A 72,089-nucleotide genomic window follows, 5' to 3' on the forward strand; every position below is an offset into this window, starting at 1 on the left:
ACATGGAAAATTCAACAAACCAAAAATAAAACGCAGGACGGGACGAAACGATGACAAACCAGGCAAGGGAACCTGACGCGGTCAGGTCGGCGAGGGATGAGGAGACGGCGCAGCCGGGGCCCAGGAGGGCCGCGGCTCCGGCCCGGGCCAGAAGGGCGCGACCCATGTCGGCGGGATCCACCAGTGGCAGCAGGGCTTCTTCTGCTGCCTCTGATAGGGGATTCTGGCGAGAGCCAGTTGACAGCGAGGAGGAGTCGGATGGCTCGGTGATCTCGGTGCCGCCCACGACCCCCAGTACCTCGGCTGCGGCAAAGAGGGGACATGCCCATACATCGGGGGACTACGTGGCCCTTGCCGCGAAGAAAGAAGAATTCCTGCGCCTAAAGCGGGAGGAGATGGAGCTGCAGGCAAATAGGGAGCAACTGGACGTCGGCGCGGCCCCCCGCCAGCCAAGCCGGTCGGCCCTGAAGCTGAGGGAGGCGGCGGAAATTGCGCGGGAGGTGCGCCACCTCTCCTCGCCAGACCTTGTGGCGCGCGCCATGGAGGGCGCCGTAAAGGTCGAGAAGGTCGCGGGGTGCTCCAAAAACCTGAAGGGCACGTGTGTCCGTGCCCTCAGGGAGGCATCCAGCGACGTGGAGGCGGTCGTAAACGAGCTGGGGCTGAGAGCCACGCGGCACCGCGACGACCGCGAAACGGTCCTCGCTGATCTGCTGCTCAGGGCCCAATTACAGCTCCGCGACGCTCAAATAGCGTCACAAGAGGAGGAGATTGCGGCGGGAGCTGGAGGCTCGGCGCGAGAGGCGCCCGGCGGTAGAAGCCCCGGCCGCCCCTGGCACCAGGAAGGCATCGCGGCCGGCGTCTCCGCTGGAGCATGAGGCCCGGCCGAAGAGGCGCTGTCGGAGTGCTACCACGTTGGAGGAGACGGAGGACCCCGCCCCGGTGCGTTCACCGTCACCTGCCGCGACCGCAGGGGGGCGGGCCATGGACGACCCCACCGAGCACGAGGCCCCGGCCGCCAAGGGGGGAGGGGCCGGGGCGTCGGGGACGGCCGCGCTCATGGATGGCATCGCTGCCCTCGTCGCGCGGAGCGTGGCCGACCTCCGGCGGGAGTTCGTCGGGGAGCGGGCTCGGCCCCGCCCCCCGGCGGGCGCCGCCGGGTGCCCCCCTCCTGCCACCTCTGGACGGCAGGGGAAAGGGCAGAGGCAACAGCACGGGGATCCCACGACTTCCGGGGGGAACCACGCAGCCCCAGAAAAAGGGTTCGGGGGCGGCTGGGACTCGCGCGCCTTCCCGCCCTACGGCCTCCTCCGGCTCGTTCGTTGCCGACAGGATGGCAAAAATCCAGGAGGACCACCGCCAGGAGACCGAGGCGTGGTCCAAGGTGGTAGGCCGCAAAGCCAAGAAGGCAGAGGCGGCGAAGAAGAAGGGTGTGCAGATGGCGAAGAAGACGGGGAGGAGGACGACGGCCGGGACGACGGCCGGGACGACAAATCCCCCGGCTGCTCGAAAGGAGGGAACCGCGGCGGCGACAAAGGAGGCCACAAAGAAGCCCCGCCTCGCCCGCCCCCCCAAAACCTCGGCGGTCACGCTAATGGTCGGGCCCGGGGCGAAGACCACCTGCTGTATAGGCCATGATCAGGGCCAGGCAGGAGGTCGACCTCTCGGAGATCGGCATCACCGATCTCCGGCCCAGGCGCGCGGCCACAGGCGGTCTCGTCCTGGAGATCGCCGGGACGGAGAGGGCGGCAAAGGCGGCGGCCCTGGCTAGCCGCCTCCAAACTGTGTTGCGCGGGTCCGATGAGGTTAGGGTGGCGTGCCCAGTTAAGATGGGCGAGATCCGCCTCATCGGGCTCGACGATTCGGTCACCCGGGAGGAGGTAGCAGCGGCGGTGGCAACCGGAGGAGCTTGCACCGCTGAGCAGGTCAAGGTGGGGGAGATTCGCGCCCCATCCCGTGGGCTGGGGAGGGTCTGGGTGAGGTGCCCCCTCACCACAGCCAACAAGGTCGTCGACGCGGGGAGGCTGAGGGTCTGCTGGTCCTCAGCACGGGTCGAGGCCCTGGCGGCTCGCCCCCTGCAGTGCTACCGCTGCCTGGAGACTGGACATGTCAGGCAGCGGTGTCCCTGCGGGGTCGATCGTTCGGATCGCTGCTTCAACTGCGGCGATCTGGATCATCGAGCCAATGGCTGTACGGCCCCGCCGCGGTGCCCCCTGTGCACCGGTTCAGGGCGGCCCGCGGTGCACAGGATGGGGACCAGAGGATGCCCGTCGGTCACCACGAAGAAAGGGCGGAAGAAGTCCGCCCAAAAGTCGAGCGCGAAGCAGTCCACGGCTGCATCGCCCACTGGGGTAGCGGGCCCCAGCAACGCAGGAGCAGCTGTGGGGCAGCGGTGGAGCCGGCGCACAATGATGCCTAAGGGTCCTTTCCTGCAGGCCAACATCAACCACTCGGCCGGGGCGCAGGACATTTTGCTACATACCCTGGCCGATTGGCAGATTGAGGTTGCGGTGGTGTCGGAGCCGTACCGCGTACTGGACCGACCCAACTGCTTCGGCGACGCGGCGGGCTCCGTCGCCATCGTCCTGGGGGGTCGGCACGTCACCGATGTATTAGCACGGGGGCGGGGTTTCGTGGCCGTTGACTGGGAGGCCGTAGCAGTGGTGGGCGTGTACGCGCCGCCCAGCTGGTCCCTGGAGCGGTTCGAGGAGTTCCTGGACCGGGTGGGGAGCGTTGTGGTTAGCTCCCACACCCGGCCGACGTTGGTCCTCGGGGATTTCAACTCCAAGGCCGAAGCCTGAGGGTCCCCGAGGACCGACGCGAGAGGAGGGGCGGTACTGCTCTGGGCGGCTGCCGCGGGGCTCCTGCTCCTGAACAGGGGCTCCGCCAGCACCTGCGTTCGGGCTCAGGGGAATCCATTGTGGATCTGGGCTGGGCGTCCCCTGTGGCCGGGCGCATGGTGCAAAATTGGACGGTGGCGGCGAGGGAGACGCTGAGTGATCATCTTTACATCACCTTCGGCTACTCCCTCCCCGCCGCCCTCCGGCCGGCGCGTGGCCCGCCACTGCGTCGCTGGGTGCTGAGGAGGCTGGACAAGGACATGCTGATGGCCGCAGTCCATGCCGTGGCCTGGCCAGCTCTTCAGGCCGGGCCGGTCGTGGCGACACCGCCATGCCCCGGGCCCCGCGCCTGCCCCCCCGGAGGGCGGTATACCGGTGGTCGGGCGACATTGCGGATCTCTGATCCGAGTGTCAGCACGCCCGGCGCCAGTGGCAGCGCGCCCGAAGGGCTCGATTCCGCGACCCAGCGAAAGAGGATCTGCTGAGGGGCACATACCAGGTCTTCGTGGTAGCCCTGAGGCAGGCCATCAGGGACGCGAAATCCCGGGCGTGGGCGGAGCTCCAGGGCTCTCTGGACGAGGACCCGTGCGTGCGCCCTTACCGGATGGTCATGGGCAAGCTCCGCGCACGGGCGCTCCCGGTCTCGGAGAGCCTGGACCCCCAGCTGCTGTCGCGGGTAATAGACACCCTCTGCCCCCGTTACGGAGGAACGTCGCACCCGTGCCACCAGCAAGGGCCGGCGGAGCCCGTCGTCTGGTCCGCCGACCTGGGGGTCACAGAGGAGGAGCTGGACGATGCCGTCAGAAGGCTCGGGGCCAAGGACACCGCCCCGGGCCCGGACGGCATCCCCGGCCGCGCCTGGGTTATCGCATCCGGCATCCTAGGTCCGAAGCTGTGCCGCCTCTTCAGCGCCTCTTTGGAGCAGGGGGTGTTCCCCTCGATTTGGAAGGAGGGGCGGCTGGTCCTCCTCCGAAAGGACGGAGGGCCCGCAGATTCTTCCTCTGCGTACCGGCCCATTGTGCTGTTGGACGAAGTGGGAAAGCTCTTCGAGCGTGTCATCGCAAACCGCCTCGTCCACTACCTGTCGAGCGTTGGCCCCGATCTGGCCGACATCCTGTTCGGGTTTCGCGAGGGTCGCAGCACCATCGACGCTACCCAGCGGGTGCGCACCCTCGCCGAGTCGGCCACGTCCAAAGGTGGGGTGGCGCTGGGCGTCTCCTTGGACGTTACAAACGCGTTCAACACCCTGCCCCATGGGACGATACGGGAGGCGCTGGTTCACCACAACGACCCCACGTATCTGCAGAGGATCATCGAGGCCTTCCTGGATGGCAGGTGGATACTGTACACCTGCCGGGACGGTACGCTGCCATGGAGGGAGGTCGACTGCGGAGTGCCCCAGGGGTACAAACTGGGCCCCCCCTTATGGAACGTGGGGTACAACGCGGCGCGGCGGGTGATCCTCCCGCCCGGGGCGTGGGCAACGGTATTCGCAGATGACTACTACCTGCTGGCCACCGGGCGGGACTGGTTGAGGACCTGCCGCCGTGCCGAGGTGGGGGTCGCCATCGTGCGAAGAGCGATCCGGGCGCTGGTTCTGGCGCTGGCCCCTCACAAGACCGAGGCCATGTGGTTCTTCGAGCCTCGGCGTGGGGTAGCCCCTCCGGCCCAGCTCTGGCTCGAGGACGACGGGTGCCGGATCGTGATCGGCCGGGGTCTTCGATACCTCGGTCTGTATCTCGACAGCCACTGGCGGTTCGATGTTCACTTCGACCGCCTGGCTCCCCGATTGGAACAGGTGGCGACCAATCTTGGCCGCCTGTTGCCCAACCTCGGGGGGCCGGGAGTGAGGGTTCGCCGCCTATACGTGGGAATCGTCCGGTCCATAGCCCTATACCGGGCTCCGATATGGGCCGGCGATCTGGCGGTAAGCAGGCACAGCCGCACTCTGCTGCGGCGGGTGGAGCGCCGGCTGGTCATCAGGATCGTGCGGGGCTACTGCACGATCTCCTACGAGGGGGCGATGGTCCTGGCGGGTCTCATCCCACTCCGGTACCAGGCGGAGGTCGAATCCAGTACATACTGGTATTCGTGAGCCCTCCGCCAGGCCGGGGAGGACCCGCCGGGGCCGACGGTCGAGGTACCCCGGAGCCAGGCCCGACTGGTCGCGGCGGAAAGCTGGCAGAGATCCCTGACAGAGGGGGCTGCCGCCGGAACCCGCGCCGTCGGGGCGGTCCTGCCGATGATATCGGAGTGGCGGGACCGCGGCCACGGCGCCCTGTCGTTCCGGGTCACGCAGGTGCTCTCCGGACACGGGGTGTTCGGAGAGTTCCTGTGCCGGAGGATCAGGGAATGGACCCACCACTGTTGGCTCTGCGGGGCGGCGCGCGACGCCGCACAGCACACGCTGGCGGAGTGCCCGGTGTTTGCGGTGGCCCGCCACGCCCTGCCGGCAGAAATAGAGGAGGATCTCTCGCCGGCCGGCGTCGTGAGACAGATGCTTGCCGGCGAGACAGAATGAAGGGCCGTGACCCCCTTCTGCGGGGAGGTCATGGCCCTCAAGGAGAGGTCGCGGACGTGGGACGCGACGACGTCGCAGGGATCCGCCGCCATAAGGGGTGCGGGGGGGCAGCGGGCGATGGCGGCTTTCGCTATTTGCCCCCCCGGCGCGACGGATGCGGGACGGGGTAGTGTAGCGGGAGGGCCCGCGTGCCCTCCCGCCTCCTGCGGAGATTTTACGGGGTGTGTTTCTCGTGGGGGCGGGAGGGGTCGCGGTGTACCCTCCCGCCCCGGACGAAATGAGCCCGGACCCCGGTTGGACCCGGGAGCGGGCGGGTGGGGTCCCCGTTCTCAATCGGGGGCAGCTCTCCTTCCGCCTCTGGGGGGCCGGGTGACTCCGGGCGGAGAGTGGCGTCTCCCTCCCACGCTGGGAGTGGCGCTGGCCCCCGCAGGGGGGGTGCAGCGGAGCCGAGGGAGTCCCCCTGGAGGGTGGCCAGCCACGGCTCACCGCAGCCCACAGGAGGACGACTCGGCGGGCCGCAGGCGCCCTATTTGGGCGCCATTGCACGCGGACCCGGGGTGTAGCCGGCATCGGAAGCCGGCGGAGCGATGGACAGCGCCCGACCTTCCTCGTGGGCGGGCGAGGGGTTGCTCCTCCCCGTAGCCTGTGAGGAGATCGAGGCGTGGGGACTGCAGGCGGTACGGGCTGGGGGGCCCGGCCGCCATTGCACGCAGTTCCCCCGCGATGGAGCCGGCACCGGATGCGACCCCTGGTGCCGGCTTGGGGAGTTATTACTCCCCCGGTGAGGGGCGCTTTCAGCGCACGGCGGGGGAGACTCAGGAGTTATAGTAATCAGGTCCCGGAGCCTCTGCCATACGCCAGAGGATGTCGTCGTGGGGTTTTAGTCAGTAGGAATCTGACACTCCCCCGCTGCCCTCCCCCAGTGGCGCGGGGGGTCTTAGGCAAGATTTCCCCACGAAAAAAAAAGGTTATTCCGCGTTTTTTGGAGCCATAGCTCCAAAACTACGCATCTGATCAAAAAATCTCATAGAACATTAATAGTAGAAAATCTAATTTCCTACAAAAAAGGTCTCTTAACATTTTGCCATAGCTCGCACCGTTTCCGAGATATTTGCAGATTTACCTCAAAGAAAGGGGAGTCACGCACATATTCCGAGATATTTCTTCTTCTTCTTGTTCTTCCTCTGCACAGCTGGGCTGGAAGTGGCATTTACAGCTGGGAATAGTGAATACAGCTTAGAATAGTGCAGAGTTTCCTCAAAGAAAGGGGCCACAGTGTTGGCGACGACAGCCGCAGATCGGCGTCGCGCATCGCCGGCCCCCGCCGCGGCGGCATCCCCACTCCCGTGCGATTAGACTATAAGTAGGACCGATCGATGCGATGATCGATGAGTTGCCTCGGGGCTTCGGCACTACTCTACGACCTGGCAGCTCCTGTAGGTTCAGCGGCCGTACGCGCCTAGCCTCGTCAGACCCGTGGTTGACCCGGGGTGACCAAGCTAGTGCACGTTCATAATCTCTGCTGGTGCTTCCGCGGGGATTCAGAACGCTAGCCTACACGGCACCGTATTCTGCCTTTGGCAGCCGATTCCGTCCAGCTTCGCGGCGCTACCCAGGCTGGCCAGGATTGGTCGTCGTCTCGTTCGCTGCTCGGTTCTACCTCGGCATACGAGAAGACGAGCCGCGTGAGGCAAACGGGCAACAGCTCCACCGCAGCTCGAAACACCGCAGCGCGATTGAATAAAATACCGTCGGCCCAATCGGGTCTTTCCTCTTCCTGACTTCCTCGGCACTCGATAGTGCCTCGGCGCCTTCGCTAGATTGTTCGCGTTCGCGCTCTGCTTGCGCCCGCGCTCCGCATACACCAGCGTGCGTCCGTACTCATTTAGCTTGTAAGGCGGTAGCGACCGCAGTAGTTTGTAAGAGCGTTAGGCATAAGTTCCGCGTAATTTCTGTGACGGACCGGGTTCCGACCGTAGTACATAAGACGTGTACTCTAGTCTTAAGTAATATGGCTCTACGCGTCTAATCACCAGACGATATTTTGATTGTAGTATCTGAGGCCGGAGACCACCGCCCGGCTTCCAGCGCGGCGAGGCTAGGACCGCCGCCCTGTATTCACGTAGTCCACCAGTAGCTTCAGTATTCTTTGAATAAATTTATATTTTTCTAACATATCACCGCCTCATTACTTACCGACCCGTTCCCTTGCGAACCCTGGCACGGGGAAACCGACCGCGGTGCGCAACGCCGTGCGCACCGAACCGTACGACCCCGTTACATGGCGCCCGAACAGTTCGGAATCAGGACGGTGGAGCCACTAGAATTAAGACTTAGTATATAAGGAACGAGCAAACGGATATCAGAACAGAAGCTACCGAGCAATCGAAGCGAACACACAGCGAAGCAACGAGAATCCAGAACGAGAATCCAGAACGAGAATCCAGAACTAGAACACCAGCCGAAAACGAATCCAGCTAGAAGACCGAGCTGAAAAAGACCAGACCAGAGGGATATACCACGGACGGCCTACCTTCCTGAATTTGCCGACTAATTCGACAAGGCAACTGCAAACAGTCAATCCAGCCAGATCCAGTGGCTGTTAACAGTTGGCCGAATCGATTCCGAGGAAGCAAACCGACATGGCAGGTGTCGCCTGGGTGTATCGCCTAAAGAAGGACCATGTAGTCAGCGAGCTACGCAGACTACAGCAGCCAACCCTGGGAACATGGGTCCAGCTCCGGACGCGTCTGGCAGACTACGTCCGAGAACACCAGGACGAGTTTCCAGACAAACCGAACGATGAGCCGGGATATAAGGAAGAACTCGACCGTTCCCGAGACTATGAAGTTTTCCACACGGAGATGGCCCGTGAGTGGCTCCGAACACACACCTCGGAAGCCGTCAAACCGCGGCCACATCAACACCGAACCGCGGGGAAAACACGAACGCCGAGATGACGGCGTCTCTAGCAGGGCCATCCCCTCCACCAGAACCAGCCGCCAGACACCACGAAGATCGGTCAAAAACGATGGAGATAATGAGAAAATGGAACTCCCAGTTTAACGGACGAGACCCGTACCCGTTCCTGGAGCAGTTGGAAGAACTACAAGCTGCGTACGGCCTTACCGACCACCAGATGCGTACCGGCTTCACCCAATTGTTATGAGGGCAAGCCCAAATATGGTACAGGAATACAGCGAACAAAGTTTGTTCGTGGCCGGAACTCCAGGAACAACTACGAAAATTCTTCGTACCAGCCGGAGAAAAGAGGCGATTGGACCAGCAAATCGCCGCCCGCAAACAAGGTCCAAACGAATCGATAAGGACCTTCATTAACGAAATAACGACGTTAATGCGCCGCAGAGGAGAGTACACCGAGAAGGAACTCCTCGATGCCATCTTCTTTAATCTAACGCCAGAATTGCAGCTCTACATCAACCGATTTGAGCTCAAGGACATCAGTTACCTGATAACCCGAGCAGAAAATGTGGCCGAGCTCATCGCCACACAACGAGCCAGCACACCAAAGGCCGAAGAGAGACGCGCTGCAAGATCAAGCGAACCAGCCGCGGGACCTTCCAACCAACCCCGCGGCAGCAAAATTGCGGCCAATTATAGTCGAGAAACGCACTGCTGGCGTTGTGGGCAATCAGGGCACGACCGATTTAAATGCCCGAACTCGGCTGTCCGATTCTGCTCCTACTGCGGCAAAGTAGGCGAACTGACGCGAACCTGCCTATGTCCGAGGCAGGGAAACGCCAGAGGGGCCGGAAAACCCCGGCCCCAGTAAACCGGCTGACCAGCCCAGAAGAACCCGACCCGCGTGATAACATCACACGCCGAAAGAAGAAAAAGAAGAAGAAACCGGAAGGAAAGAAGAGCCAGCCAGAAGAGGACCAGAACACCATCCACTGCAAGATCACCGAGGATCAACGGCCAATGGCCGTTGCAAACGACCGGATGGTTATCACCGTCCGAGTAGGCAAAAGTAACGTAGAAGCTTTACTCGACACAGGGGCCGCCGCGTCGTACATTAGCGACGAGACGGCCGAGGCTTGCAAACAGGCCGGATGGGAGAAAGAAGACCACCAGTTATCCTCCTCCTTAGCCAATGGTCAGGAGATGAAAATCTATGCCAGCTATAGGGGGCAGGGACTTTACAATGGCATGCGTAGAAAACATGAATTTTACGTTATGCCAAATTTAGCCTATCCTATGTTAATCGGCATGGACCTATTACGCAGGATGGGCCTGCAAGTATGGCTAGGAGAACAACGCGTGGACAGGACAGACCATCAGAACCAGCCGACAAGTCTACCTGTCCAGTGCACGGTAAAAGCGCCAATTGGCCTAGCACAGCTCACACCAGCCGACCAGGAGCAGCTAGACCAATTCCTGGGGCGCGAAAAAAGAGCGTTCGAGGGGATACGATGGCTCACCCCGTTAATCGAGCACGAGATCCGGCTCGAGGAAACAACACCGATAAAGCAGCGGTACCGACCACGCAACCCGGCCATGCAGAAACTGATCGACGAGGAAGTCGAAAAGATGCTTGAAGACTGTATCGTCGAAATCTCTCCAACATGGAGAGATCCCGTGTTTCAAAAAAATAAGAAATAATATGTGTGAGGAGGAGGGTATTTTAATAAATGAATTTAGACGATTTTGAGCCTAAATATTAATAATCGTTTATTGGCTCTACATGCTTGTGGGGAAAAAGCCCGTCGGCATAAAAAACCCCTTGTATTCTTAATATTATGTTTGATTATACTAATGACCGGTGGAAACGCATGCAATAAATGTTATTCTGTTCGATTAGAATACCTGACCATGTAAGCGAATACGGGTCCGGGTTGTTACATGCAGTACCCAACCCGGCAGGTCGACGCTCGACAGCTTACATGATATCAGGTGATAATGTAAATTAGAGAGGTACATGCTTAACCAACTCTACGGGTCGTCGTCACGACCGTAATATACGTTATTATTATATTTCGTTAAAAACTGGCACTCGTGGACGAACCGTGTCGTCGATCGCGATCCGAACTGTCGCAAGCATCTTTTCAGACTGACTAATAAGTGTCGATCGCCCGAGAATCTACGCATTAAAAAGTCAACGAAGAGCTAATTTCCGTTCTCGCTTGCTCTCTAACTTATCAGGAATGGCGATGACAAACCGTTGGATAATTTACGACTTAGCCGTGCTTACGTTAGGGCCGATCCTAGCGAGAACTAAACAAAGACCCTGCCTCGGTTCGTATTGCGAGGCATAGGCTGTTCATGGTGGTCTACGCCCCGAACCACTTGAAGTCATAAACTACCCTCGGTCTTGACACAAAATAAAACGTCGAGGGCCGAACATGCTCCCCCCGTTGCGAGTGTAACGAACAATATCACGATAAATTTAATACTAACGCACATGCATAATTTTGGTCATAATCACGGACATGCTTAATTCGCGTGTTCTTGAACGTCTTCAAGTAACGGACATAATGAGGTTATGTTCCTCTTAAAAATGCCATTTGCACTCTTTATTGTTGCAACTCGAACTTCGCCATCACCACCGGGATGTATTTCCATTACTCTGCCCAGCCGCCACTGCATGCATGGCTGATTTTTATCCATTAGGATGACGATTGAGTCCACCTTGAGTTCACCACGGGCTTCGAGCCACTTCTGGCGCTTTTGGAGTTCATTAAGGTACTCCGTATACCAACGTTTCCAGAAATCTTGGCGTGCCTTTGCAATGAGGCGCCACGATGATAATCGATTTTCTGGAACTGAAAGATAATTATCTTCTGGTAGCATCGTGAGAGGTCGACCAACCAGTATGTGAGCAGGAGTCAATGCAATAGGATCGTTTGGATCCGACGAGATAGGGCACAGCGGTCTCGAATTCAAAATTGCTTCAATTTCTATCGCGAGGGTATTTACTTCCTCAAATGTAAAGAGGCGTTCGCCTACAACACGCTTAAAATGATGTTTAAATGATTTGACCGCTGCCTCCCATATGCCCCCGAAATGCGGTGATAATGGCGGATTAAAATGCCACGTTATATTTTTATGTACCGCGAATTCGTTTACGCTCTCTTTAAATTTATCGGAATCGAACAAGGCGTATAATTCACGGAGCTGGTTATTCGCACCCACAAAGTTCGTCCCGTTATCCGAATAGACATGAGCAGGTATTGCCCGGCGCCCAATGAAACGTCTGAAGGCACCGAGAAAACCCTCCGTCGTGAGATCGCTCACTATTTCGATGTGTACCGCCTTTACTGTCATGCAAACGAAGACACAACCGTAAGCCTTTACACGATTTCTATTTCTGTATTTTTTCTCTTTAATAAACAACGGACCGAAAAAATCTACGCCCGTGTGTGTGAAGGCCGCCGCTTCTTCGACGCGTGGTTTTGGTAAATTGCCCATTTTTCTCTGCATGGGAGACGGCCTAAAACGAATGCAGCGAACGCAGCGTCGTACGATTTTTCGAACCTGATTTTTGCCGTCCAGTAACCAAAAACGATGACGAATAGTGTACAAAGTACTCTGAATACCCGCGTGATACGTACGTTCATGCATCTCGCGAATAATTAAATCGGTTACATGATGATATGACGGCAAAAGAATCGGATGTTTTTGCGCGTACGAGATTTCAGCATTTTGTAATCGCCCGCCGACGCGGAGTAATCCGTGTTCATCAACGAAAGGACTCAAGGACGCAAGTCGGCTGCCCTTGGCTCCCCCCGATGACGAAATACGCTGAATCTCGTCAAAAAATTGCTCTTGTTGAATCAATCGCACGACTGTACGCTCCGCATTGATTATTTCCTGCGCGCATAATTCTCCCTTGCAAACGTTAGATCGAAGCATGCGAAGACAGTATGCTAATACGCGGATGAGTTTCGTGTACGACGAAAACTTAACGAAAAATTCGCATTTACTGATTTTAAGGGCCAAACACGTAGTTTTCTTCAACCCGGGAAGATCCTTTATGGTGATTTCCGAACCTGTCGGCCAGGTGTTCTCGTTGTCGCGTAGCCAATGGGGTCTCTCGAACCACGACGCGTTTCGACAAAATATCGCGGGATATTGACCGCGTGACAGTGCGTCTGCCGGGTTGTCCCTTGTTCTAACGTGTCGCCATTCGGCTTCCTTGATTAATTGTATTTCCGCGACGCGATTTGACTCAAAAAGCCGTAACACCGTCGGGGACTTTTTAAGCCATTGTAAGACTATTGTGGAATCGGTCCAAAAAACAACGCGATTAATCGGAAACTCTATAGTAGAACGCATTTCTCGGTACAGCCGGGCAAGCGTCAACGCACCGCACAGCTCAAGACGCGGCATGGTCATTTCCTTTAGCGGCGCGACTCGCGACTTCGCACAGGACAGACGAACGAGGGTATGACCCTTCTGATTACACGAACGTACGTAGACGCATGCACCGTACCCGGCCTTGCTAGCGTCGCAAAACCCGTGAAATTGTATGTTGTCAGCGTTTTCGAGGATAAGTTTTCGTTCTACCGACAAATTGTTTATAAGATGAAGTTGACTCGAAAAGGACGTCCAATTAGAATGCAGAGCTTGGGGAACCGATTCGTCCCAATCCAGCTTTGTCTTCCAGCATTCTTGCATAAAGACCTTCGCGGCCAAAATCACCGGTCCTAAAAGCCCGAGGGGGTCGAAAATTCTCGCGATTTCTGATAAAATGTTCCGTTTTGTTAATTTAACAGGAGCTTCGGGTGATTTTACCGAATACACGAGTTTATCTTCTTGCGCGTTCCATCCGAGGCCTAAAGTTTTAACCACGGTACTATTATCGATCACGCAATCCGTTCCGAGGATCTTTTTGTTAATATTATCAAGTGCGTGATTGTGGTTCGAGGCCCATTGACGTATGTTGAATCCGCCTCGCTTCAAAAGCTCGATTATTTCGTCGCGTATCGTTAGAATTTCCTCCAGTGAATTCGCGCCTGTTAGGAGGTCATCGACATATAAATCGCGTTTTAGAATTCTGGACGCGTATGGAAAGTCTGCGCTTTCGTCGTCCGCGAGCTGTTGTATTGTACGAATCGCGAGATACGGAGCGGAAGAAACCCCGAAGGTTACCGTATTCATCTCGAATGTTCTAACGCGATTATTGTGATACCAGAATATGCGCTGGTATTTCCGGTCTTGAGGATGAATTAAGATTTGCCGGTACATCTTTTCGATGTCGGCAGTGAGCACGTACGTGTGGGTGCGAAATCTCAGCAAGTGTTCGAAAAGCTTGTCCTGTATCGTAGGACCGATCATGAGCCTATCGTTCAATGATAAATTCTTATCAGTCTTGGCTGACGCATCGAAAACAACGCGAACCTTCGTGGTTGCGCTCGTTGTCTTTATTACGGCGTGGTGAGGCATATAATAACCGGTCATTGATTCGTCGTCGGCCAAAGACATGTGGCCAAGAGTGATATACTCTTGCATCACTTTGTCGTATTCCGTTTTGAGCGCGACATTTGATTTTAATTTTCTTTGAAGCGCGTTAAATCGACGCAACGCGTTTCGTCGTGAGTCGCCAAAGTTTTTATCGCCGGCGCGAAAAGGTAATCGTACGACATATCGTCCGGACGCTTCGCGTGTCGTGTTTTCGCGGTAATGTGTTTCGCACAATGTCTCTTCCGATAATATCGAGGTTTCCCGGTCAATGTCTTCAATAAGCCAGAATTTTGCGATCTGCGTTTTCAATTCGGATAAAGTACAAGCAACGACTCGATTATCCGCGTTATCTATCGCCCCGCCAACTACTACCCATCCGAGTTGGGTTTTCTGTAAAAATAGATCGTTGTCGTTACGAGACAATTTAATTTGACCGATTGAGATCAACGATAGAGTGGCACCGGAACCGATTAAAAGATCGACGGGTCGCGGTACATGAAACTCAGGATCTGCGAGACGCAAATTAGAAGGAATCGTAATTAATTCACGCGGAAACAACTCATCCGGCACGGAATCCGCAATTTGCGGAACGGTCAGGCACGTTATGGTTTTATGAAATTCGCCGTGAATTGAATAAAATGTTATTTCTACAAAACTCCTTGACATCGTAGTCATTCCGTTGATCGCATTAATCGGAATTGAACATGGTTGCCTTGGAAGGTTTAATTGTCGCGCGAGTCGTTCTGTTATAAAATGTGCCGTCGCACAAGTGTCGAGTAGCGCACGAACTCTTGTGATTATTCCGTTGGTGGTTCGAATACGGACTACCGCGCTCATAATTAATTGTGATCGGGGAACGTGACCGACGGTAGACAATACAGTACCTGATTGTCACAGGGAGACCTTCGAATCGGTCGCTTCGTTCTCTGACTTTTGTTGAGACGTGGACGGTACGGCGGGTGAATTTTGCGTCGCGGTATAATGAAGGAGCGAATTATGAAAACGCTTGCATTGTCTACAAAGCGGCGCTTTACATGGTCCGGCATGAGAACGAAGGCAGTTTCGACATAGCCCTTTACTTTTTACGGCCTCCCAACGCTGTGACGTAGTCAATTTTTCGAAAGCCGGGCATTTATAAACCGAATGAGCCTTTTTGCAATATGTACAAGCAAACGGAGTAGCGGTAACGAGCGTGCGCGCGCTGGATTCAGATTTACGAGTTTTCGTGGCGCGCGAATCCCGATCGTACCGTCGTTTACTTCCGGTCTGCGTCTCGGCTTTTTCGCGACAGCCGGCCTGTTCAAGCGTACGCATGCGAGACACGGTTTCGTTAATGAATTTATAGAATTGATCTACAGTGGGAAGAACATCTAAACTCAGCGATTCCTCCCATTTTTCCCGGACGTCGTGGGGCAACGCTCTTTCTAATATACTGATGATTACCGTATTATCGGGAGTCACGTCTAATAATTTTAACATAAGCAAATGTTGACGTACGTCGTCAATTAATTTCGAGAGCCCGTTCGGTGTCGCCTTGGTCAAAACCTTTGTATCTAGAATCGCATACATGTATTTTGTGACCAGTGTACGTCGCTTTTCGTATGTATCGACTAACATCTGCCACGCGTTTTTATAATTTTCCTCGCTCGTACTAAAGAGCGAAATTTTGGTTAACGCTTCGCCCTTGAGAGACGCCTTTAAGTATAAAAATTTCTCTAAATCGGCAAGATCCGTACGCGCGTCGATCATGGTCATAAACGTGTTTTTATAAGAGAGCCAGTCGTCTGTATCTCCGTGAAATTTCGGCAATTCTGCTACCGGCAGTTTCATCACACGCCGCCCTTCTATTTGAGTCGTGTTTAATCCCGTAACATTACCGACCGTATCGTTAGCTCGCGCTGCCGACGTACTGGCGACTTCCAATCCTTCAATTTTTCCCGCGCATACGTAATATCTGTTTTGAATCTCTAAGAGTTCATCTAGCCGGTCGTTATCGGGATCAATAATCGTGAGTTCGTCGTGCAACTCCTCGTATTCGGTTAATATTTGGGTAACCCGATTCAGTCGCCTTTTAAGAGTAAATAAATCGTATTCGTTCGACGCGACGCAGTTGACAAGCTGCGTAACCTGAATCTTGAGCGTTGTTCGCCTTTGATTAATTAGTTTAATTCTATCCATCGCGAGCAATCGGAGGAATCTAACGTCCGCAATACAACCGAACTAAAACACAGTGGACTAAAGTAGACGCGGCGCCTGGTAATTCGGAACAACGCGTGATCCGATTTATATTAAATTATACGTAACAAGCGAACACACTTATGAATTATATTATAAGACCACTTAACTGGCAATGATGGACACCGTCAGCAGTTGTCAGCGGCTGGACGAGAGATTCTCCAGGAGACGATGGTGATGGTACTCTTTGGACACCTTGAGAATTGTTCTCGTCCGCACTCGATACGTACAATTCAGCACTGTTGTGTCTATTTATCACTGCACGTATGAATACAAACTACAAAATACTTTGATCACGGATCAAAAAATTCGAAACTTGTTCTGCGACGTGTTTCCAAGTCGACAGTTAGGTCAGGAATGGGCCTCGCTGGCCGCTCATGGCCCTTCTTTCGAAGGACCCACCCCCACCAAGGGGATGCGCTCTGACTTCGCGGAATCTTCCCACGAGAAGGAAAACGCCTTAACTTCGTGGAAATTTCCCACGAAAGGAAAACGCCTTGATGTTTTGCACATGGCCCCTTTCGGCCGTTGCGTTCACGCTGAACTTTCTAATTTTCGAGTGCACCTCCACCGGTTTACCGCTCACTCCTCACAGGAGGCACCAAAATGTATCGTCGAAATCTCTCCAACATGGAGAGATCCCGTGTTTCAAAAAAATAAGAAATAATATGTGTGAGGAGGAGGGTATTTTAATAAATGAATTTAGACGATTTTGAGCCTAAATATTAATAATCGTTTATTGGCTCTACATGCTTGTGGGGAAAAAGCCCGTCGGCATAAAAAACCCCTTGTATTCTTAATATTATGTTTGATTATACTAATGACCGGTGGAAATGCATGCAATAAATGTTATTCTGTTCGATTAGAATACCTGACCATGTAAGCGAATACGGGTCCGGGTTGTTACATGCAGTACCCAACCCGGCAGGTCGACGCTCGACAGCTTACATGATATCAGGTGATAATGTAAATTAGAGAGGTACATGCTTAACCAACTCTACGGGTCGTCGTCACGACCGTAATATACGTTATTATTATATTTCGTTAAAAACTGGCACTCGTGGACGAACCGTGTCGTCGATCGCGATCCGAACTGTCGCAAGCATCTTTTCAGACTGACTAATAAGTGTCGATCGCCCGAGAATCTACGCATTAAAAAGTCAACGAAGAGCTAATTTCCGTTCTCGCTTGCTCTCTAACTTATCAGGAATGGCGATGACAAACCGTTGGATAATTTACGACTTAGCCGTGCTTACGTTAGGGCCGATCCTAGCGAGAACTAAACAAAGACCCTGCCTCGGTTCGTATTTCGAGGCATAGGCTGCTCATGGTGGTCTACGCCCCGAACCACTTGAAGTCATAAACTACCCTCGGTCTTGACACAAAATAAAACGTCGAGGGCCGAACAAAGACGGAGTAATTCAACCATCCAGCAGCCCATGGAGATCACCCATCGTCATGGTGAAGAAAAAAGACAGGAAATATCGTTTCTGCGTGGACTTCCGGAAACTGAACCAGGTCACGCGTAAAGACGCGTATCCACTGCCGCACGTCAACGCGACACTGGATAAATTACGTGGAGCAAGATACCTCTCCACGATCGACCTGAAAAAACGGTTATTGGCAAGTTCCGTTTTCACCAGAAAACCGGCCGCTAACCGCATTCACTGTACCAGGGCGACGACTGATGGAATTCGTCGTCATGCCATTCGGACTTCACTCGGCACCGTCAACGTTCCAGAGACTCCTGGACCGAGCAATTCCACCAGAACTGGCGCCGTACGCCTTCGCTTACTTACAAGGAGAAGGCAAGCACTTCGGGTCTCAGATTTAGTTGAAACTTCGTACACTTATAGATCTTGTTCTCCTGTTTACGAATATATACCATTATAGGCGTAGATACTCAATAGTTTTTTAGATATTTATATTTGAAGTTTCATTATACAGAGAAATATAGATTTAGTGAAAGGTTTCGACAAGAAGTGAACTGGCGAAATGGCAACGTACCGGATACATACTCGGAAGGCTCGCGTTCGAATCCGCTCGTGGTATGTAATTTTTTTTTTCAATTTATTTACTGCAATTAATTGGATTTCAAATATATATGCAATAATACTATTCATGACAAACAAAAAATAATAATTGTGTGCAAAAGTAATATAATAAAACAAAATAAAATAAAATAAAACACACGAATTATATACACACCTATGCTATTAAATTATTTTACAAAGCTTAACTATATATTCACAATGTTCTTTTCTGAATGCACTTTTTTTGCCTGAAGATTAACAACGAATGAATCTCGGTCTGTTGAAATCATCGTGGTACCCTTCCAGTTGATGCTGCCTTATCTCTTCTTGGAACCGTGCTCCTTCAAGCTCACTTTGTTTATTATAATAAGATATCGATTTCTGCGTCGACATGCTTTGATTGAATTATTTATTATATTACTTTTGCACACAATTATTATTTTTTGTTTGTCATGAATAATATCATTGCATATATATTTGAAATCCAATTAATTGCAGTAAATAAATCGAAAAAAAAAATTACATATCACTAGCGGATTCGAACCCGAACCTTCCGAGTATGTATCCGCTACGTTGCCACTTCGCCAGTTCGCTTCTTGTCGAAACGTATCACTAAATCTATTTTTCTTTGTATAATGAAACTTCAAATACAAATATCTAAAAAACTATTGAGTATCTACGCCTATAATGGTATATATTCGTAAATAGGAGAACGAGATCTATAAGTGTACGAAGTTTCAACTAAATCTGAGACCCGAAGTGCTTGCCTTCTCCTTGTTAGACGACATCGTCGTAGTCACTTCCACGTTCGAGGAACACCTACGGGTCCTGACCGAGGTTTTCCGGCGACTTCAGGCGGCGAAACTACGCCCGAATTGGGAAAAGTGCCACATTGCACGAAACAGTCTAAAATATCTTGGACACATCGTGGATAACGAAGGCCTGCGAACCGACCCAGAAAAAGTATCCGCCGTTGCTCAACTACCGCCGCCAGCAAATATCAAAGACCTGAGGAGATTTCTAGGCTTCCCTTCCTGGTACAGACGTTTTGTACCGGAAGTCTCAAAAGAGGCGGCCCCGCTGACGTCCCTCCTCCGCAAAGACGTGCGTTGGTCATGGGGCGAAAAACAACAGCGAGCATTCGACGAGCTAAAGAAACGACTCGCCGACTCACCAGTCCTGGCGATGCCGGACTGGAACAAAACGTTCGTACTCCAGACAGACGCGAGCACGGAAGGCCTGGGAGCCGTGCTCACGCAAGAAGACGACCAGGGCGAACGGGTCATCGCCTACGCCAGCCGGACACTGAACAATGCCGAGAAAAATTACTCGGCCACCGAACTCGAGTGCCTGGCAGTAAAATGGGGCATCTGGAAGATGCGCCATTACCTAGAGGGATACCATTTCATCGTGGTCACCGACCACCAATCTCTCAAATGGCTGGAGAAAATTGACAGCCCGTCAGATCGACTCGCTCGATCGGCGTTGGAACTCGGCCAATGGGACTTCGAAACCCGCTACCGACGAGGTCCAGAAAACACAGTCGCCGATGCGCTTTCACGGCGGCCACAACCGGTTTGCGGCGTGCAACCACCAACGCAAGGCAATTGGTACAACAAAAAGTACCAGGAGGTTGAAGAGCACCCTGACGACAACCCGGAATACAGGATCGAGAAGGGAAGAAGAATCAATGTACATTTAATAACAATATCATTATTAGTATACCTGCATTAGATATAATGTAATATACAGATACCTTCCTACAGTTCAGTGTACAATTAGTAATATCATTATTCCTATATGTGCATTAGATATGTAATATACATTAAATAACAATATCATTATTACTGAATCTGCATTAGATATGTAATATACATTTATTAACAACATCATTATTACTACATCTACATTAGAAATAATGTAATATACTGATTCCTTCATACAGATCAATGTATATGTAATAACAGTATCATTATTCCTATATGTGCATTAGATATGTAATATACATTAAATAACAATATCATTATTACTGAATCTGCATTAGATATGTAATATACATTTATTAACAAAATCATTATTACTACATCTACATTAGAAATAATGTAATATACTGATACCTTCATACCGATCAATGTACATTTAATAACAATATCATTATTCCTATATGTGCATTAGATATGTAATATACATTAAATAACAATATCATTATTACTGAATCTGCATTAGATATGTAATATACATTTATTAACAAAATCATTATTACTACATCTACATTAGAAATAATGTAATATACTGATTCCTTCATACAGATCAATGTATATGTAATAACAGTATCATTATTACTATATGTGCATTAGATATGTAATATACATTAAATAACAATATCATTATTACTATGTCTGCATTAGATATGTAATATACATTAAATAACAACATCATTATTACTACATCTACATTAGATGTAATGTAATATCTTGATACCTTCCAATAGATCAAGGAACATTAAATAACAATATCGTTATTATTCTATCTGCATTACATATGTAATACACATTTAATAACAATATCATTATTACTATATCTGCATTAGATATGTAATATACATTTAATAACAATATCGTTATTAGCATATCTACATTCGATATAATGTAATATACCGGTTCGTTACTACAGATCAATGTACATTTAATAACAATATCATTATTACTATATTCACATTAGAAATAATGTGTTCTCGGCGAGAATTAGAGTTGTCGGAAACGGCGTGGATTCTGTCTTTTCAAAGACGTGGGCGTCGAGGAGAAGATGAACGACACAGCTTTGCGGTCACTAATTGTGTATAACTTACAATTTTTACACAATGAGTCGTGAATTAAGCACTACAAAAATCACACTTGTGTTTTAATTTGGAATTACACGATTCACAGACATCGCGGTGCAAGGCACTGAATTGAAATTAAAAATGCTCTAAACTCGAGTAAAGATAAAGCTCTTGGTCGTTGCTGTCGCTGGAAAATCGCTCTCTGAATCGCTTTCGCGTTAATGCCGCAACGGTTCGAATTTTTTTTTTCAATATTGGCGAGCGCTCGGATCGGTGGTTAGACAACGCAGCAGCGATTACTTTTACGTATTTGGTGAAGACGGGATTATCGGTCCATGTTACCGACCGAGATATTCGTACGAGTTTGAAGTGCGAAATTCGTACACGTACACACGTTATAAAGATGCAGAAACACCGTGGCCCCTTTCTTTGAGGTAAATCTGCAAATATCTCGGAAACGGTGCGAGCAATGGCAAAACGTTAAGAGACCTTTTTTGTAGGAAATTAAATTTCCTACTATTTTTGTTGTACGACATTTTTTGTTCAGATCCGCAGTTTTGGAGCTGTGGCTCCAAAAAACGCGGAATTTCACTGCGAATCCTGTCCAATTTACGAAAATTATCCTTAAATAATGTCCAATGTTTATAATTAACACCACGAACACCGGAAACACGACGTCGAAATGTCGCGTAACACGCACATCACGTTTTCGTTATTTAACAATAAATTAACACAATATTTAATCAAAAAACGACACAATAGCACTTACGAACACATAATAAAAATGATTTTACCAAAAAACGCGAATAACTAAACCGCTATCCACCGCGTTGAAAATCTAACCGCGGAGCGACCACGAAACACGTCCACTCTCCTCGACGCGTCGAGCGGGAATCCAACCATTTTTTTTTTTTCGTGGGGAAATCTTACATTAGACCCCTCGCGACCCGTAGGGGAGGACAGCGGGGGAGTGTCAGATTCCTACTGACTAAAACCCCACGGCGACCTCCTCTGGCGTATGGCAGAGGCTCCGGGACCTGATTACTATAACTCCGGAGCCTCCCCCGCCGTGCGCTGAAAGCGCCCCTCATCGGGGGAGTAACAACTCCCCCAGCCGGCACCAGGGGTCGCCCCGGTGCCGGCTCCATCGCGGGGGAACTGCGTGCAATGGCGGCCGGGCCCCCCAGCCCGTACCGCCTGCAGTCCCCGCGCCTCGATCTCCTCACAGGCTACGGGGAGGAGCAACCCCCCGCCCGCCCGCGAGGAAGGTCGGGCGCTGTCCTTCGCTCCGCCGGCTTCCGGTGCCGGCTATACCCCGGGTCCACGTGCAATGGCGCCCAAACAGGGCGCCTGTGGCCCGCTCAGTCGTCCCTCTGTGGGCTGCGGTGAGCCGTGGCCGGACACCCTCCAGGGGGACTCCCTCGGCTCCGCTGCACCCCCCCTGCGGGGGCCAGCGCCACTCCCAGCGTGGGAGGGAGACGCCACTCTCCGCCCGGAGTCACCCGGCCCCCCAGAGGCGGACGGAGGTTGAGAACGGGAACCCCACCCGCCCGCCCCCGGGTCCGACCGGGGTCCGGCTCATTTCGTCCGGGGTGGGCGGGTACATCGCGACCCCTCCCACCCTCACAACAAAAACCCCCCGCAAAATCTCGCCAGTAGAAAGGCCCGCGTGCCCTTCCGCTACACTACGCCGTCCCGCATCCGTCGCGCCGAGGGGGCAAACAGCGAAAGCCGCTATCGCCCCCCCCTCCTCGCACCCCTAAGGGCGGCGGATCCCTGCGACGTCGTCGCGTCCCACGTCCGCGACCTCTCCTTGAGGGCCATGACCTCCTCGCAGAAGGTGGTCACGGCCCTCCATTCTGTCTCGCCGGCAAGCATCTGTCTCACGACGCTTGCCGGCGAGATATCCTCCCCTGTTTCTGCCATCAGGGCGTGGCGGGCCACCGCAAACACCGGGCACTCCGCCAGCGTGTGCTGTGCGGCGTCCCGCATCACCCCGTAGAGCCAACAGTGGGGGGTCCATTCCCAGTTCCTCCGGCACAGGAACTCCTCGAACACCCCGTGTCCGGAGAGCACCTGCGTGACCCGTAACGGCAGGGCGCCGTGGCCGCGGTCCCGCCACTCCGATATCATCGGCAGGACCGCCCCGACGGCGCGGCTTCCGGCGGCAGCCCCCTCTGTTAGGGATCTCTGCCACCTTTCCGCCGTGACCAGTCGGGCCTGGCTCCGGTGTTCCTCGACCGTCGGCCCCGGCGGGTCTTCCCCGGCCTGGCGGAGGGCTCGCGAATACCAGTAGCCCCGCACGATCCTAAAGGCCAGCCGGCGCTCCACCCGACGCAGCAGAGTGCAGCTGACCTACTGACCGCCAGATCGCAGGCCCATATCGGAGCCCCGTATAGGGCTATGGACCGGTCGATTCCCACGTATAGGCGGCGAACCCTCACTCCCGGTCCCCCGAGGTTGGGCAACAGGCGGCCAAGATTGGTCGCCACCTGTTCCAATCGGGGAGCCAGGCGGTCGAAGTGAACATCGAACCGCCAGTGGCTGTCGAGATACAGACCGAGGTATCGAAGACCGCGGCCGATCACGATCCGGCACCCGTCGACCTCGAGCCAGAGCTGGGCCGGAGGGGCTACCCCACGTCGAGGCTCGAAGAACCACATGGCCTCGGACTTGTGAGGAGACAGCGCCAGCCCCAGCGCCCGGATCGCTCTTCGCACGATGGCGACACCCTACCTCGGCACGGCGGCAGGTCCTTAACCAGTCCCGCCCGGTGGCCAGCAGGTAGTAATCTGCGAATACCGTGGCCCACACCCCGGGCGGGAGGATCACCCGCAGCGCCACGGTGTACCCCACGTTCCATAAGGGGGGGCCCAGTTTGGACCCCTGGGGCACTACGCAGTCGACCTCCCTCCGGTGCAGCGTACCGTCCCGGCCCGTGTACAGTATCCACCTGCCATGCAGGAAGGCCCTGATGATCCTCTGCAGATACGGGGGGACGTTGTGGTAAACCAGCGCCCCCCGTATCGTCCCATGGGGCAGGGTGTTGAACGCGTTTGTAACGTCCAAGGAGACACCCAGCGCCACCCCACCCCGGGACGTAGCCGACTCGGCGAGGGTGCGCACCCGCTGGATAGAGTCGATGGTGCTGCGACCCTCGCGGAACCCGAACTGGATGTTGGCCAGATCGGGGCCAACGCTCGACAGGTGGTGGACGAGGCGGTTTGCGATGACACGCTCGAAGAGCTTTCCCACCTCGTCCAACAGCACAATGGGCCGGTACGCAGAGGGAGAATCTGCGGGCCCTTCGTCCTTGGACCCCCAGGCTTCGGCCTTGGAGTTGAAATCCCCGAGGACCAACGTCGGCCGGGTGTGGGAGCTAACCACAACGCTCCCCACCCGGTACAGGAACTCCTCGATCCGCTCCAGGGACCAGCAGGGCGGCGCGTACACGCCCACCACTGCTACGCCCCCCCAGTCAACGTGCTAAGACATCGGCGGGCGGGGGGACGTGCTGACCCCCCAGGACGATAGCGACGGAGCCCGCCGCGTCGCCGAACCAGTTGGGTCGGTCCAGTACGCGGTACGGCTCCGACACCACCGTGACCTCAATCTGCCACTCCGACAGGGTTTGTAGCAAAAGGTCCGGCGCCCCGGCCGAGTGGTTGATGTTGGCCTGCAGGAAAGGACACTTAGGCCCCATTGCGCGCCGGCTCCACCGATGCCTCCACAGCTGCTCCTGCGTTGCTGGGGCCCGCTACCCCAGTGGGCGATGCAGCCGGGGACTGCTTCGCGCTCGTCTTTTTGGCGGACTTCTTCCGCCCTCTCTACGCGGAGGCCCTCCCCAGGCCACGGGGTGGGGCGCGAATCTCCTCCACCTTGACCTCCTCCGCGGTGCAGGCTCCTCCGGTTGCCACCGCCGCTGCTACCTCCTCCCGGGTGACCGAATCGTCGAGCCCGATGAGGCGGATCTCGCCCATCTTAACTGGGCACGCCACCCTAACCTCATCGGACCCGCGGAACACAGTTTGGAGTCGGTGATCGGTGATGCCGATCTCCGCGAGGTCGACATCCTCCCTGGCCCTGATCATGGCTTCACAGTAGGTGGGCTTCGCCCCGGGCGCGACTGTTAGCGTAACCGCCGAGGTTTTGGGGGGGCGGGCGAGGCGGGGCTTCTTTGTGGCCTCCTTTGTCGCCTCGCCGCCCGAGGTACCCTCCTTTCGTGCGGCCGGGGGATTTGTCGTCCCGGCCGTCGTCCTCCTCCCCGTCTTCTTCGCCAGCGGCGGAGGGGGGGGGGGGGGCATCTCCACACCCTTCTTCTTCGCCGCCTCTGCCTTCTTGGCTTTGCGGCCTGCCACCTTGGACCACGCCTCGGTCTCCTGGCGGTGGTCCTCCTGGATTTTTGCCATCCTGTCGGCAACGAACGAGCCGGAGGAGGCCGTAGGGCGGGAAGGCGCGCGGGTTCCAGCCGCCCCCGAACCCCTTTTCTGGGGCTGCGGAGTTCCCACCGGATGTCGTGGGATCCCCGTGCTGTTGCCTCTGCCCTTTCCCCTGCCGTCCAGAGGTGGCAGGAGGGGGGCACCCGGCGGCGCCGAGCCCGATCCACGACGAGTTCCCGCCGGAGGTCGGCCACGCTCCGCGGGACGAGGGCAGCGATGCCACCCATGAGCGCGCCCCCCCCGGACGTCCCCCCCCTTGGCGGCCGGGGCCTCGTGCTCGGCGGGGTCTACCACGGCCCGCCCCCCTCCGGTCGCGGCAGGCGACGGTGAACGCACCGGGGCGGGGTCCTCCGTCTCCTCCAACGTGGTAGCCCTCCGACAGCTCCTCTTCGGCCGGGCCTCCTGCTCCAGCGGGGACGCCGGCCGCGACGCCTTCCTGGAGCCAGGGGCGGCCAGGGCTTCTACCGCCGGGGGCCTCTCGCGCAGAGCCTCCAGCTCCCGCCGCAGCGTCGCAATCTCCTCCCCTTGTGACGCTATTTTGTCGTTGCCGAGCTGTAATTGGGCCCTGGGTTCCTCCGTTTCGTGGTCGTCGCGTAGCCGCGCGGCCCTCAGCCCCAGCTCGTTTACGACCGCCTCCACGTCGCGGGATGCCTCCCTGAGGGCACGGACACACGTGCCCTTCAGGTTTTTGGAGCACCCCGCGACCTTCTCAACCTTTACGGCGCCCTCCATGGCGCGCGCCACAAGGTCTGGCGAGGGGAGGTGTCGCACCTCCCGTGCAATTTCCTCCGCCTCTCTCAGCTTCAGGGCCGACCGGCTTGGCTGGCGGGGGGCCGCGCCGACGTCCAGTAGCTCCCTAGTTGCCCGGAGCTCCATCTCCTCCCGCTGTAGGCGCAGGAATTCTTCTTTCTTCGCGGCAAGGGCCACGTAGTCCCCCGATGTATGGGGGCGTCCCCTCTTTGCCGCAGCCGAAGTGCTGGGGGTCGTGGGCGGCACCGAGATCACCGACCCATCCGACTCCTTCTCGCTGTCAACCGGCTGTCGCCAGAATCCCCTATCAGAGGCAGCAGAAGAAGCCCTGCTGCCGATGGTGGATCCCGCCGACATGGGTCGCCCCCTTCCGGCCGGAGCGGGAGCCGCGGCACTACTGGGCCCCGGCTGCGCCGTCTCCTCATCCCTCGCCGACCTGACCGTGTCAGGTTCCCTTGCCTGGTTTGTCATCGTTTCGTCCCGTCCTGCGTTTTGTTTTTGGTTTGTAGAATTTTCCAGGTTCGTCCCACGAGTAGGTCGGATCCTAGGTCCGCCCAGGCAGAGCCGCCTTACCTGGGTAAGGCAGATACACCCGGGGGATCGCCAGGTACCCCGGGGTTGGTCGCTAGCGACTGGTGCACCCACCAGCCACCCCTGGTGCTAACTCCAGGGGCACCCTCCTCACCGCGTGCTGCAGCTTGGGGCTAGGGATTTTTGAAGAGATTGTCATCCTCGCAGGCCGGCCGGTTAAGGCGAGCCTACCGTTCCAGCGAAACGTGACCACTGGATTACGGTATAATTGCTAGGGCACTCCGGGTTCGCTACCCGCACCAGACTGCCACGCAGCCTGGCCCCTGGAGAACTCAACAACGCCGCTGCAACCTTCATCGCCTTTCAGCCCTGGACCTTACCGGCATGGTAGTACCTTCCAGAGTCCAAAGGCCGTAGCCCAAGGACCCCGCCGGCATCGCCCCAAGTCCTCATTGAAGCCATTCCAACCGCAGCGGTCGTCCCCCTTTCAGTCGCCTTGTACGACAGGCAGGGGTTACCTTGTCTGTATTCTATCCTCCAGTCACAGGGGAGATTTTAATGGGCTTTCCTTCCCTTGGTGTTTGGTTCGCGGGAGCTATCGCTCCTACCCTCCATGCGTTCCGAAAAGTGTATGGCGAGCATTGCCTTATCCGCCACCTGGGGACGCGCCACGTCGGGGTATTACCTCCCTGCCCAGCGAGTACACTTGGCCAGGTCCGTGGAACCTAACCTAACCTAACCTAACCTTTTTTCTTTCTATTTTGACAGCAAGAAAATACATTTACGTAGGCGAGGAACCCGTCGGGTTAGGAGGGGTCTCGGGCACTGTGGGACTCAAAGGTACATACCAAAACATGTTTCCCTGAGTTGGATCGTTACAGTACCCAAATACCCACTAAAAACTTCCTCCGTATCGGCCACAGATACCTCGAGCAACCTGAAAGGGCTTTGATGGAGAGTATACTGTGTAGCCACGATGTTGCTTACCCATCGACCGACTCGGACGACCTAAAGGCGTTCAGTCGCCCGAGAACGTCGCGAATAAACCCCAGCGCACCTCCGCTCATGACGCAGGCTCGTTTTGGCCGACGGTGATTTCATTTAGCTACAGAAGGTACAGAGTGCATTAGCTGGGCACCCTGCAGCCGCTTTGCGTACACACCGCCGACAGTGTAAAATTATCCTTGAAGAGTTGTTTTTCCCTATCCGTGTGTTTACTACGCAGGAAATGAATGGGATAAGCTGAGCCGTCATCAGAGGCCGCAACGCACATTTGGGCGAGCTAAGCCTCTGAATGGGCGAATTTCAGCCTGGGAGAGGTCGCGAAAACGCAGGAGAACTCGCAAAATTGCGAGAAAAGGAGAACCTGAGCCGCCTGGACACCAGCGACCGCTTCACACATTTGGACGAGCTAAGTCTCTTAATGGGCAAATACCAAGCATAGGTGAACTCGCGAAAGAGCATTGCCAACGCACAACAATGCCCTTTAAAACGCGAACCGAATCGACCTGGATCGCCTGGACATCTGCAGCCACAACACAATTTTGGGTCGATGGGCGAGTTCCAGGTTAAGGATAGAGCGCGTAAGGTAATTCGTCTCCGTGGGAAGCTCGTGTGAGCTCGCGGCAGGTAAGGCCGGATCGCCTGGACATCAGGGGCAGCAGCACCGGGTTAAGTGAGCTCTCCTATTGATGGGCGAAATCTGGTTTCAGGAATGGAAACGTAAGGTATCGCGTGATCGAAGGAATGTCGGTGCGCGAGGGATAAGGGGTCGCCTGGACGCCAGTGACAGCAGCACTCGTAAGAGTGAACTGGACCACCCGGCGGGCAAATTCCAGATGAAGGATAGGATGCGAAGCGTAACGCGTAAACGAGGGGATGCTCATGCGAGAGCACGCGATAGCGCTCGGTTGGCTCGTGCCGTTTGTCGCATGCATGCATCCATTCATTCATATTCAATTCTATACTACACGTATGTGAGGGTATCGTAAGCGGGATGCTACGTATAGTACGTATGCAATCGGAGAATCTGAGAAGAAGAGCGGGCACGATCGAGAGTCGGCCGGCGAGAGGAAGTGTCAGGCCGGCCGGTCTCGATCCACTGCCCGGCAGTTACAGCGAGAACGAAAGTACGAGCTCGGGATGCTGTGAAGAGCGAGCGCGAGAGATGGGATCAAAGAAGAAGCCGCGGGTCGGAATCCGGAGGAGAGCCGAGACGCGAGCGTAATGCGTCCGAGATTCGAGGGCGTTAATTGGAGATCGTACGCCGCAGAAAATGCGATTTAAATTAAATTTAATTAAATTGATTATGATGTAATTTGAAAAATGTAATAGAGTTCAAAGTTCAACAAAATCTAAAATTGGCAGGGAACTAGAATTGGTGATCCGCAGTTGAAGACCGCGATAATATTATAATTGAGAGTTGAGACGGGTCAAACCTTGAATTTTACACTTATCATTAAATACGGAGGTAATTAGATACAATTTCCGCGAGAGAAAGTTGGTGCGGATTGCTTTCAAAATTTGTTTCCAGAGAGAGAAGTCGGTGTTCGGAAAAAGGAGCATATCTTAGAATTGTGTTATCAAGATTGGAATTTAAGATTAGACGTGAGAGCTAGAAGTATTAGGGCGCCTCGTCAGGCGGGTGAGAGGCACGTACAAGCAGGTGATGAGCGGATTATGTCACCCACTCGCAGGTAGCGGCCGGAACCGGGTCAACGAGTCACCCATCGGCCGGTGTCCGAAGGGATGCGAACGGGACTCATCCGTGCATGTCGGCTTGTTGCTGCCTATCTAGAGGAGCTAAACGCGCGGTGCCTTTTAAGTGGCTTTTGATGACAGGCTTGGGAGGCTGGAGACGTATTCTGTAACCCCCGCCTCCAGGGGAGACTTGATTCTATACTTCCACAGCAAATAGGATCTGATATAATCGAAAGTCTGGTCTATGCTTTATTAAGTCAACACCCTTGACCGTTATTGATCAGTGAGTGCAATTGATTTAATTGTAATTTATTCACGTTATTAATGTTGACTTGATTAGGTTCTTTCATTGAAGGCTTGGTAAGTTTTGGGTTGCCGGGCTTTGTTGAAGACGACCACGAGACCCCTGCTTCGATCGAGGGGAGGCGAGAAAGCGAGGGGAGTGTGCCGAAGCGCGTGTCTCGAAAGCGGGGCTCAAGGGTGAGGGTCTACCCCTCGCAGGTTCCCCCAGCCACAACGATTGCCGGCCGCTCTGGATATAAATTGGGGTACCTCGTAGGGGCCTTCATTTAGTAAATTTCTAACTGGGGAAGTCGCTAGTCGCTGGGGAAGCTTGGAGCAATACGCGTGTGTCGATACGTGCGCCGTGGTGCAGTGAGGGGTTATTGTGCATAATTAAGCGCAGCAGATCAGCACAGCACACCACAGCACATTGCACATCCTCGCAGCGAAAAGGACCCGCTGTCGCCGACAACGCCCACGCGCCAACGCGTCTATAGCAGAGGCGGGTGAAGGAGAAGAGGGAGGAGGAGTAAAACAGAGGAAAAGCGACGCAGCCGATCACTATCAGTCATCCTACGACAAGCATCGCTGAGTAAGTAAGTATTGAGTGATCATTTGTCGATTAATGTTTATCGCACCATCCTTGTTTGTTCAGCCTACCCGTTTAAACACTACTATTGTTGCTGATGTTGGTGTTAGTTCCGCTGCCGTTGCTCCTATTAATACGTAGCTGGTTAGTCCTTGATTGTCAACCATGCTGGATATTGGCCGAATGCCGACTGTAAATAGCTGTTCGGTTTGCCGGTGTCCTGATACTAATTGCTTAGTTCTATCCTTACTCTTGATGAAGTTGATGGAATCAGTTCGATCTTGACTAGCTTAATTAATTAAATATATTCAGTTAAATCCTGACTTGGCTTGACTTCGCATCACGTTGTCGAGTAGTTCCATGACTTGTTTCTAAGTCGGGTCAGGTCAGCCCGCTGTCCCGCTTCATCCTTGGATTGGGTTGCGTGAGTTGAATTAAGTTGATAGGGCAGGGCGGAGAGGGAGGGCGATGCACGCAGATTGATGCGAGGCAGTTGAAACAATCCCTACCGTGCTACAGTTGTTCCCTTTTCTCCCCCTCTTCCCCCCCTTTTTTCCCCCTCCCCTTTTTCCTTCCTTTCTCTTATTCTCTTTCCCTTCCTTTCTTTTCCGCCTTTTGATTCAGATTTCAGTTATAGATCATAAGTCATTTGCTGCGCTTTCCGAAGCCATGTTACTCATTGTTTGCTGTGGTTTAGGATCCTTGTACCGTGAGGGTCATAACCGGGGTTGTCATTGCCGTTACAAGTCGCAGTAAGTGTTGATCACTGCCATGTCAGTTCAGTTCGACTTAAATGTAGATCCTTGTACTTAAGAGTGCCCGTTTCCTTTTGTTCCGATAGCTACGTTACTGTGCTGCTAAATCTCCGAGCCGAAGAAGAAAGGGGAGAGGAAAACATGTCTGCGATCAGCGTACTGCAGATCAATTCAAACAGATGCCGCGCGGCACAGGATCTCTTGTGGCAGGCCGTGAACGAGTTTCGGGCGGATATAGTCGTCATCAGTGAGCCGTTTAATCCTCATCCGAATTGGCATCAGGACAGGAGCAGCTAAGCCTGCGTGTGGTATACGAATCGTCCTAGCTGCGACATGGGGGTGACTAGAAAGGTGTTTGAGACAGACGAATGCGTGGCATTGGAGACTCGCGAGTTTGTGATAGTGAGTTGTTACTTCTCACCATCACTGACTATAGAAAGCTTTGAAGGTCAATCACGGGGTCTTGCGACATGTCTGTCAAGTGTTTGGGAACCGATTATAATCGCCGGGGATTTCAATGCCCGCTCTCCGCACTGGGGATCAGATCGCGTGGATTCACGCGGTCACCGTATGATGAATTTGATCGAGCAAGCAGGGCTGATGCCCGTGGCAAGTCAAGGAGGTCCGTCATTCGAGCGTGGTGGCGTGGGTTCTCGAATCGATGCCCTTGCGTGTAGCCGCAGCATCCACGGTCGAATATCTAGGTCCACAGTGTCCACGCGCTATTCGGGGTCGGATCACCGCTATCTTATTCTTCGATTTAAAGGGAGACCAGAGGCTATTGGTTCGTCCGAGGATTCTCTTTGGGAGGCGAGACTAGGTCGCCCGGACATGGAGGCGTGGAGGGAAATAGTGAGCGGCCAGTTACCGATGCCAGGATCCCTGGATCCAACAGTTCAACGTAGTCAAGAGAGAGGAGCTGCAGCAGCCGGTCCATCGGAACAGTCCGCGCTACCGCCGCTGTGCACCGCGGCCGAAATTGATGAAGTGATTGAGGAGTTAGAGACGCTCTTTCAGTCAACCCGTCCACCATTGCCAACCCGCAAGAGGAGGAAAATACAAAATGTACCATGGTGGAGCCAGGAGATAGCAGATCTTTGTCTCCAAGCAAAGCGTCTCCGCCACCGCTGGCAGAAGGTGGCTCGTCGGAGCCCGACGGCAGCACGACAGCAGGCGCACCCGTATCGCATGGAGATGCTGGAAAGCCGACGTGCCTTATCCTTGGCATTGCGTCGAGCTAAAGAGGCATCGTGGAGTGAGATGGTCTCGACTATCGAAGAAGATCCGTGGGGGAAACCCTACAAGGCGGTCATGAATCGTCTGAAGGGGAAGTCGCCCCTGGTTCGCCTCAACCGAGAGGAGTTCCACGCAACGGTGTCCGCGCTTTTCGTGGTGGAGCAGGAGCGACAAGAAAAGGCTGCCTTCCCAAGGAGTAGTGCAGCAGAAGAAGAGGAGGAAGACGAAGCAAGAGGAGAAGAAGCAGCGCAGGCTTCATTGATCTGGCCTCGTCAGGAAGGAGCGTCAACGTCGTCGGCATCCAACGCACGCGAGATCGCTCGGGTAGCCGCAGGTTCCGCCTAACACCAGAAAGAGATGCTGAAGCCCAGGGGAGGGCAACTCGCGCCAGGGGGACGTGTTCACGAACGAAGATGTGAGGTACGCAATGGGGATGTTGAAGAAAGGAAAAGCTCCGGGTCCAGATGAAATCCCTGGCGAGGCCGTTCACGTTCTGCGTAACACTGCATCCGGCTGGGTTTGTGCCCTTTTCAATTCCTGTCTGAGGCTAGGATACTTTCCAAGGGCTTGGAAAGTAGGGCGTATGGCTTTAATACCGAAGGCCGGGAAAGCCTGTAATTCTCTTTCCGACCTTCGACCGCTTTGCATGCTGTCAGACATGGGGAAGTGTTTCGAATATGATTTGCGCGTGTTAATGCTAGAAGCGATTCGCCTGTCTGGAGGGCTGTCGGTGCGTCAATTTGGGTTCACGGAGGGCAGATCAACTCATCAGGCGATGAAGGTGGTCATGTCGGAGTGGGATCGTGCGCGCAGAGGGCAAAATCACTGTCTGCTAATTACCCTGGATGTGAAAAATGCATTTAATACAGTGCGTTGGGACCGCATCCTGGCTGCAGCCGAGCGCCGTGGGTTTCCGACGATAATAATAGACATGTTACGTAGCTATTTAAGCGAGCAAAGAGTGGGAACCCGGACGCCAACCGGTGAGTGGGTGGAAGCAGCTGCATTTGGTGGGGTGCCACAAGGATCAGTGTTGGGACCACTGTTGTGGAACCTATAGTACGAGGGGCTGCTGGAGGTGCTGCTGCCACCAGGCGTGACAACCGTGGGTTTCGCGGATGATATGGCGCTGCTTAAAGTAGCCCGATCATTAGACAGAGTGCGCGAGCTGGCAGAACATGCCTTACGTGTGGTGGGGGCGTGGTACGAGAGAGAGAGACTGGTTCTCGCGAAAGAGAAAACTGAAGCAGTGCTCTTAACTGGGCGGCGCGTACCCGACGGACTTGTACTATCGTACGAGGCCGCGATAATCAGCACATCGCGCTCGAGTGATGTTCAGTAATAGCAGACTCTTTCATAGTCAAATGAGCCGGGTATGTGAGAAGGCAGTGAAAGTAGCGCAGCACCTCTCGTGGCTGCTACCGAATCCACGAGGATGCGGTCCGAAACCGCGTTTGCTGTATTACCGAGTGCTAGAATCTATAGTTTTGTATGCGTCTCCGGTATGGAGCGAGGCGGTGGAGTACGGATGTGTGAGACAGCGATTGACATCGACACAGCGGTTGGGGTTACTGCGCGTGACACGCGCGCATCTTACCGTTTCATCAGAGGCATTGTGCGCGCTGTCAGGTTGCATGCCGTGGGACTTGTTAATAAGGGCCAGGGCCGCTTTGTATGGGTACGAGGAGGTGGAGGACCCGGAAGAGCGCGTGAATCTGCCGTAGGTGGTGGAATATGACACCTTTGATCGCTGGCAAACTCGATGGACAACCGCGGAGTGCGGCGCCTGGACTCGCAGGCTGGTTCCCAACATCGAGGCGTGGGTGGAGAGCAATGGAGCACGTTACCTAACCTATAATCTGGCGCAGGTGATGACAGGTCACGGATGCTTTGCTCATTATCTTCATCGGATAGGAAGAAGTCCGTCCCCGAGCTGCTGGTTTTACGATCCTCCAGTGGACGATGATGCGTGGCACACAGTGTTTGTGTGTGATCGTTGGGCAGTGCAACGAACACTTCTATATCTGGAGGTAGGGGAGCTGACTCCAGAGTCGTTTGCAAGCTGTCTTCTGGATAGACGAAGGCGACGCTCTCTTATATCGTTTGTAACCGAGGTGATGACCAAAAAGGAGAGTGTGGAGAGAGCAAGGGAACGCGCAGGGTTAATGGTGCCTCATCGAATCCGCCGGCGAGGCTCCCGTCACTCCCGCGGCACACGCGGATCCCGGGCGAGGGGTGGCCGCGGGCGCCGGTGAGGCCAGACCGGCGAAATTAATAGCATTAGTGAGGGCAAGCCAAACGCACGCACGTACTCAACCCGACCACATAATTATGTTTGCGAGTATGTGAGTTAAGTATGTGAGTTCAGTATATGTATTATTGTATCTGCGAGTTTATCTGTGAATTTATATGTTAGCGTCAGCACGTGTGCAAGGGTTGACACGTGGCAGGGTCAATGCATTTGGGGCTTTGACCTGCTTTTCAAGGATTTCTCAGGATTCTTTAGGCTATCGATACCCCGAGCCATATGTCTGTCATCGGACTTGGGCCGATGGTAGTTGGTACTCGAGGTGCGACGAATTCTGAGAGTCGCGGATGTTTTGTTTACGGAAAGGCGATAGAGAGTTCGATCGCCGATTCTCGAAGGAACGCGCGTGTGGCCGATGACCCGAAGTCATGGTGCTGCATGGCACGTGGAAAAGATAAGGATTTTCTAGAAGGATCTGGCCACGGAGTGGGGAAGATTTTAGATCTTCTGGTAAGAGGACCATGAGGAACGGCATGGCACTTGCCCCAGAACCTTGGATAAAGCTTAATCGATCGCGCAGTAGAAGTCGATATTAACATCAGAAGTGGGATTCGGTAATTCAGTTTATCCCGTGCGATCTACTAACGGCATTTAATCAAAAACTATTTCGTGTAAAAAAAAAAAAAACGATTTTTGTGTTACACGTGTGTTGTGTGGTTATTTAAAAAAAAATAAATAAATAAATAATAATAATAAATAAAAAACGTTAAAAATGCCAAGTGACGACGCAGCTCTTAATATAGAATCTATTGTTCAACGAGTGTTGGAACAAGTAAATAAGCAACCGACATTAGAACCCGCGAGTGTTCCCGTGCCAATTTCGCATCCCCTGTTAGAGTCGATACCTGAGTTCGACGGTAATGAGTTAGGGGATGACGCGACGGTGTGGTGCGGTTTGGTTGACGAAATAACTGTGAGTGTTAATAACCAGCAAAGACTCAGCCTGGCGACTCACGCGTTGAGAGGTCCGGCAAAGAAATGGTATCAAGAATGGAAGGGAAGACCACGTACCTGGATAAAATTTAAGGAGGATTTGTGCGCTGTTTTTGTTTCGGAAAAAAAATTGCATGAACGATTAAGTAGAGCACTAACTTATAATAGTGACTCTGCTCGATCATACGCCGAGTACGCGAGGACAAAACTATCGTACCTGGAGCAAACTCGGGTTGCGTTTAAACCCGAAGAGTACGTGGAACTAATAATTGGCGCTATAGTTGACCAGAATATTCGTCAGGCCATGCTCAACGGACAATATAAAACGACTTCTGCGTTGCTCGTGGGGATTTCACAATTTGCGAAGGTGCCAAAGCAAAAGGACAATCCGAAGGAGGAATTCAAGGAGCGTTATCGACAACGTTTGGCGAAAAAGCGCTGTTATAGTTGCGATGGGGTCGGACATGTTTTGAGCGAGTGCCCAAAGAGACGAAAGCAGGTGTCTGGTGATACTAAAATGAACACCGAGCACAAAACCACTGTCACATGCAGTTATTGCTTTAAGAAGGGTCATGAGGAAGCGAAGTGTTGGTCAAAACAGCGAGCGAACCGCAACATGACAGAAAAGAAAAAACCGGAAGTGAATGCGTGCGCGTTGAACTTTGAAAAATTAACGCCAATGTGCATTCGCGATGTGGCGATGGAGTGTTTACTAGACAGTGGTGCAGAGTGTTCTCTAATAAAGGAAAGTATTGTGAGGAAGTTCGGTGGTAAAATAAGCATTTATCCGGGCACAGTGCAAGGACTAGGAAAGCATAAATTGGAAACGATTGGCCGCATAACGGAAACGGTCAAGTTCCAGGATATCGCCGTCGAAATCGACCTATTCGTTATGCCCGACTCTCACCTGGCGTATGACGCGATAATTGGGAAGAACGTTTTGGATCACGACGACATACGGATGGTCACGGACTCCATGGGATCGAGGTTGGAACGAGTGTCTACATCGCCTAGGCCGAACCGACTGCCGTCGGATAGTCAATGTTTTGTGGCAACCACCGTCGAGGATGCAGTGCGAGGGCCGTTGGAGGCTTTACTGGGACGGTATAAACACATGATGACGTCGGGAAACCAGGTACGGCAGGTGACCACTGGCCAAATGAAAATTGTTACCAAGGAGGACAAGGTAATATGCTATCATCCTTACCGTTTAGCCCATTCAGAACGCGAAAAGGTGCGGAAAATTATTAGCGAATTGTTAGATAACGATATAATTCGCGAAAGTGTATCTCCGTTTGCGAGTCCGGCTATACTTGTAAAGAAAAAAGACGGTTCCGATCGGTTGTGCGTTGATTTTCGAGCCCTCAATAAAATAACGGTCAAGGACAGATATCCTTTGCCATTAATCGATGACCAACTCGATCGTTTGGGTCAGGGAAAGTATTTTATAACGTTAGACATGGCGTCGGGTTTCCATCAAATTCCGATTGCTGCAGATTCGGTACACAAAACTGCCTTCGTAACACCGGATGGGCACTATGAGTATCTACGTATGCCTTTTGGCCTCTCGAACGCTCCTGCTGTATTTCAACGGGCGATAAACGTTGCCTTGGGAAATTTACGCCACTCAATAGCTGTGATATACATAGATGACATACTCATCCCATGCCGAACGATCGAGGAAGGCCTAGAAAGGTTGGAGCAGGTACTCGAAGCCTTGTCGAAGGCCGGTTTTTCGCTAAATATGAAAAAATGCTTTTTCTTTCATACCACTGTCGACTACCTGGGTCGAGAAGTGTCTGCCGAAGGGATTCGGCCCGGCAAGGAGAAGGTTAAGGCCTTACTTGAATCTTCTGCACCAACAAACGTTAGGCAGGTTAGACAATTTATGGGTCTCGCGAGTTACTTTCGCAAATTTATACCTTCGTTTTCTGTTCAAACTGCCTGCATCTCGAAATTGACTAGAAACGGTCAGGCGTGGGAGTGGGGCAGGGAACAAGAAGATGCGAGACAATTTATCCTGAAGCACTTAAGCAGTAGTCCGCTACTCGTTATTTTTGATCACGAAAGGGAAACAGAGTTGCATACTGACGCGAGCTCGATCGGGTACGGCGCGATTCTTTTTCAAAGAGTGGAAGGAGATTTCCGCGTTGTCGCTTATTTTAGCCGACGTACGAGCCCCGAGGAGTCGAGATATCATTCGTATGAGCTTGAAACTCTGGCAATTGTCAACTCGTTAAAATATTTCCGGACGTATTTGCTAGGGATAAAGTTTAAGATCGTGACTGATTGTAATGCCGTGAAAGCGACTAATAATAAGAAAGACTTGGTGCCGCGTGTCGCAAGGTGGTGGATTTACCTGCAGGATTTTACGTTCGAACTTGAATATCGCAAAGGGAAATGCGTGGAGCATGCAGATTACTTAAGTCGGAATCCGCGACCTAATTATCGGGTTAACGTAGTGTGCGAGAATTCGTGGCTTGAGGTCGCTCAACGCAATGATCCTGAGGTCAAGGATATAGCGAACAGGATTGCTGCAAACGATGCCATTTGTAGCGATTTCGAATTTAGAAATAATATACTTTGTAGGAAAATACTCAAAGATAATGGTCGCATGATATACAGAAATTTTGTTCCGAAGGGTTATAGAATCGGTTTGTTAAGAATGTACCATGACGAGAATTCGCACGTTGGGTACGATAAAACGGTAGACAAAATAACTCAAAAATATTGGTTTCCTCGCATGCGGGATTTTGTAAAAAAATATTTGAAACATTGCATAATATGCACGGTAAGCAAACGACATGCCGGTCCGAAACAGGGTTTGTTACATTCTATAGAGAAAAGACCAATCCCTTTTGATACGGTTCACGTAGATTGTGTGGGACCTTTTGAAGAGTCAAAAGACGGTTATAAACATGTACTTCTAATCGTAGATGCTTTTACAAAGTATGTTCAACTTGTTCCTTTGAAAACTTTAAGTGGCCCAGAAACGTTACAAGCACTTCGAGATCGTCTACTTCTTTTCGGGACACCTCGGCTAGTAGTTTTTGACCGGGGTACAAATTTTTCCTATAGACCTCTGGAACAATTCCTAAAGAAGCAAGGTATTCAATTACACCTCATTGCGACAGGGGCACCAAGAGCGAACGGTCAAGCAGAAAGATATGTGGCGACCGTGACAAATTTACTCACAACGCAATTATCAAAAATTTCAGAGTGGCCGAACAAATTGATTAAGGTACAAACCTTGCTGAACACGACTGTTCAAAAATCTACGGGTTTCACGCCGACCCGCTTATTATTTGGGATAGAGCGCAGTGCGGGTCCGGCAACGCTCGCGGAGGCCGAATTGGCCGATACAGAGGACAAAATTGATGTCCATCGAGACAGGTTGATCGCATTTGAACGTCTACAAAAGAATGCGGAACAACAAAATGTAGCTTTTAACAAAAAGCGCAGAGACAACGTCGTGTATAGGGTAGGAGACTCAGTTTTTGTGCGTCCTAGTAACACTCGTAAAGCGAAGTTAGAGCAAAAGTTTATAGGTCCTTTCAAAGTTGTAAAGCTCTTGGAAAATGATCGATACGAGATTTTGGGCAAAGGCGGGAAACCGCAGGTAGCTCCAAAAGACCGGTTACGTCTATGGAACGGAGAATGGTCAGGTGATGACGACATTGTCCTGTCAGATGAACCGTGTTAGCGTAGTATAGTGTAGTTTGAATTAAAAAGAGAAAAAAAAATTATTAAAAAGTGTAATTAATTAGAGTTATTACTAGAATTATTATTGTATTACAGCGTATTAACTTTTCACTTATCTACTAGTTTGTATACGTTCCCGTTTTATATATTTATGTATACTTTGACTTCCATTTTATATATTTACTTTGTAACAATACACGTATAGATTCGATCATTTCTCATTTTCGTTCGTTCATTCCTTTTTGACCTTTCGTATACAATAAATTAACTTTGTTAACATAAAATATATTGAGTTTTATTGATTGACGTTACTGACCGAACCCTTTAATACAAAACAGTGCGTTTGAAGAGTTTCACTGCTAACTCGAAGTACATAGGACAATCTGTGTGGCTACTAAGGCGCTTTGTGTAAATTGTAAGCGAAGGTAAGAATAGTTGTGTTGAACATTAACTACAAAATATGTTTGATTGGAGAGGCTGGATTTGCCTATCTCTGTTGCTTAGTGTATGGTGGTAGCGTCAACAGGGCACAAGTGGTGCTGGACTGTTTTCGCAGCGACACCTGAGACACTATTTCGAGACTGGGCCCTTTGGCTGTCTTTGTTGTCCCATGCTTGGCGGTAGCGTTAACAGAGCACAGGTGTGCTGGACTGTTTTCGCGGCGACGCCTGAGGCACAGTGAGGGGGTGGACTTGGAGTGATCACCTATATTAAGGGTGACTACTAATGATAGTTGTCGAAGTACCGACGCGCATTTGCAACAAACGCTTCCCGAGAGCGTGAAGCAGGTCAGTTTGGCCGTGTTAGCGTCAGCACGTGTGCAAGGGTTGACACGTGGCAGGGTCAATGCATTTGGGGCTTTGACCTGCTTTTCAAGGATTTCTCAGGATTCCTTAGGCTATCGATACCCCGAGCCATATGTCTGTCATCGGACTTGGGCCGATGGTAGTTGGTACTCGAGGTGCGACGAATTCTGAGAGTCGCGGATGTTTTGTTTACGGAAAGGCGATAGAGAGTTCGATCGCCGATTCTCGAAGGAACGCGCGTGTGGCCGATGACCCGAAGTCATGGTGCTGCATGGCACGTGGAAAAGATAAGGATTTTCTAGAAGGATCTGGCCACGGAGTGGGGAAGATTTTAGATCTTCTGGTAAGAGGACCATGAGGAACGGCATGGCACTTGCCCCAGAACCTTGGATAAAGCTTAATCGATCGCGCAGTAGAAGTCGATATTAACATATATGTCAAGAAAACATTTGTAAGGGAAGGTAAGGAGTTACGTAGAATGTTATTAATAAATGGACACCTTGCAGGCATTATTGCTTGATCATAACTTAATGTTTGTGTTTACCCAGTCCAGTAATAGGAATGCTGTACTCGTGTCATAAAATAGGGCACATACACAGAAGTTCGAAGGTAGGGTTCACTCATTGAGTTGATCATTACCGGCACAATCGATGCCAAGTATATTATTCGCGTCTCTGGAAAATTGAGGCGAAGTCGTAGTCGTGAGGCCACGCTGAGCGAGAGCAGGGAGGAAGGGGAGCCGCGAAGGAGCACTTCCGCACGGGCAACTTGCCAAGCCATACAAAATACGACTTAAAAATTTAATGGGTGCAGTATGCAGGCCAGGCAGTCCGAAGCCGGGTTAATGAGTTCCGTCACCTTTGGCAAATAGCAGTTTGGACGGGCCCACACGGGGAGTACGGTAAGGAAAATCAACCGCGGATCGGAGTCCGGGAGAGGGCGAGCTTAATACGCCTGAAACTCGAGGTCATCAATTGAAAATCATGCTGTGCAAAATGCAATTATGACTAAATTGATGAAACGCAATCTTGAAATAGTCAAAAATTCTAAAGTTGACAAGGAACCAGGGTCAATGATTCGTAGTTGAAGGACTATGTTAGTATTATGATTGAGAATTGAGAAGAGTCGTAGATTTGAATTAACTTATCATAAGAATAAAATTAAGAGGCAATTAACACAGTCCCGCGAAGGCAATTGATGCGAATCTTTCTCAAAATTAAGCGTTGCCAGGGAGATAGGTAGGTATTCGAACAATGAAGCATGTATTAGAGTTGAGTTTTCATGATTGGATTTAAAATTAGGCGTGTGAGCTAGAAGTTTTTAGCGTCTCGTCAAGCGGGTGAAAGGCGCGCACCGGCGGGCGATGAGCGTATTAAGTCGCCCACTCGCACGTAATGTCCAGAACTAAGTCGATGAGACGACCATCGGCCGATGTAAGAAGAACTGCAAGCGAGCCGCGTCCGTGTACGACGGCCTGAAGGCGCCAATCTGGAGAGACGCCGCGCGAGGTCCCTTTTTAGTCGCCTTTTACGACAAGCCAGGGAGGCTGGAGACGTATTCTGTAACCCCCGCCTCCAGGGGAAATTCAATTCCATATTTCAAATCATAGTCCAGCAAAGAACCAGGACACGAACGTAATGAGCCTGGAGTTTGAGGTTGCCGATTGACAGTCGTGCAGCGCAGGAAATGCAATTATATTTAGGTTGATAGAATGTAGTTAGCATAAAAGAGTATGTTATAGTTCAACATTTCCAAATTATGGACAACAGGGAGCTAGAGTTGATAATTCATAATTCATAATTATGAATCTATACTAGTGATTAGAAGTTGAGAGCGATTCGTAAATTGAGTTTTGTATTAACGTGGGAGTTGAAGCTAAGAGGTCATAAATGTAAGTTCACAAAATAGGCTGCTGATCACCATTTCAGGATTTGGGATCAGCAGAATGCTAGAAACGATGTTCGCAGAGTGAAAGGCTACATTAGAGTTATGAGAGGTTTCGTACTCTGGTTTGAGGTACATATGTGAGCTAGAAATTAGATTTAAGATTGGATGGATTCAACCGTTGATGAGCCGGTAACCGCAGCTGGTTATTTCCCTAGCTGCTTGCCCAAGCAGTTGCACAATTGAAGTTAGAGTATAATTGAGACTTTAGCAGATCAGAGATGCGCCTCATCGAGAGATGGGAGAAACACGCGGACGAGCGACGAGCGAATTCCGCCGCCCGCTTGCGGGTGATGATAAACACAGGTCAGTGGATCAGCCATCAGTCAACGTCCAAGGAGTGTGGCCAAGTCGCACCCATGCACGTGAAACCCGCCGTTAGCTATAATGAGGACTTCGCGCGCGACCCCTTTTGCTTCATTTTTAACGACGTCGGGCCAAGGAAGCTGGGGACGGGTTCTACAATCCCCGCCTCCAAAAGGAGTTCAATTCAATTAATACAGTTCTCTACTTTGCTAGTTGGTCGGACAGACGAGCCATAGTGCCACAGGAGATATGAAAGAAGCATTCATAGATTTAGGCTATACTTGGTTACATGAGGGTTTAGCACAATAGTTTGCATATTTCTGACAGAGAGCCCGATACTTGGTGAGCAGACGACAGCTTCCAGAAGCCATCGCCGGTTTGTAATTAACAGAGAGCAAACTATGTTTGAATTAGGTTATGCAATTGTGTTTGCGTTTGATTAGTTTATAATGTATGAAGCTGAAATTGAGACTGGGGTTGAGGCTGGGATTGTTATTAAAATTTCCTGGTTCAAACTTACCCTTCCTTCGGTTATTTGTGCGGGAGTGACATACCATTATGACAACCGTGGGCGGCTCGCAATGTGTGTTGCAGTTGCCCTTTCGTAAGACAGGCTGAGAATGTGTCAGACTTGATTGATATGCCAAATCAGGGTTGATTAGCCGTCCAGATAAAAGGCAGCATCAACAATGGCAGCAGTGCACGTAACCTTCCGTTGGTTCTCTCAAAACCTCATGTCACAGTTTTCATCTCGTGACTCGGGTTGGGTAGATGTCACTTTAGATTTGGTGAGGCAGATCAGGGTGGACCAGTCGCCAAGATAAGGAGGCTGCATCAGCAATGCCCATAACACTCGAGGTCCTCGATGAATGTACGTCGCAGCCACGAAATAGAACCGCAAAGCACGCTTGCAGGAAAACATTAGTGAAGCGAGCTCGTATCACTGATACACTTCCGTAACACTTATAGAACCGCACAGATTACGCGGAGGCACAAAAAGAACGCGCACACACATGCACCAAAGAAGATAACCTAGCACTTAGTATCCACATAGTCGTGAGGCGCCGCGAAGCACAGCAAGGGCCGCAGAGGTCGCGAAATCGTAGGAATTACTACTGTTGCAAAACCGAGGAAAAACCGAAGAAGTTGTAGAAAATCAAGAAAAATCAAGGAAACAAAGAACGATGCAACCTAGCAGCACCAGATGCCTGGCAGGGCACGGGACCCTCGAACGACACGTCCGACCAGCTCGGCAGCCAGCACGAGACTCCAACCTAACCTAACTTAACCTAACCTTTTTTTTTTCGTGGGGAAATCTTGCCTAAGACCCCCCGCGCCACTGGGGGTGGGCAGCGGGGGAGTGTCAGATTCCTACTGACTAAAACACCACGGCGACCTCCTCTGGCGTATGGCAGAGGCTCCGGGACCTGATTACTCTAACTCCGGAGCCTCCCCCGCCGTGCGCTGAAGGCGCACCTCACCGGGGATGTAACAACACCCTCAGCCGGCACCAGGGGTCGCACCCGGTGCCGGCTCAATCGCGAGGGAACTGCGTGCAATGGCGGCCGGGCCCCCCAGCCCGTACCGCCTGCAGCCCCGCGCCTCGATCTCCTCACAGGCTACGGGGAGGAGCAACACCCGGCCGCCCGCGAGGAAGATCAGGCGCAGCACTTCGCTCCGTCGGCTTCCGGTGCCGGCGACACCCCGGGTCCGCGTGCAATGGCGCCCAAACAGGGCCCCTGCGGCCCGCCGAGTCGTCCGCCTGTGGGCTGCGGTGAGCCGTGACCAGCCACCCTCCAGGGGGACTCCCTCGGCTCCGCTGCACCCCCCCTGCGGGGGCCAGCGCCACTCCCAACGTGGGAGGGAAATCGCCGCTCTCCGCCGGGAGTCACCCGCCCCCCCCCCGAGGCGGACGGAGAGTGGCCCCCGATTGAGAACGTGTTCCCCACCCGCACGCCCCCGAGTCCGACCGGGGTCCAGGCTCATTTCGACCAGGGCTGTAGGGTACACCGTGACCCCTCCCGCCCCTACAAGAAACACCCCCCGTAAAATCTCGCCAGGAGGCACACGGGCCCTCCCGCTACACTACCACATCCCGCATCCGTCGCGCCGGGGGGACAAACAGCGAAACCCGTCATCGCCCCCCCCCCCCCCGCCCCTTACGGCGGCGGATCCTGGCGACGTCGTCGCGTCCCACGTCCGCGACCTCACCGAGCGGGATCGTACCTTTCACGATCCCGCTCGGACCTCTCCTTGAGGGCCAGGACTTCCTCTCAGAAGGTGGTCACAGCCCTCCATTCTGTCTCGCCGGCAAGCATCTGTCTCACGACGCCTGCCGGCGAGAGATCCTCCCCTATTTCTGCCGTCAGGGCGTGGCGGACCACCGCAAACACCGGGCACTCCACCAGGGTGTGTTGTGCGGTGTCCCGCGCCGTCCCCCAGAGCCAACCGTGGGGGGTCCATCCCCTGTTCCTCTGGCACAGGAACTCCCCGAACACCACGTGTCCGGAGAGCACCTGCGTGACCCGGAACGACAGGCCGCCGTGGCCGCGGTCCCGCCACTCCGATATCATCGGCAGGACCGCCTCGACGGCGCGGCTTCCGGCGGCAGCCCCCTCCGCTAGGGATCTCTGCCTCCTTTCCGCCGCGTCCAGTCGGGCCTGGCTCCGGTGTTCCTTGATCGTCGGCCCCGGCGGGTCTTCCCTGGCCTGGCTGAGGGCTCGCGAATACCAGTATGTACTGGATTCGAACTCGGCCTGGTACCGGAGTGGGACGAGACCCGCCAGCACGATCGCCCCCTCGCAGGGGATCGTGCAGTAGCCCCGCACGATCCTGATGGCCAGCCGGCGCTCCACCCGCCGCAGCAGAGTGCAGTTGTGCCTGCTGACCGCCAGATCGCCGGCCCATATCGGAGCCCCGTATAGGGCTATGGACCGGACGATTCCCACGTATAGGCGGCGTACCCTCACTCCCGGCCCCCCGAGGTTGGGCAACAGGCGGCCAAGATTGGGCGCCACCTGTTCCAATCGGGGAGCCAGGTGGTCGAAGTGAACATCGAACCGCCAGTGGCTGTCGAGATACAGGCCGAGGTATCGAAGACCCCGGCCGATCACGATCCGGCACCCGTCGACCTCGAGCCAGAGCTGGGCCGGAGGGGCTACCCCACGCCGAGGCTCGAAGAACCACATGGCCTCGGTCTTGTGAGGAACCAGCGCCAGACCCAGCCCCCGGATCGCTCTTCACACGATGGCGACCCCCACCTCGGCACGACGGCTGGTCCTCAACCAGTCCCGCCCGGTGGCCAGCAGGTAGTAGTCATCTGCGAATACCGTGGCCCACACCCCGAGCGGGAGGTTCACCCGCCGCGCCGCGTTGTACCCCAAGTTCCGTAAGGGGGGGCCCAGTTTGGACCCCTGGAGCACTCCACGGTCGAACTCTCTCCAGTGCAGCGTACCGTTCCGGCCCGTGTACAGGATCCACCTGCCATCCAGGAAGGCCTCGATGATCCTCTGCAGATACGGGGGGACGTTCTGGTGAACCACCGCCCCCCGTATCGTCCCACGCGACAGGGTGTTGAACGCGTTTGTAACGTCCAAGGAGACGCCCAGCGCCACCCCACCCCGGGAGGTGGCCGACTCGGCGAGGGTGCGCACCCGCTGGAAAGCGTCGATGGTGCTGCGACCCTCGCGAAACCCGAACTGGATGTCGGCCAGATCGGGGCCAACGCTCGACAGGTGGTGGACGAGGCGGTTTGCGATGACACGCTCGAAGAGCTTTCCCACCTCGTCCAACAGCACAATGGGCCGGTACGCAGAGGGAGAATCTGCGGGCCGTCCGTCCTTTCGGAGGAGGACCAGCCGCCCTTCCTTCTAAATCGAGGGGAACACCCCCTGCTCCAAAGCGGCGCTGACGAGGCGGCACAGCCTCGGACCTAGGACGCCGGACGCGATAACCCAGGTGCGGCCGGTGATGCCGTCCAAGCCCGGGGCGGTGTTCTTGGCCCCGAGCCTTCTGACGGCATCGTCCAGCTCCTCCTTTGTGACCCCCAGGTCGGCGGACCAGGGGACGGTCTCCGCCGGCCCTTGCTGGTGGCGCGGGTGCGATGTTCCCCCGGAGCGGGGGAAGAGGGTGTCTATTACCCGCGTCAGCAGCTGGGGGTCCAGGCTCTCCGAGACCGAGGGCGCCCGTGCGCGGAGCTTGCCCGTGACCATCCTCCCTCGCCGGGTCGCGGAATGGAACCCTTCGGGCGCGCTCCCACTGGCGCCGGGCGTGCTGACACTCTCATCGGAGATCCGAAATGTCGCCCGACCACCAGTACACCGCCCTCCGGGGGGGTAGGCGCGGGGCCCGGGGCATGGCGGTGTCGCATATTGCGGCCATCGCCTCCCGGAACCACTTGGCCTCCCCCTCAACGTCCGCGACCGGCCCGGCAAGGGCTGCGGCCATCAGCATGTACTTGTCCAGTCTCTTCAGCACCCAGCGACGCAGTGGCGGGCCACGCGCCGGCCTGGGGTCGGCGGGGAGGGAGCAGCTGAATGTGATGTATAGATGATCACTCAGCGTCTCCCTCGCCGCCACCCTCCAATTTTGCACCATGCGCCCGGCCACAGGGGACGCCCAGCCCAGGTCCACAATGGATTCCCCTGAAACCTTTTTTTTTTTCTTCCTGGGGAGGAGCCGAGGATAGTGCCGGATTTTTACCGGCTGAAACCCCCACGGTGGCCTACGCTGTGTGTTGGGGAGGGCCCCGGGACCTCTGACGAGCAACACCGGGGCCCAAACACCCATGGCGCGTTGGCGCCGCCTTGCTCGGGGGCGGGTCTAGCTTTGGCCCTCCCCCTACGTGCCCAACTCCGCCGCCATCGGGGGCCACACCCGATGACGGCACTCCTCGGGCCGCGTACAATAGGGACCGAGGCCCCAGCCCATCGTAGCGGTGGTGGTCCACAGGGGCGGCGGGCGGTGGTGGTAAGGTCGAGGCGGATGTATAGATGGTCACTTCAGCCCGTAGCGCCTGTACTCTGGCCGAGGACCACCCGACCAGAACCCTTCTAGAGGCGGATAACTTTTTGAGTGCCGCTAGAGGGCATCTCGCCCAGACAGGATGGATCCTTCGGGGGGAGGTGCGAATCTCCCCCATTTTAATTTCTTCAGCGGAGCTACCCCCCGCAGCGGCCAATGCGGCCGCCACCTCCGCCGGGGTGACCGGGTCGTCGAGACCGGTCACCCTAACCTCGCCCATTTTTATGGGGCGGGCAACCCTCACCTCGCTGCCACTGAACACCTGGCGGAGTCGGTCAGCCAACTTGGCAGCTTTCTCCGTCCTGTCCTCCCCAGGTAACTCGAGGACCAAGCCACCGGTCCGAGCTCTTCTGGGCATCAACGCCGTGATGCCCAGCTCCTCCACCTTGACCCGCTCCCGGGCCATTAGCATGGCCTCGGCGTATGAGACCTTATCCTCGGCAGCTAGGTTGATGGAGACCGCCGCAGTACGAGGCGGGCGGGGGGCCTTCTGCCTGGCAAGCTGGGACCCTTGCCCCTTAACCGCCGGTGCCGCCCCTCTCTTCTGCCCCTTCTGGGCACCCACCTTGGAGCTCTGGGAGGGAGGGTCCTTGGCCGCTGCCGCCTTCTTCTCTGCAGCTTTAGCGCGGCGGCCGACCACCTTCACCCAGGTCCCATCCGCCGTCCTCCGATGTTCTTCGACAATCCGGGCCATTCTAGCCTCCACAAATGATGTCGGTTGGTCGGGTGCTGAGGCGGGCCCTGGCAACGGCTCCGTGGCAGGCAGGATCCTATTCCGCACCCGCCTCTCCGCTTCCTTCCTCGATGCAGTGGGGATGGTCGCAGCCGCAGCTCCCCCCTTAACATGCTCCGCCCTCTTAGGCGGGGGCTGGACGGCTGCAATAGCGGCTTTGAACTCCGCCCGGAGCCCTGACGGGCCCTCTTCGAGGAGAGCCGCAAATCCCCTCATCAGGTCGGGCTCGAGGCCACCAACCTTCCCCTCCTCTTCTCCAGGTGCAGCAGCTGGGATTGGGACTTGCACCACGGGACATTCAGGCGGGCAAGACGGTAATTCGAAAGCTTCGACTGCGTCCTTCCTCCTTTTCCTGCCCGCCTCGTCGCCAGACAACGGCGAGCCGGGCCTCGCCGACCTTTTGGATGGGCCGGGGCCTTCAGGCGCCGGCACCTCTGTGGCAGCGACCCTGCACGTAATGTCTGCCAGGCTATTTTGCAGGATGTTGATTTTGGCCTCCTGGACAGACACTTGTTCCTCCCGCAGCTTCAGCTGTTCGCCAAGCTCCTTCACCTCTATATCGGCCCTGGCAGGAGCAGCCCTGATTCCCGCTTCCGTGTGGATGGCCTTAAGGTAGCTGGAGGCCATCCTCAGCTTGCGAACAAATGTCCCTTTCAGCCCCTTGGAGACGCCCGCTACCTTGTCGATGTCGCGACAGAACTCCAAGGACTGCGCAATGAGGTCGCGCGTGGGGACTTGACTTCCTCCGCCAGGTCCTCAGGGTCCGGGAGGGACCTGCTTCCCCGACTCGGTTCTATAGGGTACTCGTTAGGATCGAGCACCCTCCTCTCCTCCAGCAGGTCAAGTTCCCGGCGCTGGATCTCCAGGACTCTTTACTTAGCCGCCACGAGCCACACCTACTGGCCCGTGGTCGGCGGGCGACCCCTCTTGCTCGTGCGCCGTGCCTCCAGAGACACTGCCGAGGAGAGTGACTCGTCCGAGTCCAAGTCCACCTCACTCTCTCTGGATGCGGGGGCATCAGAGGCCGCCGGGAAAACTCCGGCCTCTCAACGTACCGGCCTCAGGAGAAGGCCACTCCATATCCGCCCTAGTTAATCGAACGGATAGGCGGCGCGCATCCGTTACCCTGCTAGTGCTGGGCTGCGGCATAGCCTCCGCGCCCGTTTGCCTTCTCGCGTCCTGTTGAACAGCCGCAGTCGTCGTCGGTACGTCCCGTCCAGTGTTTGTCGTTGTTGTTGGCGAATTTGGGTTCAAGTCATCCATAGTGTTCCCACGAGTGGGTCGGTCTGTGGGTCCACCCGGACAGAGCCGCCTTACCCGGGTAAGGCTAGTACACCCGGGGGATCGCCAGATACCCCGGGGTTGGCCGCTAGAGACCGATGCACCAATCAGCCACCCCTGGCGCTGAGTCCAGGGGCGCCCACATCACCGCATACCGCAGCTTAGGGCTAGAGATTTTTTATAGCGGTAGTCATCCTCGCGGGCCGACCAATGAAGGCAAGCCCCCCGTTCCAGCGAAACGTGACCACTGGGTTACGGTGTAATTGCTTGGGCACTCCGGGTTCGCTATTTATATATTCGCTATCGTCAGGATCCGTAGATCCCACCGGCATCGCCCCGGGTCATTTGCAAGGCTACTTCGACAGCAGCAAACGCCCCCCTTTCAGTCGCCTTGTACGACAGGCAGGGGTTACCGTCTCTGTATTCTATCCCCCAGTCACAGGGGAGGTTTTGATGGGTTTTCCTTCCCTTGGTGTTTGGTCCGCGGGAGTTATTTTATTTGACTCCTACCCTCCATGCACTCCGAAAAGCGCATGGCGAGCATTCCCCTATCCGCCACCTGTGGACGCGCCACGTCGGAGTATCACCTCCCCGCCCAGCCAGTACACTTGGGCAGGTCCGTGGGTCCCCCTGAAACCTTTTTTTTTTCCGGTTCAGTTGGAAGAGGAAATGCGTTTGCGCACGCGCTGGTTGGTTCCCCTTTTCGTCTATTCGGCTGGAGGGGACCCGGGCAGTGTGGGACTCGTGTCCGCCCTGAAGGGGCAGCCTGGCGCCCGTGAGGTGAGAGCAAACCCAAAGAGGCAACGCCAGAAGGGGGCAACCTGGCAACCCAACCCTTAAGGGTTGAGTTTAGCCCAAGAGTAGGCCACAGCCCTGAAGGGGCGACCTAGACGGGCAGCCCAGAGTGGGCACTCCCGAGGCTGGACATACTTCCCAATAAAACCTCTCCCCTAACGTGGGCCGCCGGCACCTTTTCACTCGATAGAATTCATAAAGGAATACCAGCGTATAGCCACAACGACGCTTCGGCACTTCAACGCATTTCGCGTTATTGCGGCCGCCCGCAAAAACGCCATGCGCTAGGCACATGGGGCATCTGCGGATCCACGCCGTTGCACCTCCGATCCAGCGGTAGGACATTTTCAACCTGTACGGTAAGGCACAGGATTTTTCTTTGGCCACGACCAGGAACCGAAGTAAGCCCATTCCGGGTGGTCGCGCCATGTGTTCACCTGCCAGGGCAGGAGCTTGCTCTTCGACACGGCCAGGAATCGGGACATCGTATCTCCACAGTTGGCCGTGTCCATCTTCGTCCACCATGGTTGGTTGATAATGATGATGTGGCTTATCCTTGCAGTTATCACGCCCACCTGACCTTCCACGAGGACAGGCCATTTTTCTTCGGCCACGACCAGGAACCGGAGGTCCTGCTCAACGGGTGGTCGCGCCATGTGTTCACCTGTTTTAACAGGGCTTGCTCTTCAGCACAGCCAGGGCCCGGGGCGAGTCCTTTCCCCGGTTGACTGTGCCACATCTTGGTAGGCTGCAATCCTCGATGACCTGTCCCATACATACTTTACACACACACACGCACGCTCATGACAAGCATGGCGCTTCGAGTAGCGCTTCGAATGCCCCAAATATGCAACGATAAATAATGACTAAATAATGAGTAAAGAATAAATGAATAAATAAATGAATAAATGAACGAGTGAATGAATAAATAAATAATGAATAATGAATAGGAATTATTAAGCTCATGAAGCCCATGAATAGAATAGAGGAGCCCATACATTCAATAACAGCTGTCATAATAAGCATACTAAACATACTAAACATACTAAAACTGGTTAAATCAAATCACAAATACAACGGGAAATAAATATATATATGCATCTAATGCATCTAATGCAATAGAGCAGTTAATGAATAGGTAACAGTAAAAGAAACAGTAAGCAATATGAGAACGTGAGAAACTCTGAAGTAAACAGAAGTAGTATTGCACGCAAGCAGGCAAGCGAGCATATGTGAACTGGACATAAGCAAATGACCAACAAAACCTCCAAAACCTAAAACGTCAAACATACATACATACAGCCGAGCAGCCAAATAGTAGAAGTGGAATATTTAACATTCAACACTAGCGCACAATATAATCACATAAAATTAAACTCAAGATAAACCATAAATTTGAGATGAAATACACCAAGGATGTGAACCGTAAAGTAAAATAAAGTCGCCAGACAGATAGCCAATAGCAAGCCAGCCATGAGAGAAGAGAAGCAAACATAACATAACATAGAATGCTACTAATTATTATCAGAGGTAAAGGTAAATAAGGTACAGTATAAAGTATAGAATATAGGGTATAACCAGAAAGTAAGCTGGGAAGAAAATAAATAGGTGAGCGTAATGTAATACTAATAATTGAAACGATTCATTGAAACTATTAAGTTACTTAAATTTACTTGCAGGAACATTTACGCGACCACAACCTCAACGTGGTGGGCAAGCGAACATGATGCAGTACAATCAATGATCAAATGAAGGCAATTAAAAACAATTAGAAATTATTGCGAGCAAATCATCAATAAAGATAAGTAGCAACATATACCTCATAATGAGAATAATAGGAAGAGACAGAACTGTTAACATCAGAAATTAACCATAGTATTAAATGTAAAATGTAACATAATCCTAGTCTATTTGCAGGAAGCCCTAACGCCAGCCAATGGAAGTGGAGGTAGAGTGTAATTAACGGATAACAGGAGAAGAGAATACCCATCTGATATAATACGGGGAGCACATGAGACCTAAATCGGCATAAACAATAAGGCAGATCAAACAATTCAAATAGTTATAAATTGAGTAGATTAGATTGTTACTGGATTATAATACCGCTCCGATAAGTATGGTATTAATATTAATACTGATACAGGTAAGTCGATGCAATACAGCGCGTGGTGAAAACTAATCAATAATAAACCCCACATACAACCATATTACTACTAAATCATAACATAAAGGTACAAGAAAACTAAACTACATTACAATAGATCAAAATTACTATGAACATATGCGTATATATAATATGTAACGAAAACACTCCAAATATAATCAATTTAATAAGTATACCGATGTAGATAATAAATTAAACTCCTCATACCATAGTCAGTTTAAATGATGCAGTTCCATTAAACCCCCTTTAATACCAATTAATAGGAAAGGCATATAGGTGCTAATCCAAGCCAGACACTCCTATAAGAAAGTCATATGAGATCCACGGTCAAGAAATTCAAAGAATTTAAGGAACCATAACGCATATATGTATGTATAGAAAACCATAAAGACATTATATCATGCAGGACGGACTACTGCAGCGGATGCCTCCCTGAGCACCAGCCGTATTAACCAATACTGAACTAACACTTTCCAAATCAGAATCAAAATCAGAATCAGAATTGTAATTAAGAAAGGGTAATTAATGTACAAAAGATTGCATAAAGTACCGTAAGTATTCAAAATACACAGATTCACAACTGTCACAGCTGCACTAGAATTGAATTAAACATAGTATGCAAAACATTATCCTGAGGGGGGGTACGAAGAGCTACAAAAGAGCAGTGAATAATATTATAGGAACATGGAACGTAAAACGTAACACTCAATTGAAGAAGAAGTCACTGAAACATGTCAAGTGACCAAGAATAAAAATAAGAGAAGAATAAGGATAGTGAATAGTGAACGGCGAACAATAAACCAATAAACCAATAATCCAATGTCGTTACACGACACTGTTTGCGACTATTTATCTTCTATGGCATTTTCTGATCAGATACGTGGTTTTGGAGATATATCGAGATATTTAAAAGTTCCGAAGCCCCACCAACATTATAACGATGAAGAAACACTGTGGCCCCATTCTTTGAGGTATCTCTGCACTATTCTAAGCTGTATTTACTATTCCCTTGTGCAAATGCCACTTCCAGCGCAGCTGTGCAGAAGGAGAACAAGAAGAAGAAGAAATATCTCGGAATATGTGCGTGACGCCCCTTTCCTTGAGGTAAATCTCCAAATAACTTTGGAAACGTTGCGAGATATGGCAAAATGTTAAGAGACGTTTTTTGAAGGATATAACATTTCCAACTATTGATGCTCTATGACATTTTTTGATCAGATGCGTAGTTTTAGAGATATATCGAGATATTTATAAGTTCCGAAGCCGAATCGACATTATAAAGACAAATATTTCGGAAACGGTGCGAGCTATGGCAAAATACCAATAGACCTTTTTTGTAGGAAATTAAATTTCCTACTATTTGTGTTCTATGACATTTCTTGATCAGCTGCGCTGGAAGTGGCATTTACAGCTGGGTACAGTGAATACAGCATAGAATAGTGCAGAGTTACCTCAACGAAAGGGGCCACAATGCTTCTTCATCCTTATAATGTTGGTGCAGCTTCGGAACTTTTAAACATCTCGATATATCTCGAAAACTACGCATCTGATAAAAAAATGTTATCGAACGTAAATAGTAGGAAATTTAATTTCCTACAAAAAAGGTCTCTTAACATTTTGCCATAGCTTGCACCGTTTCCGAGATATTTGAAGATTTACCTCAAGGAAAGGGGTGTCACGCACATATTCCGAGATATTTCTTCTTCTTCTTGTCATGGTTGGTCACACTGCGTAAACTAGTCAGCAGACCTTGTGATAAATGTTGGTACGAGACCCCGCCATAATAGATTACGAGAGTACGTTAGCGTCCTGAGCCTAATGATATATTCAGCAACGTGTATCATTATATAATTTAATAAATAACTAATACTTGTTTTGTATGAATTGTGTTACACCAATTATTACATGGCGCAGTCGGAAAAAGAAAAATACGGATAACTTAAATAATTTGAAACTAATAAAACAACATAAAGTCAAAATAAACTGAGGGCCACGTGCAACAAAGAACAAAAGGAAAATGGAATCTACCGGAACCATTTTTAAGCCACCGAAAAGTCTAAGCCTAGAAGGAAATATTAGTGAGAATTGGCGTAAATTTAAGCAGGCATTTGAAATTTTTATTAATGCCTCGGGAAAATCAAAAACAGAAGAAGAGGTAAAGGTCGCAATCTTATTAAACTTAATCGGGGAAGAAGCAGTTGAACTCTTCAACACATTCACCCTAACAGAACAACAAAAAAAAGTAACTCAAAATGTGATTGACGCATTTGAGGCGTACTGTATGCCAAAGAAAAATGTGGTCTATGAAAGGTACCTGTTCAATAACAGGAATCAGAAAGAAGGAGAAAAATTTGAACAGTTTGTAACAGATATAAAAATAGCGGCACAGAAATGTGAATTTGGAGCTCTTCATGACCAAATGATAAGAGATAGAATAGTGATGGGCACAAATGATCCAGGAATTCAAGAAAAACTTCTTCGCGTACCTGACCTAGACATGCAAAAAGCCATAGATTATTGTCAAGCAGCGGAGATTTCAAAGTTGCAAGTCAAAACATTCAATGAGAAAACGGTGGACAGTCTCCAGAAAAAAGTAAGTGGATCCAAGACCAAAGAAGAAAAGGCAAATCCACAAAATGAATCTTCTGAATTCAAATGTCGACGATGTTTGAGATGGCATGGTCCTCGACAGTGTCCAGCATTTGGAAAGGACTGCAATAAGTGTAGAAGGAAGAACCACTTCACAGTGGCTTGCAGAGCAAAGGAGGTCTCAGAAATACAAGAATCTGAGGACATTGATTTAGAAAGTAGTAATTTGTTTGTTGAAACGGTATGTACAGCTAAAATTAGTAGCATTAACACGTGGATGGAAACTGTTATAGTGGAGGACACTAAGATATGTTTTAAACTAGACTCGGGCGCGCAAGTTAACATCTTGCCAAATTATTTCTTTAGCAAAATTAACAAGCAATTTGAAGTAAAACCTACAAATATTATACTAGAAACGTTTGGCGGGTTCAAAATCAGACCTCGGGGCACGGTGCAGTTAAAATGTAGAGTCAAAAATAACGAAATATATGATGAATTCATAATAGTTAATAAAAAAGTAACACCAATTCTGGGATTAGCAGCCTGCGTTAGACTAAATTTAATCAGTAAAGTTGATCTAGTTAGAAAAGTCTCAGAAAAAGATGAGTTTATAAAGAAAAATAAGGATATCTTTGAGGGATTGGGTAGGTTTGAAGAAAAATGCAATATAGCAATAGATTCAAGTTATAAACCAGTGGCCAGACCACCTAGAAGGATACCGCTTAAAATAAAAGAAAAACTAAAAAATAAACTGCTAGAATTACAAGAGAAAAAGGTAATCTCTAAAGTTGATAATCCGAAGGGGTGGGTTAGTAATTTGGTTATTATTGAAAAACCAGACAAATCATTGAGACTGTGCCTTGACCCGAGGGACCTGAACAAAGCGATAAAGCGAAATTCGAGTGTACTTATCCCAACCGTTGAGGAAATAAGCGAGAAATTGTGTAATAAAAATATCTTCACTGTTCTAGATTTAAAGGACGGATTTTGGCACGTTGAACTGGATGAGAGCTCGAGTGAGTTGTGTACGTTCAGCACTGTCTTTGGCAACTGGAAATTCAACAGATTGCCCTTTGGGGTGAACATGGCACCGGAATACTTCCAAGAAATCAATAACAGAAACTTTGGAGACATTGACGGTGTCACCGTTTACTTTGATGATATTTGCATTTCAGCAGAAACAAATGAAGAACATGATAAAATATTAAAACAAGTACTTACGAGGGCCCGAAAACTAGGAATAAAATTTAACCAGAACAAAATTCAGTATAAGGTATCGGAAGTAAAATATCTGGGCCATGTTTTCTCAAAGGAGGGCATGAAAATTGATCCTGAAAGAGTCAGAGCAATTGAGGCCATCAAAAATCCTAAATCAAAAATTGAAGTACAAAGGATACTTGGAATGATAAATTATGTTAGACAGTACATACCGAATTTAAGTAAATTAACAGCCCCACTACGAGAATTGCTACAGGATAGTGTTGAGTTTCACTGGTTTGAGTATCATTTGAAGGCTCTGCAAGAAATAAAAATAGCCATGAAAAAGGCCCCTGTTCTAAATTTCAATGCGAACAGGGAAATCTTCATCCAGTCTGACGCGTCAGGATCCGGTCTGGGATGTTGTTTGCTTCAGGATGAGAAGCCCGTGTTTTTTGCGTCTAGAAGTTTAAGTGAGTCCGAAAAGAACTATGCGGTAATAGAAAAAGAACTCCTTGCTATAGTATTTGCCACCAATAAGTTTCACCAATTCGTTTACGGGCGAAAAGTCCACGTGTTGACCGATCATAAACCGCTTGTTAACTTGTTAAATGAGAAAAATATAGGAGACATACCATCTCCTAGACTTCAGCGAATGAAAATAAAACTCCTAAGGTATGAAATAGTAGCAAAACATGTACCAGGAAAACTCATGCATGTCGCAGACCTGCTGTCAAGATCGTACTTAGAAGAAGCGATGGATGAGAATAATTGGATTTCGGAGGTGGTACATTCGATAAGCACTAATCTGAACATATCAGAAAAGCAGAAAAGAGAAATTCAGAAGGCCACAGAATTGGATCCCACATTGAATGAAGTTATAAAACACAGCCTCCTAGGTTGGCCGAAAGCGAAGTCTGGAGTTAGGAATGATGTCAAGTTCTACTTTAAATATCAGAATGAACTAAGTGTTCAGGACAATATGCTTTTTTTTAACTATCGGCTGGTTATACCGAGTTCATTGCGACAAAATATGCTGAAACTGTTACACGAGTCTCACTTAGGAATTGAAAAAACAAAAGCCAGAGCAAGACAACTAATTTATTGGCCGGGGCTCATGAATGAAATTGAGAATATGATATTAAAGTGCGCCACCTGCGAAAAGTACAGATCCTTGAACAGCAGGGAGCCATTAATAACGCATGATATACCGGACATACCGTTCAACAAGATTGCATGTGATATCTGTGAATGCGCGGGAAATGAATACCTTATAATACAAGACTATTACTCGAAATGGTTGGAAATATTAAAACTAAAAAACAAGACTGCCGGTGAGGTCATACTAAACCTCAAAAAAGTATTTGCAACTCATGGAATACCAAAGACGATAATATGTGACAATCAACCTTTTTCCTCCTATGAACTTAAAGTCTTTGCACAACAATGGAATTTTGATGTCGTCACGAGTTCTCCACACTACCCCAGGAGCAATGGTCAAGCTGAAAGGGCGGTTCAAGTGGCCAAGAAAATACTAAAGAAATGCATTGAAGAGGACAAGGAATTAGATGTAGCATTATTGGAATATCGCAATACTCCCATAACAGGCCTTACTGTGTCTCCAGCACAAGTGCTTTTTAGTAGACGAACAAGAACAAAAGTTCCGATCCATTCGGACCTACTCAAGCCAAAAGTTGAGTCGCAGGCTCATCAGCAAATTGAAAAAAGACAAAAAATTTACAAATATTATCATGACAGGAACTGCAAACCCAGGCATAGTTTGAACGTCGGCGAGGATGCAGTCATATTTAATAAAAATAATAAAAAATGGGAATCGGCAAAAATCCTGCAGAAACACAGGAGTCCTAGGTCATATATTCTACAAAATCAAAATGGTAATGTAATAAGAAGGAATTCAGTTCATTTAAAAAAATCATATAACGAGTACAAAAGGATACAGGAACAAGACCACTGGGATCAACTACAAGATACGGATTGCAACAGAGCCAGCAATGATGAGAGTGATCAAGCGAGAGATTCACTATCCTTATTCTTTTCTTATTTTTATTCTTGGTCACTTGACATGTTTCAGTGACTTCTTCTTCAATTGAGTGTTACGTTTTACGTTCCATGTTCCTATAATATTATTCACTGCTCTTTTGTAGCTCTTCGCACCCCCCCTCAGGATAATGTTTTGCATACTATGTTTAATTCAATTCTCTTGCAGCTGTGACAGTTGTGAATCTGTGTATTTTGAATACTTACGGTACTTTATGCAATCTTTTGTATATTAATTACCCTTTCTTAATTACAATTCTGATTCTGATTTTGATTCTGATTTGGAAAGTGTTAGTTCAGTATTGGTTAATACGGCTGGTGCTCAGGGAGGCATACGCTGCGGTAGTCCGTCCTGCATGATACAATGTCTTTATGGTTTTCTATACATACATATATGCGTTATGGTTCCTTAAATTCTTTGAATTTCTTGACCGTGGAAACCATATGACTTTCTTATAGGAGTGTCTGGCTTGGTTTAGCACCTATATGCCTTTTCTATTAATTGGTATTAAAGTGGGTTTAATGGAACAGCATCATTTAAAGTGACTATGGTATGAGGAGTTTAATTAATTATCTACATCGGTATACTTATTAAATTGATTATATTTGGAGTGTTTTCGTTACATATTACAGATACACATATGTTCATAGTAATTTTGATCTATTGTAGTGTAGTTTGGTTTTCTTGTACCTTTATATTATGATTTGGTAGTAATATGGTTGTATGTGGGGTTTATTATTGATTGTTTATTATTAATTAGTTTTCACCACGCGCTGTATTGCATCGGCTTACCTGTATCAGTGTTAATATTAATACCATACTTATCGGACCGGTATTATAATCCAGTAACAATCTAATCTACTCAATTTATAACTATTTGAATTGTTTGATCTGCCTTATGGTTTATGCCGATTTAGGTCTCATGTGCTCCCCATATTATATCAGATGGGTATTCTCTTCTCCTGTTATCCGTTAATTACACTCTACCTCCACTTCCATTGGCTGGCGTTAGGGCTTCCTGCAAATAGACTAGGATTATGTTACATTTTACATTTAATACTATGGTTAATTTCTGATGTTAACAGTTCTGTCTCTTCCTATTATTCTCATTATGAGGTATATGTTGCTACTTATCTTTATTGATGATTTGCTCGCAATAATTTCTAATTGTTTTTTATTGCCTTCATTTGATCATTGATTGTACTGCATCATGATCGCTTGCCCACCACGTTGAGGTTGTGGTCGCGTAAATGTTCCTGCAAGTAAATTTAAGTAACTTAATAGTTTCAATGAATCGTTTCAATTATTAGTATTACATTACGCTCACCTATTTATTTTCTTCCCAGCTTACTTTCTGGTTATAGCCTATACTCTATATTTTATACTGTCACTTATTTACCTTTACCTCTGATAATAATTAGTAGCATTCTATGTTATGTTATGTTTGCTTCTCTTCTCTCATGGCTGGCTTGCTATTGGCTATCTGTCTGGCGACTTTATTTTACTTTACGGTTCACATCCTGGGTTTATTTCATCTCAAATTTATGGTTTATCTTGAGTTTAATTTTATGTGATTATATTGTGCGCTAGTGTTGAATGTTAAATATTCCTCTTCTGCTATTTGGCTGCTCGGCTGTATGTATGTATGTTTGACGTTTTAGGTTTTGGAGGTTTTGTTGGTCATTTGCTTATGTCCAGTTCACATATGCTCGCTTGCCTGCTTGCGTGCAATACTACTTATGTTTACTTCACAGTTTCTCACGTTCTCATATTGCTTACTGTTTCTTTTACTGTTACCTATTCATTAACTGCTCTATTGCATTAGATGCATTAGATGCATATATATATTTATTTCCCGTTGTATTTGTGATTTGATTTAACCAGTTTTAGTATGTTTAGTATGTTTAGTATGCTTATTATGACAGCTGTTATTGAATCTATGGGCTCCTCTATTCTATTCATGGGCTTCATGAGCTTAATAATTCCTATTCATTATTCATTATTTATTTATTCATTCACTCGTTCATTTATTCTTTACTCATTATTTAGTCATTATTTATCGTTGCATATTTGGGGCATTCGAAGCGCTACTCGAAGCGCTATGCTTGTCATGAGCGTGTGTGTGTGTGTGTGTAAAGTATGTATGGGACAGGTCATCGAGAATTGCAGGCTACCAAGATGTGGCACAGTCAACCGAGGAAAGGACTCGCCCCGGGCCCTGGCGGTGCTGAAGAGCAAGCTCTGTTAAAACAGGTGAACACATGGCGCGACCACCCGTTGAGCAGGAGCTCCGGTTCCTGCTCGTGGCCGAAGAAAAATGGCCTGTCCTCGTGGAAGGTCAGGTGGGCGTGATGACTGCAAGGATAAGCCACATCATCATTATCAAACAACCATGGTGGACGATGATGGACACGGCCAACTGTGGAGATACGATGTCCCAGTTCCTGGCTGTGTTGAAGAGCAAGCCCTTTTAAAACAGGTGAACACATGGCGCGATCACCCGTTTGGCAGGAGCTCCGGTTCCTGGTCATGGCCGAAGAGGAACCCCTGTCCTTGCAATAGTGCTAGGCAGGCGAAGAGGTGGCGCGATCGCGCCGGAAAGATGTCCCCCCGGTGCCGATCCTGGAGGATGTCCCCCCGGTGCCAATCGTTGCTGACGAGACATGGCCTGTCCTCGTGGAATGTCAGGTTTGAGTGATGACATCTAGGATAAGCCACATCATCATTATCAACCAACCGTGGTGGACGAAGATGGACATGGTCGGCCGTGGAGATACGGTGTCCCGATTCCTGGCCCTGTCGAAGAGCAAGCTCCTGCCCTGGCAGGTGAACACATGGTGCGACCACCCGGAATGGGCTTACTTCGGTTCCTGGTCGCGGCCGAAGAAAAATCCTATGCCTTACCGTACAGGTTGAAAATGTCCTACCGCTGGATCGGAGGTGCAACGGCGTGGATCCGCAGATGCCCCGTGTGCCTAGCGCATGGCGTTTTTGCGGGCGGCGGCAATAACGCAAAATGCGTTGAAGTGCCGAAGCGTCGTTGTGGCTATACGCTGGTATTCCTTTTTGAATTCTAACGAGTGAAAAGGTGCCGGCGGCCCACGTTAGGGGAGAAGTTTTAGTGGGTAGTATGTCCAGCCTCGGGAGTGCCCACTCTGGGCTGCCCGTCTAGGTCGCCCCTTCAGGGCTGTGGCCTACTCTTGGGCTAAACTCAACCCTTAAGGGTAGGGTTGCCAGGTTGCCCCCTTCTGGCGTTGCCTCTTTGGGTTTGCCCTCACCTCACGGGCGCCGGTCTGCCCCTTCAGGGCACTGCTCGGGTTCCCTCTAGCCGAATAGACGAAAATGGAAACCAACCTGCGCGTGCGCAAACGCATTTCCTCTTCCAACTGAACCAAAAAAAAAAAGAAAAATGAAAAAAAAAGGTTCCAGGGGGACCCACGGACCTGGCCAAGTGTACTGGCTGGGCGGGGAGGTGATACCCCGACGTGGCGCGTCCCCAGGTGACGAATAGGGGAATGCTCGCCATGCACATTTCGGAGTGCATGGAGGGTAGGAGTGAAATGAAATAGCTCCCGCGGACCAAACACCAAGGGAAGGAAAACCCATCAAAACCTCCCCTGTGACTGGGGGATAGAATACAGACACGGTAACCCCTGCCTGTCGTACAAGGCGACTGAAAGGGGGGCGTTTGCTGCTGTCGAAGTAGCCTCGCAGATGACCCAGGGCGATGCCGGTGGGATCTACGGATTCCGGCAGGGCCTCCCTTGCCGGTAAGGCCTGGATCGGAGAGGCGAAAAGGTGGCTGCAGCGTCGTTCAGTTCTCCAGGGGCCAGGCTGCGTGGCGGTCGGGTGCGGGTAGCGAACCCGGAGTGCCCACGCAATTACACCGTAACCCAGTGGTCACGTTTCGCTGAAACGGGGGGCTTGCCTTCATTGGCCGGCCCGCGAGGATGACAACCGCTATAAAAAATCTGTAGCCCCAAACTGCGGTACGCGGTGATGAGGGCGCCCCTGGAGTCAGCGCCAGGGGTGGCTGATGGGTGCATCAGTCTCTAGCGGCCAACCCCGGGGTATCTGGCGAACCCCGGGTGTACTAGCCTTACCCGGGTAAGGCGGCTCTCCCGGGTGGACCCACAGACCGACCCACTAGTGGGAACACTATGGATGGAATTACTAAATCAACAAATAAACAAACTGGACTGGATTTATCGGAAACGACCATGGCTACGAATCAGGACGTGAGACAGGCAGCTAGCGAGGTGGTCCTGGTGCTGCCCGGCACTAGTGGAGCGACGGATGCGCGCCAACTATCCGTTCAACTTTCTAGGGTGGACGCGGAATGGTCTACCCTGAGGTCGGGGCGAAGAAGGGGCGGGTTCTCCCCGGCGGCCTCTGATGCCCCCGCATCCAGAGAGAGTGAGGTGGACTTGGACTCGGACGAGTCACTCTCCTCGGCAGTATCTCTGGAGGCACGGCGCACGAGCAAGAGGGGTCACCCGCCGACCACGGGCCAGTACGTGTGGCTCGCGGCGGCTAAGCAGGGAGTCCTGGATGTCCAGCGCCGGGAACTTGACCTGCTGGAGGAGAGGAGGGTGCTCGATCCTAACGAGGACCCTATAGAACCGAGTCGGGGTAGCAGGTCTGAGGATCCACGCCGTCATGGCGACCCTGAGGACCTGGTGGAGGAAGTCAAGTCCACACGCGCGACCTTATTGCGCAGTCCTTGGAGTTCTGTCGCGACATCGACAAGGTCGCGGGCGTCTCCAAGGGGCTGAAAGGGACATTTGTTCGCAAGCTGAGGATGGCCTCCCGCCACCTTAAGGCCATCCACACGGAAGCGGGAATCAGGGCTGTACCTGCCAGGGCCGATAAAGAGGTGAATGAGCTTCGCGAACAGCTGAAGCTGCGGGAGGAACAAGTGGCTTCCCAGGAGGCCCAATACAACATCCTGCAAAATAGCCTGGCAGACATTACGTGCAGGGTCGCTGCCACAGAGGTGCCGGCGCCTGAAGGCCCCGGTCCATGCAAAAGGTCGGCGAGGCCCGGCTCGCCGTTCTCTGGCGAAGAGGCGGGCAGGAAAAGGAGGAAGGACGCAGTCGAATCTTTCGACTTACCGTCTTGCCTGCCTGAATGTCCCGTGGTGCAAGTCCCAATCCCAGCTGCTGCACCTGGAAAAGAGGAGGAGAAGGTTGGTGGCCTCGAGCCCGACCTGATGAGGGGATTTGCGGCTCTCCTCGAAAAGGGCCTGTCGGGACTCCGGGCGGAGTTCAAAGCCGCTATTGCAGCCGTCCATCCCCCGCCTAAGAGGGCGGAGCGTGTTGAGGGGGGAGCAGCGGCTGCGACCATCCCCACTGCATCGAGGAAGGAAGCTGAGAGGCGAGTGCGGAATAGGACCCTGCCTGCCACGGAGCCGTTGCCGCGGCCCTCCTCAGCACCCGACCAACCGGCATCATTTGTGGAGGCTAGAATGGCCCGGATTGTCGAAGAACATCGGAGGACGGCGGATGGGACCTGGGTGACGGTGGTCGGCCGCCGTGCTAAAGCTGCAGAGAAGAAGGCGGCAGCGGCCAGGGCCCCTCCGTCCCAGAGCTCCAAGGTGGTTGCGCAGAAGGGGCAGAAGAGAGGGGCGGCACGGGCGGTTAAGGGGCAAGGGGCCCAACCTGCCAGGCAGAAGGCCCCCCCGCGCTCCTCGTACTGCGGCGGTTACCATCAACCTAGCTGCCGAGGCTAAGGTCTCATACGCCGAGGCCATGCTCATGGCCCGGGAGCGGGTCAAGTTGGAGGAGCTGGGCATCACGGCGATGATGCCCAGAAGAGCTCGGACCGGTGGCTTGGTCCTCGAGTTACCTGGGGAGGACAGGACGGAGAAAGCTGCCAAGTTGGCTGACCGACTCCGCCAGTTGTTCAGTGGCACCGAGGTGAGTGTTGTCCACCGCATAAAAATGGGCGAGGTTAGGGTGACCGGTCTCGACGAGTCGGTCACTCCGGCGTAGGTGGAGGCCGCATTGGCCGCTGCGGGGGGTTGCTCCGCTGAAGAAATTAAAATGCGGGAGATTCGCACCTCCTCCCAAAGGATCCACCCTGTCTGGGCGAGATGCCCTTTAGCGGCACTCAAAAAGTTATCCGCCTCTGGGAGGGTTCTGGTCGGGTGTTCCTCGTGCAGAATACAGGCGCTACCACTGCGGCCATTGCAGTGCTATCGCTGCCTGGAAAGAGGGCATGTTAGGCAGCGATGCACCTGCAAAGCTTATAGGTCCGATCGCTGCTATGCGTGCGGAGAGTCGGTCCACGTGGCCAACAAGTGTAGCGCCACCCCGCGGTGCCCCCTCTGTGCGGACCTGGGGCGGCCCGCGGGGCATCGATTGGGGGCAAAAGGTTGTGCCCCCTCCTCCTCCCAGAGGAAGAAGAAGAGTGCCGTTGACGGGGCAGGAACAGCCCCAAGGAACGGGCATCAATGACCAAGCCTGCGGTGTCGAAGAAGAGAGGCAAGAAAAATCCCGCTGCCACGTCGGCGAGTAAAAATGCCGCGGAGGCGGCTCGTAAAGCCTAGGTATGAGGCCCAAGTGCCCTATACTTCAGGCCAACTTGAACCACTCGGCCAGGGCTCAGGACATGTTCCAAACCCTGGCCGAGTGGAAGGCTGGGTTGGCGGTGGCCGCGGAGCCGTACCGAGTCCTCGACAGACCAGATTGGTTCGGGGACGAGGCCGGCTCCGTGGCGATTATTGGCTCCGCAGTACCCCCACACCCCGCCCCACTGGAACGTGGCCGGCGGTTCGTCGGCGTGCTGTGGGGTGAATTAGCGGTGGTGGGGCTCTATGCCCCGCCCAGATGGCCTCTCGTGCAATATGAACAGTACCTGGACCGGGTGCGGGGACTTCGTCTCCCGTTGTTCCCCCCGGCCAGTGCTAGTCCTCGGGGACTTTAATGCCCATGCGTCACTTTGGGGCTCCCCGAGGACAGACGCGGGAGGCTGGGCGGTCGTAAATTGGGCGGCGGGGCTAGGACTCCACCTGCTCAATGTGGGGTCCTTTAGCACCTGCGCGCGTGCCCAGGGGGAGTCTATAGTCGATCTGTCTTTCGCTACTCCCCTGGCCGCGCGTATGGTGCAGAGATGGAGGGTGGTGGAAGAGGCGGTCACACTTAGTGACCATCTATACATCCGCCTCGACCTTACCACCACCGCCCGCCGCCCGTGTGGACCTCCACGGCTACGATGGGCGCTGAAGAGAATGGACGAGGACGTGCTGATGGCTGCAGCCCTCGCTCTGGCCTCGCTGCCAACACCTGCCGGGCCGGTCGCGGACATTGGGGAGGGGGTAGAATGGTTCCGGAGCGCCATGAAGGCGGTGTGCGACGCCGCCATGCCCCGGGCCAAGAACCTCCCCAGGCGGGCCGCCTACTGGTGGACGGGCGACATTGGTGATCTGAGACGAGATTGTCTCGCTGCCCGTCGCCAGTGGCAAAGCGCCCGCAGAAGAAGGACATTCCGCAACCCAGCGAGGGAGGAGGGTGTGTACGGGCAGTATCGAGTTGTGGAAACTGCCCTGCAAGCGGCCATCAAGGAGTCTAAATCCCGCGCACGGGACGAGCTCCTTGGATCTCTCCAGATGGACCCATGGGGGCGCTCATACAAAATGGTGATGGGCAAGCTTAGACCCTGGGCGCCCCCATTCACGGAGTGCCTCGACCCCCAGTTTTTGGCGCGGGTAGTCGACACTTTGTTCCCACGAGAGGGAATACACCCGCCCCCCGCCGGACCACGAATAGCTGGATTGGTCCGACAAACTAGAGGTCACGGAGGAGGAGCTGGCCGGGGCAATTAATCGGATGGGGGCCCGAAACACTGCCCCGGGCCCCGACGGCGTCCCCGGCCGTGCCTGGGTGAGGGCTCTACGCGTCCTCGGTCCGAGATTGAGACGCCTCTTCAGCGCCTGCATTAAGGAAGGTATCTTCCCAGAACAGTGGAAGACGGGTCGGCTAGTCCTCGTCCGGAAGGATGGGCGACCCGCCGACAGTCCCTCGGCCTACCGGCCCATCGTGCTGGTGGACGCGGTGGGGAAGTTGATCGAGCGGATTCTGACATCCCGCCATGTCCAGCACCTGTCCCAGGAGGGTGAATATGGCTTCAGGCGGGGGCGCAGCACTATCGACGCAATCCAGTCGATGCGCTCCCGCTGCGAATCGGCCACGTCCCGGGGCAGGGTGGCGTTAGGAGTTAGTCTTGACATCGTCAACGCCTTCAACACCCTGCCTTACGGGACGATAAGGGGGGCGCTGATACGCCACAAGGCGCCCCCCTACATGTGGAGGATCGTCGGCGACTACCTCCGGGACAGGAAGAATGTGTACAGGGGCCGGGATGGCCAGATGCACGAGAGGGACGTGGACTGTGGCGTACCCCAGGGTTCTGCGAAAGTCCCACACTTTGGGACCTGGGGTACGACCCGGTCTTGCGGGTCGAGCTCCCGACCGGTGTGAGCCACACGTGCTTCGCAGATGATACGCACGTGTTGGCCGTCGGTCGGGGGTGGAAAAGGACTAGCCGCCTCGCCGAGATTGGCGACGCTGCCGTTGCCGCGGGGATCCGGCGGCTGGGGCTTCAGCTAGCTCCCCACAAAACCGAGGAGATGTGGTTTTACTCGCCTCGGCGTGGGGTTGCGCCACCGCCCCAGGCGGTGGTCCATGTGAGTGGAGTCGACGTCCAGGTGGAGAAGGGCCACAGGTACTTGGGCCTCCACCTGGACAGCCACTGGCGCTTCGAGGAGCACTTCGGTCGTCGGGCCCCCGACTAGAGAGGGCAAGCTACGCGCTTGCCCGTCTACTGCCCAATATCGGGAGGCCCAACGAGAAGTTTCGCCGTCTCTACGTGGGGATCGTGCGGAGCATGGCCCTCTATGGTGCGTCCATATGGGCGAACGCCATGATGGATTCCCGGCGCAGCCAGCAACTGCTGCGCCGGGCTGAGAGGAGGATAGCCATTAGGGTAATCAGAGGTTACCGCACGGTCCGCTGCGAGGCGGCGATGACCCTGGCGGGGGTTGTCCCCTTCAAATTCTAGGCAGAGGGTGACGACAAAGTCTTCTGGCGTCTGCGGCCCTTCGTCTGGACGGGATCCCGCCAGAGAGGATGACAGAAGCTGTTGCTAGGATCAGGCGCTAGGCCCGGCAGAGAGCCCTGGGTCGGTTGCGACGCGAGCTCGTCGAGAGCGGCGCCACCGCCCAGCGCTTAGCCGGGACGGTCCTTCCAGTGCTCAAGAAATGGAGGGACCGCGGCCACGGAAGGCTCACGTTTGGGACCACACAGGTGCTCACCGGACACGGTTGTTTCGGTGAGTTCCTGCACTGGATCCGGGCGGAGAGGACGGCAGCATGCCATCACTGCGGGGCGGGTCGGTACACCGCGCAACATACCCTGGAGCACTGTCCAGCGTTTGCGCGGGCCCGTCATCCCTGCGGTGCGAAGTTGGTGGTGATCTCTCGCCGGCGGCACTTGTCAAAGAGATGCTCGCCGGCGAGAATCAGTGGCGGGCGGTGACCGATTACTGCGAGACGGTCATCGCCCTCAAGGAGGAAGCGGAGCGGGGTCGGGGCAGAACCGACCCCATCCGCAGAAGAACGAGGGGGCGTCGTCGGGAGAGACCCCCTGACGGCGTCACCTGAGGGAGATGGGGCGGTGGGCGGTGAAGATGTTACATGCCCGGCCCACCGCCCCCAACGGGGAGAAGAGGAGGGGGGAGCACCCGCTCCCCGTGAAGAGGAGTTCTGTGGGGGGACACGAGTCACCCCCGGGAAGAGGGCCACCGGGGAGGGGCGAACGTCCCCCCCTCCCCAACACCGATCGCGCGGCCCCACGAAACTTATGCGGGGCCGCAGGGCCGGAGGGGGCCGGGGCTAGGGCCTCGTTCCCTATTGCACGCGGCCCGAGGAGTGCCGTCATCGCGTTTAGCCCCCGAGCAAGGCGGCGTCAACGCGCCATGGGTGTTTGGGCCCCGGTGTTGTTCGTCAGAGGTCCCGGGGCCCTCCTCAACACCCAGCGTAGGCCTCCGTGGGGGTTTTAGCCGGTAAAAATCCGGCACTACCCTCGGCTCCTCCCCAGGGGGACTGGGGGCATCTTTCGAAGATTTCCCCCACGTTAAAAAAAAAAAAAGGTTAGGTTAGGTTGGATTCCCGCTCTACGGACCTACCTGATTATCCTGGATGAAGGTTGCAGTGGCGTCGTAAGTTCTCCAGGGGCCAGGCTGCGTGGCAGTCAGGTGCGGGTAGCGAACCCGGAGTGCCCTAGCAATTATACCGTAATCCAGTGGTCACGTTTCGCTTGCCTTAACCGGCCGGCCTGCGGGGATGACAATCTCTTCAAAAATCTCTAGCCCCAAGCTGCGGCACGCGGTGAGGAGGGTGCCCCTGGAGCTAGCACCAGGGGTGGCTGGTGGGTGCACCAGTCGCTAGCGACCAACCCCGGGGTACCTGGCGACGCCCCGGGTGTATCTGCCTTACCCAGGTAAGGCGGCTCTGCCTGGGCGGACCTAGGATCCGACCTACTCGTGGGACGAACCTGGAAAATTCTACAAACCAAAAACAAAACGCAGGACGGGACGAAACGATGACAAACCAGGCAAGGGAACCTGACACGGTCAGGTCGGCGTGGGATGAGGAGACGGCGCAGCCGGGGCCCAGTAGTGCCGCGGCTCCCGCTCCGGCCGGAAGGGGGCGACCCATGTCGGCGGGATCCACCATCGGCAGCAGGGCTTCTTCTGCTGCCTCTGATAGGGGATTCTGGCGACAGCCGGTTGACAGCGAGGAGGAGTCGGATGGGTCGGTGATCTCGGTGCCGCCCACGACCCCCAGCACCTCGGCTGCGGCAAAGAGGGGACGCCCCCATACATCGGGGAACTACGTGGCCCTTGCCGCGATGAAAGAAGAATTCCTGCGCCTACAGCGGGAGGAGATGGAGCTCCAGGCAACTAGGGAGCTACTGGACGTCGGCGCGGCCCCCCGCCAGCCAAGCCGGTCGGCCCTGAAGCTGAGAGAGGCGGAGGAAATTGCGCGGGAGGTGCGCCACCTCCCCTCGCCAGACCTTGTGGCGCGCGCCATGGAGGGCGCCGTAAAGGTCGAGAAGGTCGCGGGGTGCTCCAAAAACCTGAAGGGCACGTGTGTCCGTGCCCTCAGGGAGGCATCCCGCGACGTGGAGGCGGTCGTAAACGAGCTGGGGCTGAGAGCCGTACGGCTCCGCGACGACCACGAAACGGAGGAGCTCAGGGCCCAATTACAGCTCCGCGACGCCAAAATAGCATCACAACGGGAGGAGATTGCGACGCTGCGGCGGGAGCTGGAGGCTCTGCGCGAGAGGCCCCCGGCGGTAGAAGCCCCGGCCGCCCCTGACACCAGGTAGGCGTCGCGGCCGGCGTCCCCGCTGGAGCAGGAGGCCCGGCCGATGAGGAGCTGTCGGAGGGCTACCACGCTGGAAGAGACGGAGGACCCCGCCCCGGTGCGTTCACCGTCGCCTGCCGCGACCGGAGGGGGGCGGGCCGTGGACGACCCCACCGAGCACGAGGCCCCGGCCGCCAAGCGGGGGGGGGGGTCGGGGCGTCGGGGACGGCCGCGCTTATGGTTGGCATCGCTGCCCTCGTCCCGCGAAGCGTGGCCGCCCTCCGGCGGGAGCTCGTCGGGGATCGGGCTTCTGCCACCTCTGGACGGCAGGGGATGGGGCAGAGGCAACAGCGCGGGGATCCCACGACATCCGGGGAAACTCCGCAGCCCCAGAAAAAGGGTTCGGGGGCGGCTGGGACTCGCGCGCCTTCCCGCCCTACGGCCTCCTCCGGCTCGTTCGTTGCCGACAGGATGGCAAAAATCCAGGACCTTTTACTACGAACCCTGGCCGAGTGGCAGATTGAGGTAGCGGTGGTGCCGGAGTCGTATCGCGTACTGGACCGACCCAACTGGTTCGGCGACGCGGCGGGCTCCGTCGCCATCGTCCTGGGGATTCGGCACGTCCCCCCGCCCGCCGATGTCTTAGCACGGGGGCGGGGTTTCGTGGCCGTTGACTGGGGGGCGTAGCAGTGGTGGGCGTATACGCGCCGCACAGCTGGTCCCTGGGGCGGTAGGAGGAGTTCCTGGACCGAGTGGGGAGCGTTGTGGTTAGCTCCCACACCCAGCCGACGTTGGTCCTCGGGGATTTCAACTCCAAGGCCGAAGACTGGGGGTCCCGGAGGACCGACGCGAGAGGAGGAGCGGTACTGCTCTGGGCGGCTGGCGCGGGGCTCCTGCTCCTGAACAGGGGCTCCGCCAGCACCTGGGTTCGGGCTCAGGGGGAATCCATTGTGGATCTGTGCTGGGCGTCCCCGTGGACGGGCGCATGGTGCAAAATTGGAGGATGGCGGCGAGGGAGACGCTGAGTGATCATCTATACATTACCTTCGGCTACTCCCTCCCCGCCGGCCCCCGGCCCACCACTGCGTCGCTGGGTGCTGAGGAGGCTGGACAAGGACATGCTGATGGCGGCAGCCCTTACCGTGGCCTGGCCAGCTCTTCCGGCCGGGCCGGTCATGGACGTTGAGGAGGAGGCCAAGTGGTTCCGGGAGGCGATGACCACAATATGCGACACCGCCATGCCCCGGGCCCCGCGCCTGCTCCCCCGGAGGGCGGTGTACTGGTGGTCGGGCGACATTGCGGATCTCCGATCCGAGTGTCCGCACGCCCGGCGCCAGTGGCAGCGCTCCCGAAGGGCTCGAGTCCGCGACCCGGCGAGGGAAGATCTGATGAGGGGCACATACCAGGTCTTCGTGGTAGCCCTGAGGCAGGCCATCAGGGACGCGAAATCCGGGCGTGGGAGGAGCTCCAGGTCTCTCTGGACGAGGACCCGTGGGTGCGCCCTTACCGGATGGTCATGGGCAAGCTCCGCGCACGGGCGCCCCCAGTCTCGGAGAGCCTGGACCCGCAGCTGCTGATGCGGGTATTAGACACCCTCTTCCCCCGTTCCGCGGGAACGTCGCACCCGCGCCACCAGCAAGGGCCGGCGGAGCCCGTCGCCTGGACCGCCGACCTGGGGGTCACAGAGGAGGAGCTGGACGATGCCGTCAGAAGGCTCGGGGCCAAGGAAACCGCTCCGGGCCCGGACGGCATCCCGGGCCGCGCCTGGGTTATCGCGTCCGGCATCCTAGGTCCGAGGCTGTGCCGCCTCTTCCGCGCCGCTTTCGAGCAGGGGGTGTTCCCCTCGATTTGGAAGGAGGGGCGGCTGGTCCTCCTCCGAAAGGACGGACGGCCTGCAGATTCTCCCTCTGCGTACCGGCCCATTGTGCTGTTGGACGAGGTGGGAAAGCTCTTCGAGCGTGTCATCGCCAACCGCCTCGTCCACCACCTGTCGAGCGTTGGCCCCGATCTGGCCGAAATCCAGTTCGGGTTTCGCGAGGGTCGCAGCACCATCGGCGCTATCCAGCGGGTGCGCACCCTCGCCGAGTTGGCTACGTCCCGGGGTGGGGTGGCGCTGGGCGTCTCCTTGGACGTTACAAACGCGTTCAACACCCTGTCCCATGGGACGATACGGGGGGCGCTGGTTCACCACAACGTCCCCCCGTATCTGCCGAGGATCATCGGGGCCTTCCTGGATGGCAGGTGGATACTGTACACGGGCCGGGACGGTACGCTGCACTGGAGGGAGGTCGACTGCGGAGTGCCCCAGGGGTCCAAACTCGGCCCCCCCTTATGGAACGTGGGGTACAACGCGGCACTGCGGGTGATCCTCCCGTCCGGGGTGTTGGCCACGGTATTCGCTGATGACTACTACCTGCTGGCCACCGGGCGGGACTGGTTGAGGACCTGCCGCCGTGCCGAGGTGGGGGTCGCCATCGTGCGAAGAGCGATCCGGGCGCTGGGTCTGGCGCTGGCTCCTCACAAGACCGAGGCCATGTGGTTCTTCGAGCCTCGGCGTGGGGTAGCCCCACCGGCCCAACTCTGGCTCGAGGTCGACGGGTGACGGATCGTGATCGGCCGGGGTCTTCGATACCTCGGTCTGTATCTCGACAGCCACTGGCGGTTCGATGTTCACTTCGACCGTCTGGCACCCCGATTGGAACAGGTGGCGACCAATCTTGGCCGCCTGT

The 72,089-nt window shown here is 53.3% G+C and overlaps 2 protein-coding genes across 2 annotated transcripts; one reads left to right on the forward strand and one right to left on the reverse strand.

Annotated features, from left to right (window-relative positions):
* Positions 1–10,812: 10,812 nt before the first annotated feature.
* On the reverse strand, positions 10,813–15,960 carry LOC123989147. The gene is made up of 2 exons (XM_046289823.1): positions 15,139–15,960; positions 10,813–14,172 (listed from the first exon to the last, which is right to left on the reverse strand). The coding sequence occupies exons 1-2, from the start codon at positions 15,958–15,960 to the stop codon at positions 10,813–10,815; spliced, it is 4,182 nt and encodes a 1,393-aa protein (XP_046145779.1).
* Positions 15,961–54,164: 38,204 nt separating this feature from the next.
* LOC114882567 (uncharacterized protein K02A2.6-like) lies at positions 54,165–57,954 on the forward strand (the record flags this gene model as incomplete). The annotated part of the gene is made up of 1 exon (XM_029199443.2): positions 54,165–57,954. A coding segment is annotated over exon 1 (3,790 nt), but the record flags the coding sequence as incomplete, so codon positions are not given.
* Positions 57,955–72,089: the final 14,135 nt, after the last annotated feature.

Source organism: Osmia bicornis, unplaced genomic scaffold (genome assembly GCF_907164935.1).
Source record: "Osmia bicornis bicornis unplaced genomic scaffold, iOsmBic2.1, whole genome shotgun sequence".
Lineage (NCBI taxonomy): Eukaryota > Metazoa > Arthropoda > Insecta > Hymenoptera > Megachilidae > Osmia > Osmia bicornis.

Coding starts and splice junctions, on each gene's coding strand:
- LOC123989147 (XM_046289823.1), bottom strand. CDS start 15,960: ATGGATAGAATTAAACTAATTAATCAAAGGCGAACAACGCTCAAGATT. Junction 14,173..15,138: donor GTTTAGATGTTCTTCCCACT/GTAGATCAATTC, acceptor CTATTTTTACAG/AAAACCCAACTCGGATGGGT.